Source organism: Lissotriton helveticus, chromosome 3_1 (genome assembly GCF_964261635.1).
Source record: "Lissotriton helveticus chromosome 3_1, aLisHel1.1, whole genome shotgun sequence".
Lineage (NCBI taxonomy): Eukaryota > Metazoa > Chordata > Amphibia > Caudata > Salamandridae > Lissotriton > Lissotriton helveticus.
Window position 1 is genome coordinate 552,726,372 of NC_136061.1, and position 72,089 is coordinate 552,798,460.

Sequence of the window (72,089 nt, forward strand, 5' to 3'; positions counted from 1 at the left end):
CTAAATTTACCTGGAAAATCGACATTGGTTCAGTATATTGATGATTTACTGGTTGCAGCAAGAACACGAGATAACTGTGTCACAGATACAATTACTCTTTTGAATCATCTGGCAGATGAGGGACATAAAGTGTCACCAGCAAAATTGCAGTTTTGGCAAACAAGAGGTAAAATATCTTCGTCACAGAATTGCAAAGGGAATTAGACAAGTGACAATTGAGAGAATTAAAATGATTCAGGGAATGCAACCTCCAAAAACACAGAGACAAGTTAGGATGTTTCTAGGAATGGTTGGCTATTGTCGTCAATGGATTAGTGGATTTTCAGTAATTGCGAAACAACTACAGAGATTGACAAAATCAGATATAAAAGATCCAATTGTCCTGACAGAAATTGAGATGGAAGCTTTTGAAAAATTAAAAAGAAGCTTGTGTGAAGCTCCTGCTTTAGGCATGCCAGATTATGAAAAGGAATTTGAGCTGTACTGCAGTGAAAGGGAAGAATGTGCTTTGTCTGTTCTAAATCAGAGGCATGGAAAGCTGAGGAAACCAGTTGCATATTTTTCAGCAGTGCTTGATCCTGTTGCAAAAGCATTACCAGGCTGCTTGAAAGCATTAGTTGCAACTAGTGTAAGCCTTGAGCAAAGTGAGGGAATCATTATGGGGTTTCCTGTAAAAGTTTGTGTACCCCATTCTGTTGAAATTCTTCTTACTAGAAGCAAGACGCAACATTTAACAAGGACATCTGGGATCAGATAATGTCTCGATAGCAAGGTGTGTGAATATAAATCTGTCCACATTATTGCCTGATGGTACTGTAACTGAAATGAAAAATGAGTATGACACTGACCATGAGTGCTTAGATGTTTTGGAATATTGCACTAAGCCTAGGCAGGACATTAAAGATGTTCCTTTGCCTGTGTCAGACTTTGTTTACTTTGTTGATGGTTCTTGCTTAAGAACAGATGAGGGCTTTCTGAGAGCAGCATATTCAGTCTGTAAAGTAGCTACAGTGATTGAAGCATCATGTCTCGAAGGAATTCGTTCAGCTCAAGTAGCAGAATTGATTGCTTTGATTCGTGCCTGTGAAAAAGCAAAAGATTTAAAGATCACGATAATAACTGACAGACAATAAGGATACGGAGTTGTGCATGATTATGAACAGCTCTGATCTCAAAGAGGTTATTTAACCTCTGCAGGGAGTCCAATGAGGAATGCAAAATTTATTAAGAGATTAATGGATGGTATTCAGTTACCAGAAAAGATTGCTGTCGTGAAATGTGCAGCACACAAAAAGGGTGATGATTTCATCACTAAAGGAAATGCCTATGCAGACGAGATAGCAAGGTACTGTGCGAAAAACAATTTTTCAATTAATCGGAAAAGGAACGATGAACATGTCTTGAGCTCACTATTGCTAACATCAGTAGTTGAAACACGGCAGGGAGTAAAAGATTTGCAAGATGATGCAAGTGAAGAGGAGAAAAACATATGGTTAAGGGCAGATTGTAGACAGCGAGAAGAGGATGGCATTTGGACTTAGAAAGATGGCAGACCAGTATTACCAAATAACATGATTGCTGACATGGCTAGGATGTACCATGGTCTGGGACATATTGGAAGAGATTCTATGATCAGGCTTTTTAGACAGACCTGGTTTAATCCAAAGTTCAGAACTATTGCAGAATCCCTTTGTCAGAGGTGCTTAACTTGCCAACAAATGAACCCAATCAGAAAAACAGTTGTGGGCATGGGAACCATAGGACGGGAGGGTGGTCATTTCACTAGACTGCAAATGGATTTTATTGAAATGCCACCACACAATAAATTACGCTACGTCCTCGTAATAGTGTGTTTGTTTTCAAGATGGGTTGAAGCATTTCCTACACGTCACAACGATTCAATTACTGTTGCAAAATTGCTTTTGAGGGAGATCATACCTAGGTACGGTTTTCTGGTGACTGTGGAAAGTGATCGTGGAACACATTTTGAAAACAGACTATTACAATTGATTTGTGAAGCTTTACACATAGAACAAAAGTTGCATTGTGCATACAGACCAGAAGCATCAAGTGTTGTTGAACAAATAAATGGAACTATTAAGAATAGACTTGGCAAAATGTGTCTAGCTACAGGTATGAATTGGACTGATGCACTTCCACTTGTTCTGATGTCTTTGAGAAGTACCCCTGATAAAAAGACAGGATTAAGCCCACATTATATTCTTATGGGCAGAGTCATGAGACAAGGATTTATACCTGTAGGAAAGTTGATGACTATTAATGATAGTGTCATTTTAGAGTATTGCAGGAATTTGTCTGATGTAGTGACTTCTGTGTTCAATCAGGTGGGAACTGAAGTGCAAACAAGAGAAAAAGAACAAACACATGATCTGTTACCAGGTGACTGGGTTTGGACTAAAATTCATCGAAGAAGAAACTGTCTGGTACCCAGGTGGCAAAAAGCAAGACAAGTCATTTTAGTGACAACAAATGCAGTGAAATGCAAGGGTCTGAAGAGGTGGATTCACGCAAGTCATACTATTCGTGTACCTACACCTGAAAATTCTGATGAAGAAAGTGACACTACTGCAGATGCAGATTCTGAGGAAGAACAAGAGAAAAATCCAGATCCTGAAGCTCGACATCTGGAGAATTCAACTGCGAATGAAGCATTGCATGAAAAAGATTTGGAAGTAGTGACAATAGACTCTGAAAATGATGAAGATCTGCAAGAAAAAGAAGCAGAGGAAGAGTCTGATCAAGTTGTGATTCAAGACCAGAAGAGTATTGAAAAGCAGAAAAGAAGCTCTAAAAGCAGGAACAGAAAATGTGAAACTGGGAAGTTGAAGGTAATTGAAGAAGAAGACGAATTACCAAGTACCAGCTATAAAGATAATGTTCCTAACGGAGTGAGGCTGCCGAGTAAAGAAGTACCTGAGTCAAGAATACAAATTTCTGACAGTGAAACTGATGACAGTGATGATGAAGAATCTCAAATAAGAAATTTCAGAAAAAGAGCTTGGAGAACAGAGTGTAATGTAACTGAGCCAAAGAAGAAATTACCGAGAAAAGGTGACAACTGGCCAAAAGAAAATGGAGATCTGAAATTCAGATTGATTAAGAAATGAAAAGAGCAAATTAATGAGATATCAAGTCAAAAGGATCCAGAAAAGAAAAGTGAAGCAGGAAAGAAAATAGAAGTCATTAGCAGTAGGGCAAAGAGAGTTGTGAAACAAAACCAAAAATATAAGTCACCTGAGTGGACTTATATAATTATTCCACCTGTAGGGGAGGTTAATAGCAGCAGTCAGGAAGAGATAGATGGCAATAGTGATAATGATTGAAGTATTTTCTGTTAAAATTTAAGGTTCTTGTTTTTGGCATAAGGCTGAAGAAATTGTGTTAGGTGACACAAGGTCGAAGAAATCGTGTTAGCTGGAAAACAAATTGTGACGCAAAGTCGAAGAAAAGTTGTTAGAAGGTGGGGTTTTGTTTAAAAAAAAATTTTTTTTAAAAAGGGGGTATTAGAAATTTTAGAAATTTTAGAGACATTTTTAGACTTTTTAAAATGTTTGTTTATTCCTTTTAAGGCTTTGTAAAAATGCCTTACGTTTTTGTCAATAACAGCTCAAGGTGTTCTATACTTAAGAGATGCTGTAAGATTTCTTTAATTTGTGTGGTCCTAATAATTCTACTTTGGTTAATTCTAGCTGTCATTTTCCCTTTTGGATATAACAAGGAAATGTATAAGGTTAATATGACGAGCAAAGCTTCAGTTAAACAAGACAAATATAGTGCAACAGGCAAAACTAACAGACTTATTGATCATAATCCAGAGACTCACCAAGATAGATCTGCTGGTGATTTTTCTAGTAATACTTTTTCAAGACTCCTGGCTGAGTATGTAAAGGTCATGGAAGTCAAAGACTGCTACATTTGTGTGAAATTGCCTGCTTCTGTTTCGGGGGGAGTTACCTATAATATGCTTCCTCTTACTTATGGCATAACATGTAGTGTAATAGCTAGCTTATTCTATCAGACTGGTCGCTTGGAGTATTATTATTCTAACCATGATGAGATCTTTGCAAACCTGAAAATTGAAAATAGCTTAAATAAGCACAAACAAGCTACACAGATGAGGGAATTTTTCATTGTGACAAATGAACTCACCTATGAGTATGCTTTTAGAAATAATTTGACATGTAAATTGAGGGCTGAGGAAAAGTCTTTCCGGAATTTAGTTGAGGAGAGAAGAGCAATTTATAAAAGAAATGAGATGCTCAAACAGACCAAATCAAAATTTTGGCAGATCGAGGACGAAAAGCTTAATGGTAAATCATTTGAGAATGTTGCTATACACATAGACAAACCAATTAGTGGTAAATTTTGTATCAGGAGAGATAACACTTTGATCGATAATTATTTTGTGGGTGCAAGCCATTGTGAGGACACATGGGGGGTTGGGGATTCAAAGGTGGCAAGGATCCTATTTTTCCGGGAATATATTTTGTGTGCGGAGACAAAGCCTACTATAACCTCCACGATCACTGGTATGGGACGTGTTTTGTTGGACTTGTTTTTCCAAAAATATTTCATGTTGACAGAAATGCAGAAGGTTCATTGGAAATCAGCAATCATTTAAACAGGGTTAAAAGAGAAAGTTTCTCAGAAATTATGGGAGACATCTTTGAAGCAGTAATACCTTTAGTGGGTATAACACTGAATGCTGGTAGAATCAGAAAATTGTCCACAATTGTTGACAGGTTGTCAACTGACACAGCTAGTGGTTTCCAATTAGTGGATACTGAGCTTATTGCTATACGGTCCAAGGTAATGCAGAATCGTCTTGCTTTAGACATCCTGCTAGCAAAAGAGGGAGGAGTTTGTGGCATTTTACATGTCCAACACTGCTGTACCTATATCCCAGATAAGAGTCAGGGTATTGAGATGTATATCAAAAATATTACTGAGTTTAGGAAGGGACTACATTGATACGAAATGCTGGCACTGTCTGGAGTGCGGGACAATGACTGCTGCATGACTGAGACGATGCCTGATAAAGGTGGCGGCTAAGGGTGGGGGGGGGGTAGTTATAAGGGCGGATAGATCCCCCCTTGATAGAAGGTCGTTTTTAGGGGGGGTTTGTGGGAGTTGGGGTGGACAGTTCATGGGGATTCATTGGGGTAGGGGGACCTCGGCCTCCCGTTTGGGGCTGGGCACCTGCTGTCCCGCGACAGGTACTTCAATGTTGTTGCTGAGGAATGGGGGGGGGGGTGGTGGTGGGGGAGTTGATGAAGAGTTGCGGATGGGGATGTTTCAATTGATTTGCTGGGGATGGGGGGGTGGGGGGAGGGGAGACGAGAGGTTGAGGGGTTTCGGGGAAGGGAGTTGTTCTGCACATGGTTGTCTCGAGCAGTGCTGCTACTGTGTTCAAGCCCGCTATGCCCGTTGCTGTGCCTGATGTTGTGTTTGCATCTCTATGGCGGCTGAGGCTCCTGTGCTGAGGCCTACGGGTGCCTCCGTGAAGGTGTTGAGATGGAATGTACGAGGCATGCTTGATAAGATCAAGAGGAGTGCGGTGTTACGGCTGGGAAAGAGGGAGAAAGACGATATTCTGCTATTACAAGAAACGCACCTACTGGGCAACAAAACGCTCAGCCTGCAGAGATATGGATATGACCAAGTCAATCATGCGGGGTTCACGAGGGGATCACGGGGGGTGGCAGTACTAGTGCATCGTAGATTGTCCAATGTCCACACAAAACAATGGCTTGACCCACAGGGTAGATATGTGTTCGTGCAGGGGATGCTGGGCACAGAGCCGGTGATAATTGGGAGTGTGTATGCCCCGCCCCCGCTACAATGGGCCTTGATTGAGAAACTATTCACGATTTGGGCCGATATCCCGGAGGGGCTGGTGGTGATTGGGGGGATTGGAATGACGTTATGTATAGCCGAGTGGACCGGTTGAGGCCCGGGGGCGAACCTACTACAGACACTCCCACCAAACTAAGTAACATGGTACAGGGCATGGAATGGGTGGACACATGGCGCTACCTCCACACGCATGAACGTGAATACACGTATGTCTCGGCGGTGCACAACTCGTTCTCGAGACTGGACTACATATTTGTCCCTACCACCTCGATACGCAGGGTTATCTCGGCGTCCATCCTACCGCGTGGACTGTCAGACCATTCCCCGGTCGGGATAGAGGTCACTCTTGGCAAAGAGAGGCAGCCGTTTAGATGGCGCCTCTCGCCTTGGACCCTACAGCAGGAGGACTACCAGCGGAAGATGGGGGAGGCTATTGCACGTTACTGCGACGAAAACCTAGGTTCAGTATCGGACGTGAGGACGGTTAGTGAGGCCCTAAAGCCAACGCTTCGAGGGGTGGATATAGCCTGGTGTGCGGCAGCACGCCGAGGACGGAAAGAGAAACTAGTACAGGCCGTAGCGAGCGTCGAAATGTTGGAGACCCAGTGCGGAGTGGCGGGTCGCCAGGAGGAAGTGGGTCAGCTCCTTCTGGCGCAGCAAACGTATGCGTCACTGCTGATGGACGAGGCTCGGCAGGTGTGGCTAGCAATGAGGAGCAGGATATACCAGTGGGGCGACAAGTCTAGCACGATGCTATACCGACTCTGTCAGGCCACCTTCCAGACTCAGGCGCTGCCGGGCCTCAAAGATGATACTGGTGCCACGATCTCAGCCCCAGGGGACTTGGCGGGGAGCTTTGCGCGATACTTCGCGACCCAATATGCCCCGCAGGAGCGTCTCCCAGCGTCAGACGTTGACAAATTCATAGCGGACCTTCCACCTAGAGCGCTACCAGATGATGTACGGGAGCGCCTCGAGATCCCTCTGTCGGCGGAGGAGCTGGGTACTGCATTAGGGGAACTCAACACCGGTAAAGCCCCGGGACCTAATGGGTTCCCATGCAAATTTTTCAAACGATACCATCTCCAGCTCGGATTACACTATAGGGCGGCCTTGGAGGCGGCGAGGGACGATGGCCTACTGCCAGCGGACTGGAGGCATGCAGAGATAGTGGTGGTCTGCAAGCCTGGGTGCCCCCCTGATCGTCATGAGTCTTACCGATCGATTTCCCTTTTAAATACAGAGGCCAAGATATTGGCCAAAGCGCTTGCGAATCGCCTCCTCCCCTATATCACAGACCTGATCCATCCGGATCAGGCGGGATTTATGCCCCATAGAGCGACGAGACACAATATCAGACGGGCCCACGTGGCAATAGAGGCGATGTGTAGGACCGGGGATCAGGCGGCGCTATTACTGGCCGATATTGATAAAGCTTTCGATTCTTTGAGCTGGACATACTTGTTCGCTCTCTTGACAAGACTCAACCTGGGACCACGCTTCCTATCATACATACGATTGCTATACACCGATCTGACAGCCTCTGTGAGGGTGGCTGGAGTGACTTCAGCAGCCTTCCCAATAGGACGAGGCACCCGACAGGGATGCCCGCTCTCGCCCTACCTGTTTGCTCTCGCTATGGAGCCATTGGCGGCGTGGGTCCGGGTAGACGCGCAGCTGAGGGGTTTCGAATGGGAAAAGGGACCGTCTGACAGAATTGCGTTGTATACAGATGACGTCCTGTTCTTCCTGACCAATGTGACTAGATCCGGGCCTAGGGTTCTGGAGATGATGGAAATCTTTGGAGAGGTTTCGGGATTGTATCTCAATCCCTGGAAATCCACCCTTTGGCTGCTAGATAACCGCATGGGAATTGGGCCGTGGGCATCGCCACTGCAGATCGCTATAGGAGGTCTCCAGTATTTGAGGGTATTCCTGACGGTCTCACCGACAATTGCTTGGGAATGTAATGTCGCCCCAGTGTGGGATAGGGTACAACAGGATATGAAGAGCTGGTCTCGTATGCCCCTTAACATCTACGGCAGGTAGGCCATCTTTAAAATGGTTGCCCTCCCGCGCCTATTATATCAACTACAGAATCATCCATATTTTATCCCGCAGCAATGGTTCCGACAGGTTAATTCGGCATTAAGCCGATTCCTGTGGGCCGGAGGAGCGGCACGGGTGGCCTCGCGTACCTGTTTCTTGTCCACGTACTGTGGGGGTATGGCGACAGCAGATATGCTGTCATACTATCAGGCTTCCCACCTTGTCGTTTTGAATGAATGGTGGTATAATGATAGAGGGGACCCCGCATACGTCCTAGAGAGATATCTGATGGACCCAGATACACTGCACACTGTTCTGTACTCAGCGAGGCTGCGAAAGAGGCTGCCAGGGGCTACCCAAGTGGTCTTCCAGATATGGCGGCAGGCACTGCGCCGTATGGGATGGTGGGGGAAGCTGACGGGAGAGACCCCACTATGGCTCAATGGGCGACTACCGGCACTGGCACAACTGCCGGGCTTCCAAGGATGGGACCTGATAGGGATATCCACACTGGGGCATGTCTTGAGGGGCACAACGCTAAAATCATTTCAAGAACTTAGTGAGGAGTTTTGTATGCCCCGAACACAGTTCTTCAGATACCTACAATTTAGGCATGCCATCACACCCGCACTGGAGGGATTGGACACCCTGCCCGAATTCAGCCCAATAGAGGCGAAACTGTTTATGGGAGACCTGGGAGAGAAGAAAATCTCCAGAATCTATCAGACCTTAGTTATACACTGCTCTTCTGATTTACAGTCACTGCGTGATCGCTGGGTGAGAGATGTGGTGGACATAGAGGAGGAAGACTGGAGAGAAGCTCTTGAATCCCCCAGGGGAGCAGCTATAGCCATGCGCCTGCGCTTCATACAATTTAAATATCTCCATCGCGCTTATTATACTAGAGAGAGGTTGTGGAGGGCAGGGCTGATTGAGTCCCCGACGTGTCTGAGATGTAATCACGAAATAGGGGATTTTTTGCAAACAGTGTGGGATTGTGCTGGTCTGGTGAGATTTTGGACGGGTGTATGGAGCTGTTTGACGGAAGTACTGGGCTGGGACCTTCCCCGTACCCCCAAGCTAGGCCTGCTCCATGTCCTTGAAGGGGTTGGGGGCAACATCTATAAGAGGCACCTGCTCTTGTTGGGACTTACAGTAGCTAAAAGGGATGTGGCCCAGGCGTGGAAGGATCCCAATGCCCCCAAAGTGATTGTGTGGAAAAAGGGCCTGGACCTCTGTATGGGTCTTGAGCGGCCGATATTTGAGGCCAGAGGTTGCCCCACAAAACATTATAAGATCTGGAAAAGATGGGCAGACTACAGAGGCTTGTGGCTGGAACCTCCGGCACCAACTAGAGACGTTGAAGGGGCAGAGGCGACGGGCACATGAGGGGGATGCTTAACATCTATTGGACATGTATATACACAGGCTGCAGAGCGAGAGAGACGTCGTGCAGGGGGTGGGTGGGGGAGGAGGTAGGTCGGGATGGCGGGTACGGGGTTGGGGGTTGGGGTGTTCTTTTCCTTGTTTAAATACTACTGTAAACTGAATCGCTGATCATGCTGTACTGTATTTGCCACAGTTCCTCCGGGGTGCGGAGAGCTGTATCATCTATGCGATCTGTCAATAAAAAGAGTTGTTAAAAAAAAAAATATTACTGAGTTGCAATCAGAAATTGTACCCTTAGAAGAGGATGATTTTTCAGAACGTTTATCCAAAAGATTTGCAGCAATCAAAACCTGGTTTCAAGAGATTGGTGGTTCAATTCTTGGCAAAATACTGACACCTTTATTAGTTATAGTTTTTGTGATACTATTGTTGAAGATCAGTTGCATGTTACACAAGAGAAAGAAATACCTGAGGGAAAAGAAGAGGATATACAAGATCAGAAAGGAACATGAGAGAGAGATAGAACTAGAAGAGTTTCGTAGAACTCAATATGAGAGTTGCAGACAAACAGCTGAGACAAGTCTTTAGAATTACTAACACAGTGAAAATCAAGACATGTTCTTCTAAGGGATAAAATGTTGCTACGTTTTTGGGTGTGGTTTGGTGATTTTGAAATCACCAGATGAGGGAGTTGATGGAGCGAGATTTAGAAATATATTTATTTCAACTCGCAAAGTTAAACTTCCATAATATAAATAATCATACTAACGTGATTGAAGTGAATATTATTAATAAACCTAGAGTAAATTGCAGAACATTACATGTGGGAAACTAATATATGTGCTCATATATGTGCTTTATGTCGCAAATGCATGTTTGTGGAAAATAATAAGCTAAATCTTGTCTATTGTTTTGTCAGAATTAAATGCGGCTGTTTTATTAATGGCATGTGCTTATTTCTGTGTGCTTTTGTTTTGTCTTTTTGTCTCTTTGTTGCACAAATCTGTTTGTTGCTTTATTTGCTTCTGCTAGGTAACATAAATTAATGGGTTAATAATTAGCAAAGGTGGGTGGGTAACAGAACGAACTTTATTTCTTTCATTAATCGATGTTTTGTGTTTGTTTATGCATTGGTTTTGCGAGTAGGCCTAATAAAAATGGCTGCCAGCACTGCAGTCCTCGAGACTTGACTAGAGTGAAACTTTCACACATGCGCAGAATACTTTGCTGAGCTGACAACGTTTTAATACAGAAGAAATCCTGGTCGAGTTGAATGTGTTCTTGGTGTCTTTGCCAAGGACAGGACGTGGAGTGGCCTGCCAAGATTAGTAAGTAAATGTTTCTCCCCGTCAAAAGTATCGTTTTGAGGAAGCAAAGAGGATGGTAAAAACTAAGAACAATAAGGGCTAAGATGAAGCCCCGGACTTGGTCAGGAATAAGTGACCTAACAGTGGACTGATGTGGCTTAGCCAATCAAAACTTTGAATTGACAGAAAAAATGTCCGATAATGTTACTTTAGCTAGTTAAAAAAGGTATAAAAACTGTCCCCATGGGAGGGAGGGGTGCTTGCTGCTCATCTTCTCCTGAGACCTGTTAGGTGATGACGTGCTGACGGACTTTCTTGGAGCACGTAAGGATCAATAGGGCTAAATGACTTTTACTTTATTCTTTTAGGTGAAGTGAGTTTTAGATAGGGAAGTTAGGGTTTAGGTGATGGAAAACTGTTTATTCATCTTTAATCATGCTAATCGATTTTGCTTGAAACTGTTTGTTCTATTTTGCCAAATCCTCAAATAATGCTGCTATAATAAAAAAGTTTCTAAAAAATGCTCTTTCCTTGAATAAATAGTTAATAAATAAGACTGAAAAGACAAGCTGGCCTTGTTATTTCACAGTCGTTACCATCAGCAGATCCATTTGCCTAAGTGGCTTAATTAAATGCAAAGTTTTACAAAAACCATGGTAAAATCATTATACTGCAGTTGTTTATAAATGTGTATATATTTTATGAATAGGTTTTATTAATTAGGTCACATGATTCAGTTGCCCAAAAATATGTTCTGTTAGTTTATGGGTCTTGTGAGTGTTTTATGATTAATGGTGAATATTGTGGAGTTGGGTAGTGTTGCTTATGACATATTTTCTATAGGGGCGCTGGATCAACAACCAACTTAAGGACACGTCAAAATAAGTTTTCTATTAAGCTGTGACAAACGTGCATCTCACTGTTTTGTTATATGCACAGCTTTAAGCAACTGTGCAGGTCTTTTTGAGTTATTTCATACGATATTTTGTTTACAGTTTGGGGTTCCTTTGAAGTGTTGTCCCACCCGCACTGCAGGGGATGCAGGGGCCTTCAGCCTTCATTACACCCCTTCACCAAAGACGTCCCTCTGCACAACTTCCCATGGTGCACCTCATCTCTATACAGACCCTTGCTGCTCATGTGAATGTCACTTATTTTAAAGTGCTGCTCAGTCCAATGTAGGGTGTTGAGCGCTTTAGTTCACACACTTATTGTTCAGAGACAATGACTCAATAAGTATGTAAATCAATATTTAGGAACTGGCACTTAAGGAAATGAGGGCTACAAGGTGTAGGAGTCAAATGGCATCCATACTGGTAGGTACTGTTTATTATATTTTATTTTAAAGGTTTTATATAACGCTGGCTAGACCAGGAGGTATCAGAGTACTTTACATGAGTATCAGACCATAGTTGCAGGTTACATCGTTACAAAGGTTACACAGTTATTAGAGCTTGGTAAACATAGTTACATGTAAGGTTGAGACAAACAAAAAGGACATATACGTAAGGGAAAAAGCAGGCAAGGGGAGTGATTCAGGTGAGGGGGGTAGGAGCAGAGGAAGTAGACATAGAATGGAGGAGGAATGGAAAGAGGAGGGGGAGGTGACGGGGACACAAACCAGTAAACGAGTCAAAGCTGCGTCCAAAGTCCAGTAAGCTGTGATCCCAGCAGAGTGCTATCATTTCCAAATCTCTGTTGCGAGAAGCTCCCTATACACAGTGGACTCTCTCAGAGGGGTCTCTTAGACTCCAAGGCCTACATACTGGATCCTTCCCCAAAAAGGGGAGAGGAAGTGCATTCGGAAGGGGTGCCATACCATACCTCTACTGTGAGTGGCTCTCTTGGTGCTGTGGACTCTCTCAGCGGGTTGACTGAGACTCCAGAGTATAAATATTGGATCTTTCCCCAATAAGGGGAGAAGGAGTGCTTAGTCAAACTATATGCAGGGCCACTGGAATTATGCAGCAGGGAGGGCCAAATTATGCTGCAGGGTTGACTAAATTATTTGACAAGAAAGGGGAATTTATGCAGCGTAATACTGAAAATTTTGTCATAGTATTACCATATTATTTTCTCATTTTTGCACATTTTAACACTTTCTGGTCATAGGTTGCACCTCATTAGTACCCGTATAACAACTAAATATAGTAATATGCAAAGGAAGGTGACATGTCAATCTTCACAAAGAGGCTTTCAAACACGTCACTGCCTTTTTAGTTATTTTTGAACCATTTGAGGTATAAACTGGTTTTAAATTAGAATCTTTAGATATATTCAGATAATGATGGATTATGTGGCACATGCAGCTAATCCAAAATCATGCAAAAACTGTTGAAGCCGCACAATCGCAAAATTCTAGTGACCCCAAAAGACAAACTGAGGATATAACACATAACATAGTGGCTGGGGTAGTCTTTACAATTAATACACAAATGAATACTTTGCTCTGCATGTTACACTTTGTGCTTTACAAGAGGCACATTATGCCTCTATGCTTCTTTATGATGAGTCAAATCCGGGATTAGTGAAAACTCAGATCTCTCCAAGCGATACATTAATCACCAGAGTTAAATAGACATTTTTGTTATGGCCCGAAAATTGCAAGCGCAAAGCACTCGGAAGTCTTTGCCTTTCATCCTGTTGGATTTTTCAAAATGTAGCTTAGTCCTCCAGTGTGGCTCCTCCACAAAAGCAGCATGCTGTGCCCTAGGCCTATGCAGAAGAGGGCACGCCACATGCTGTAACTACACAAGGACCCATTGCAAGGGAGTAGCCAGAAAAGAAAAAAAAACATTTTATATGGCACTAAATAAAAGAGCAAAGTGAGCTATCCTTTTGAAGTCTGTGAAAATTGTTCCCCTGAGGACAATTTGCATACATATGTTTTTTACAGCAGGAAATAAATTTGTTCAAAACTGCATTTACCTATATTGACGTTTGTCTTTTATTCTTTCCATCTTTTCATTTTCCTTCTTTCCTTATGTCCTTCTTTCTATCCACCTTTGTTCTCTACTTTCTTCTTTACATCTCCAGTTATTTTTCTTTCCATCTTTCTGTCTGTGCATCCTTTTATTTCGTCTCTCATTCTTTCTCTATTCTTTAAATTCATATTTCATTTTCTTTTCATATTTCCATATTCCACATTAACATTCATTTTGTGTACATTTTTGTCCATTTGAACATCCTCTTGTCCTTGCTTCCATTGTTAAATCTAAATCTTTTTCTATCATTCCTGCTTTCTTCTATTCTTTATATTCTATTCTTCTTTCGCTTTCTCACTACATTTGCCTTGTGCTTCTTTTTGATTTACCATTATCATAATTTCTCTTTTTGTCGCCGCTTTTGGCACCTTCAGCACCCTCTGCACTCCCCCTTCCCCCCAACACACAGCTGCATCACAGTGCTTATTCTTGCTTTATTTATTTGCTTGTTATTCTGTCCTGTGCTGATCTGCGAGTCACAGATCAGTTAGGAAGGGCCATGAAACACTTATCTGACCCCAGGTGCTTTCCTACACCTTTGGCCCATTGTCATTCTTAAGGTGATTATCAGCCCCATCAGAATGACAATGGGCCTGTACAAAGACTGAGGGAGGTCGGGGAGGGGCTGCTGCAGAGAAGTGCGAGCTGGCTCCAATTGTCACAGGGGAACAGCACAGCTTGCTGTCATTCCCTAAATTACAGACAAAAGGCATCCTTGAAAGAAATGCTCATGAACAACGGATAAGGGGCCCAAATAAGGGGCAGTCTGTAAAATTTACAGAGGGTTGGTCACCCTAAGTGCAGGGGAAGGCCACAACGGCAGAGAACATGGCAGAGGGACGATACTTGTTAAGATTTTACTGCCAGGCAGGCGCTGGGGCAGGGAGAGGGGATAGTGACAAATGGGGGCCTAAAACAAAGAAGAGAGGGTACTTCCTTCAGATGCCTATGAAGGTTACAGTGGAGATGCAGGCCCAGTCAGCAGGAGCAGTGAGCTAGGCAACGCTGAGGCCGGCAGAGAAGGGGGCTGAGCAGCCAACAAAGTGGCAGGAGGTGGACCTTTAAGGGAGAATCAAAGAGCAGTGCTAGTTTTTGAAGGATATAGAGGAGAGTATCCAAGGAATGAGAGGGGGCCCATAAAAAGGGACGCAGGTTGAAGAAAGTTAAGGGCATATCACAGGCCGTTGGGCCCGGGACAGGTACGAGGGTTCGAGGGGTGGCATTGGTTATGGGTGCCAGAAGATGATGCAGGGATGTTGGGGGCCAAAGGAGCTGGTGTGGTTCATGGGGTCTGTGGTTCAGGGGCCTCACCAGGTTGGTGCAGCCTGGAGGAGGTAGACTCGACAATGCCAATGGGAGAGGTTTTCAGGCAGGTGGCAATGCTAACTGGGCACAAGACAGCCTCTGGACATTGGGCCAAAGTGGTGAGGGGGTCAACGGCGGCCCTCCCTACGCCACAATCATGGAGCAGTATTGCATGTAGGAACATTTGATGCCTGGAAGAAGGACTCGCAAGAGTGCGAGGACTGAAGTGTGGGATGTAGGCAGGGGAGAGGATGAACTGGTGTTGGACTACGAAGATGGCAGTGATGAATAGGAAGAAGGCAAATTGCATGATGAGGACGAGATGGTGGAGCAACCTCCCCAGAAGGGGGAAAGAAGGGAGTTAACGAAAAATACAGCTGGTGTCTTTTAGAAGTCAGGAGCAGACAAAGGAGGCATCACTGGAAAACAGCCCAAAGCAGGAGGCGGACATTGCAAGGACAGATGATACGGTGGTGGCTTACCTTCACGTAATAAAGAATGGTGGTCAGTATGGAAAGCTAATGAGCCACGGACAAGTGTGAGGGCCTGTAAGGCAGTAGGTTACGGGAGCGCTTACGAAGCAGGAGTGAAGGCAAAAGAGGAACGGTAGATGCGTTCGGCACCCAAAAAGGGGGAACCAGCAAATGTAAGGATACACCGGGGGACATGACAGAGGACGAGAAGGTGTGGGATTACATGGTCGAGAATGGAGTACGGAGGTTGAAACACATAAAAAATGGCTTCCATACATGGGGTTGCCAATGCTGCTGGGGTGACAAAAAGAAGAACAGAATTTGGTAGCACAAATTTGTTGATGTCTTCAAATTACTACATAGGACCGTTCAGGCTAAAGAAGTGTCTAAGGAGGAAGAGTGGGAGCTGGTGAGGCGGTCCAGGGTGCCCATTAACATGGAGAACTAGATAATGGCCTTTTTGTTTATGCCAGCATTTACATTGAGAAACATACAGTATGGGGCACAATGTTGGGGCATGTTGGAAATTCAATAAGGGTTTCTGCTCCAGACATCTGTGTAAGTTAAAACGCGAGTGTTCGAAACATGGTGGGAGACACCCTATTACTCATTGTTTCACATTGTCCACCCCCGCGGAACAGCGTTGGGCATCAATTGGAATGGGACATCAGGAAGCGACTGAGATGAAGGGCTCCTACACCAGTTAGGATTGAAGTGCTGCTTCCCTGGCTTGCAATCTACCCATTTAACAAGTCTAAGGCGTCCCAAATTAAGAACACAAGCGTGAACACAATAAGGACAAAAACTAATTCAACAGAGCTTTGTATTAACATCACATGACAAGAGGAACAGTATGTCAGCAAGCACAAAGTAATAAAAACTAAAAGATATAATTATATATATATATAATAAATTCAATTTATTACATTCACAAAGATTAAAAACAATTCATACATAAAAGCATTTCATGATTACACTTAAGAACACAAAGTTGACGCTGCAATTTGGTGATTCAAGGATGTTCACCTTCCTCAGGACAGTTTTCTTTCATTAGCAAAGGGCTATGTCTCCTCCTAGTTTCAATTTAGACCAATGAAGGTGCAATAAGGTGAAGGTAACGTTTCTTTGAAATCTCACCCAAGGTATACACCGATGAGAAAATGCTCAACATATGAAGACCTTCGTTGGAGCCACCGTCTTGTTTAAAATAAAACAAACTAAAAAGAAGCCTGCCAAGGAGCTTGTTTTAGGTGAACTTGCAAGTCGCAACTGGATATCGACTAGGCTTGAAACACCACCATACGTTTTCTCTTCTAAATCGAAGAATCTGATCTTGGTGTGTAGAAATCTCTCTGGGCAGGTTTTAACTTCTTGACAGACCTTCGTAATAAGAAACGGCCTCCCTGCGTCCAACGTGTACCGAAACCAGAAGGCAACATTTTGTCATGAAGCCGAGGCAAAGGTTGCGGCCTTTCAGTTGCTATTGAAGTTGATAGTTTTACAACCCTGTCCATTTAAAGTGGCCTTTTTTTCAATTCATGGTGGTATGGCATGTTTTATTTAATGAAGAAGGGACTCTGTAAAGCAACAGTCACAGCCTAGTCTCCTCCTAAGATGTTCGTGAAATGGTGACGGTCAGAACAGGGGATAGGTAGAGACAGTGGAGGGGGCAGGAGTTAGGGACAGCTATGTAAGGAGTCAGGAAGGGCATGGATTCACCCACCCACCCTTCAAACCTTTGAAGTAGAAGGGATTGTTTGAGCAATACTGAATGCCATGTTTGAATAGGTTGTAATGGGTGTTGGTAGCAGTTGGCCGGATAGAGAGTCAAAGGTGTTTGGATCTACCCCTCAGGGGGGATTAGGGAAGCACAGGCGAAGGAAGACGGACTGCAGTATCTTTGGAACTGGACAAGGAGGCTTAATTGGAGGATTTGTGGTAGGGGCTGAGTGAGAGAATTTGGGGAATGGAATGAGGTCAGCGAATGAAAAGTGAAAGAAGGAGTCACGTTATGAGGCACTGGAAAAGCTTGGTGTGATGTGAGAAGTGTGGGCGAAGAAGGGGATGATGGTGCAAAGAGTTTGACGTTATGTTATGTTGTTGAAGTTGAGTTTTACAGTCCTGTCCTAATAAAGTGACCTTTTACTCTTCGTGGTGATATGTCATGTTTTATTTCATGAAACTGTAAATTCTCAAAGTAAGTTGCTGCTGAATGTGCCCATTACATTGCATGTACATTACGTTTCATGTTGCGCACACACACGCCCTTAGGGCATGTGTGTGTGCAACATATGTGCAGAGATCAATTTCAGGGGTGCAACAAGCAGTGGCGGTTTCTTCTCGAGGGCGTCGGGGCTCCGCCCCGTTACTAAAAGTGGCATGCTCAAACAATTTAAAAATCCATTTTGTAAATGCTTTGTCAATTTACAAATCCGTTTTGTAAGTCACAGTAGTCTCTATATTGTGGCTGCCGCCACGCCGTGTCAATGAGTGGCTGTTCGTTGTGGCGGCTGGCTGGAGGCATGTCACACACTCATGTGACTCTGCTTGACTGCTCCCCCTTGCGGTCCCAAAGAAGCGTTTGCCGGCTGAGAACCTCACAGCCCTGAAGGCTGTGATGTCATTAGCTCGGCAAAGACTGAGCTTCAAGGTCCAGTCTCCACCCCCTGATGGCGTGGAGGTAGAGTTAGCCCCGGGCGTTTTATCTCCAAGCCCGGGATCGCTAACCCTCCACGTCAATCAGAGAGTGGAGAGAGCTTTCCCAACTCATTACAGGGCGTGGTGAGACCCACCCTGTGACGAGTTGGGAAAGGGGTGTGGCAGGCGGGAAGCAGAGGATTCGAGTCTGCGCAGACTCGACCCTTCTCGCGCGTGTCCTGTGCTGGAACTGGAACTTTCTGGAGAGGTAGATCACGGTCGGAGTGGACACGGACTATGCTGTTCTCCCCGATTGGTTGAGACTGCGACTCACTCGTCTCCCTAGAGTTAGTAGTCGGCACAGCAGTTCCACAGAAGAAGCCCCTACCCAGGTAAGGCCCAGGCGGGCATTTATTGAAGTTTCTAAGAGGAACAGCGCTGCGTAGGCCGGTGGGTGACGGTGACAATGTCAAATGGTATGTTTATTGTTAAGTATTAAGTAGCCTCCTATTTTTGTACAAACCTTGTAGTCCCTAAACTGAAGTGATGTTAAGTTTCTGACTTTAGCACCGGCACAGATATTTCAGGGTATAGTTGCATGGCTCAAAAGCAGGAGAATAGTGGAGTTGCCCTTTTCAACAAAAGCTTTTGAAAAGTATAGTTCTGCTCTGTCATTCATAGTGTTCATGTCATGGTTTGGAAGCAGGTTCGAGTCTGTTAGATGCGCAACTGAATATTCATGGCACAGTATTGTATTGTAGTTGCATCTATAGTTATAGTGCACTTCAGCAGTGTGACGTAAAATGATGCCCCTGCCACCCGTGCAGCTTGTGGTGAGGGGGCTTGGAGTCTCTCAAATCCCACAGATATATTGGCCATGGACGCAATGCCCCCCCACCCCCCAGGTTTGGGGAGCCCCCTGCACCGCAGTGGCTGCTGGCGTCTGAGTTACACATCCCTGCCCTGTCTCATACACTCCTGCTGACCACCGAAGCGCAGTATTGCACAGGTAGCACTATACCTAGGAGGCAAGCCTGGTTGGAAAGCTGTGCTTGCTCTGAATCTCTCTGGGATGTGTTTGATGCTGCGTGTGAGTGACTGGTGGGGAACCTTGTTTATTTTCACTTCTTCACCCGAGGGGCAGACTGAGGCAATATCCTTGCAAATATCTGAGAAATCCCAAAAGGTAGAGCTCACTGAAACATCATAAAAGCCTCAATTGACTTGCATTGGTCGACGGTATTTTGTTCAGTAAGTGTAAACATTTATTTAGAGAAAAACACAGGGACACCTGAAATAAATCACCCCCTAAGCACCTGGGAGAGCTCAGGAGAATGGGTAGTCTGGATGTTTGAGGAGCCTGTAGTTTTATCTTTAATTCAGCCTTGCACTGTAATGCATGGAATTGTTTTTTTAATCTGCAGGCTGCCATGCCATTTTACACTTTTTGTGTAGTGCATCATTGACAACGCCTAGGCCTCTTGGTGCTACAAACACGATTGCATCTAGGCTCCCATGAAAGCTTTCAACAAGTAAACCAAACAAAAATATGGTACCGAAAAGGTCTGTATTAATAATCACCACTTACCTTATTTGGGTGTTGCTAAATCCTGTATTTTTCTCTACTATGATATTATTAATTCTATTTGTCTCTGCTCTCCGAAAAATTGTAAAGCGCTCTGATACTCGCAAAGGTCATGTTCGCGCTATATAAAACTTTCACAATAAATAGACTAAATATTTCTAAGTCAATATGTGTTTTGTGTGCAATGTGCATCTGATTTCACACTTCAGTCCATGTCAAATCTACAGCAGTGGGTGTCTTTCTAAGTATATTAGCAGTGATCTGAATGTGTTTCATTCAGTGCACTCTCGAAGAGTGGTTGTGTATTATATCAATGTTAAAAAAAATTGGGTTGTGTTTGGCCAGCCTAGATTGAACACAGCCATTGCAACATCAGTGTGTTTAACTCTCCATAAAGAACCGGCTCCCATTTTTCAGCACTTTCATGTTACAGATCCAGGGACGAACTGATTATAAGGGGCGCTGCTTTCTTAAGCTGCCTTGTCAGCACGTTTGTAGTAAATAATGAATTGGTCCGTCTTCTCTGGGCTATGGGTCTGGTGATAGTATACATGAAAAGAACCGTAATACATATATGTTGATGGTGCCATATTGTTTTCTGGTACTCTACCTACATTGATTGGCCCAGGCAGGGAATTTGTGTTTTGCAGCTCTGACTGCTTTGGCCGTGTGACCGGGTAGAACCCTGGACCCACGTGCTCTGTGTGCCACAGGTGCAGATCTTCATGGTGAAGGGCAATGTGTGTGGGGGTCTGGGGGAGAGGTGGCTGTACGTGATGTTTTCTTCCACAACTCCCAGACATGGTTTCTCTTCCCTCCAGCCAGCCCCTTCAGGCCCCTGGAAATACTGCCTGGACTGCTGGATGCTGTTGACTTTATTTTTTTTTGTAACAAACTTTATTGAGACCTGGATGCTGTTGACTTAATAGTCAACAAGCTGTATACCTCATCTGCCGTCCTGCCTCATGTGTGGTTTCCCTGTAGCGTGGTCCGATCTGGGCAGCCAAGTGCACAATTTAAAAGAGCAAGTTAGCCTGCCTTCAGCTGTCATCTGCCCCCCCCCCCTTATCAGCACCTACAGCAGTGTGACTGTGCCAGAAGCGCTATAAAACGTCCTGCAATGCTGCACTCGGAGTCGGGATCATGATCTTCAAGGGCAGTACACAACAGTTTACATCCCGTGGACCCTCAGCATGGCCCCACTAGGAGCTGATGGGGCTCAGTCCCTGATTAGCGCCTAGAGGAATATCCGCTCTCCACCACAGATAAGGGCGCTCATTGTATCCCAGCAGCCCCCACCATCCTCCTGAGGTGTCCACAACCGGCCCCTGAGTCCAGGTCCTGTCCTTTCTCACAGAGCTCTACATGTAATACCAGACCTCTGGAGCTCGAGGCCTCCAAAGCTGCCCCCCCCCACCCGCAGCTGTGGGTGGGGCTCGACAGCACCAGATTAGTCACCGGATAAGGGAGTGCACATGCACCGTACGCGCTGATGATTTATAGCACTAGGACATCACACACTGCACTGGTTTGTGCTTTGACTTGCGAGATGCACACCAAATGAGGAAAATTGGTAACCTGCGTGGTTATGTAGAACAGGGTATATTTCCCAGAGTTTCTCTGCACTTTACATAGCTTGCACTAGAAGTCCTATTTCCCACATTCCTTGCACTCATTGTATGACCCTCAGATGCATAAAATCCCGTATTGCCCAAATCAGGGCATAATCTTTTGATCAAGTTTAGAGGTTTGTACATCGCTCTCTACAACTGACACACTAACCCACTGACCTTTGTTACTGGGAAGGAAACCTGGGATCTGCAAATAATAAACTCATCTTTGCGGCAGCTGCCTTAGTCTGGCGAACTATCTGGAAAGAGTTTGAATGAACGGCATGCAGCTCATACACAGATCTGAGCAGCAGGTCACTAATCCACTCATCTCTTCAGCAAGTACTTTAACCCATTGAACTACCTCTTCTGGAGAGGGAATGAGGAGACAGATAACTGGCAGTGGCGGTTATTCCCCGAGGGCGTCTTCTAATTTCCTTCTAAATAAATAATAATAGTAAAAATAGTCTCTTGAGTCAGTCCAGTCTTCTGCTGCGCAGTGAGATAGGTGACCAGGGGAGCCTGAATATCCTTTGTTATGGATCAATAAGGCATCAGCTCCTAAAAGTTGCTCCTGGCTGGCAGAATGCTTCATCTCAGTCAGTGTTTAAATAGTGGGGCATGGCTCTTGCCATAGTGAATGGCGACCCTGCACTTGGCGAATAAGAGCAAGATGGTGGTCAGCCTTCAGGCCCTTGAGGGTGCATCCCTCACATCACTAACTGATATGCTATTCAATTCTATGTGGAAAAAGTAGGTATTTTACTCTGTTGGGCCATCTTGAATGCCACTTTATCTCACGCAGGCACTGGCTCAGTAGACAGATCCAACCTATTTATGCAACATTATTAAAATTAATTGTGGTTTATTGCAATTTAGAATGGTTTATTCATGAGACCTTGGAACTAATGATAGTTTGAGGGGAGGCAGTGGCCTGTTTCTGTTTAGCCCAGTGGCTTCCGAAAGTCTTGAAAATGCACCATTTGCCAACTCATTTTTCAAAATGTTCTCGAGGGGAAACCCCCCCGAACCCTCCGTAGGTGGTTCACGCTCGCTCGCTGCGGTGTTCTCCACCAATAATCTTACGCCTCACCACTTTCAAATGTCACCAGCCGCCACTGGCAACAAGGTGTAATTTTGACACCCTTGCAATTGCATGAGCAATTTGCGAGTACCTAATGGTACTCGCAAATTGTTCATGCAATCTCCAATTCATTCCTATGGGCCTGTTGGCCCATAGGAATGAATGGGACAGCATTCTTTAATTGCGACTAGCAATTTGCGAGTAGCAATTAAGGAATGTTTAGGAATCACTATTTTTATAGCGATTCCTACATGCATAGGCTTTTGCGATTCCTAAATAGCGATACCTTAAAAATCGCTATTTAGGAGTCGCAAAAGCCTACGTTGATGCATGTACCAGATACTCATTACATTTCTTAAGATTGGAGAATATCTGACTGGTCTGGAATGATGCATCACATTAACATTCAAATTTTGAGAATGAACCGCCTCAGGATCTTTAAAGCTTTTTGAAAATGTAGATCCACCATTATTAACAAATGTATTTAAAAAATATATATTTTAAAATAGTTTCTTGCCTTCAAGTTGAGGTTTGTATGTGTATCGTTTTTCTTGAACTTCAGTTGGGAATTTTCCACACTACCTTTTGCGGAAGTAAACATCTCCTTTTTATTAACTTCTGGTAATTTGATACTAAGCCAACCATGAATTCGCGCTGTGTGAGTTTTCTTGCCCTTAATCATTTAATAAGGTGGAAAACCAGCAGAATTGTAAGAAATTGAATGATATGACCATACGTTCTTTTCCACATTCAACCCAGACTAGTGGCAAATTGGACATCCTCTACAATCACTCAGTTAAACATTTCAACAAGGCCATTCCTTTCAGGAGAGTATAAGACTGTATAAACATGTTTAATTCCACATCTATTAAAGTATTCTGATAGTTGTTTACCATTGTACTGGTAATGGTGTATGGAAATCTTGCTTAAGAAATCCCTTATTCCAGTACTTCCTAATAGACTCGGAGTTGGGAGTCTGCCATTGCACATTTGCCCACTTCGAAAAATAGTCTATGACAACTAAAACATAGATTTTGCCAGTAGAGACAGTCTCACAAGGACTCAACAAGCCAACGGCCAATTCATTTCAAGGTTCGACAAGGACTTGTTAGGTACAATGTTCAAAGGAAAAGTTTTTGAGGACCTTGTCAGCATTGGAACACTGAGAGCAACTACCTACAAAAATACTCACATGACCATCTTGACTAGGCCACCAAATTTGATCTAATCTTTCAAGCCATTCAGTCTGACCAACATGGCCCTCTGGGAATTAGTCATGGTCTCCCTTCTGATGCTCGCTGGAGGAACACACCAACCAGACCTCACAATCAAACCACCTTCTAGAGATAATTCTTCTCTTACTTTTCATAAGCAAAGAAGTTCAGAATTTAACGTTTTTTCACTTGGTTAACCTTCATTATTGAGCATCTTAATCTATTCCAATACTTCATCCTGTCCCATGGCAATCAATAATTTTTTCCTGAAATACTTTGACAAAACAAGTCAAAAGAACAGATATCGAACCCACAATACACTTCTTCTCTAGAAAATTAAAAACACAATACATGGTATCAGTTCCTCAGAGAGAAAGAAAGGGGCTCTCAGCAGCCCAAACCGGTTGCGAGTGGGGATGCTTGTCTACAAAGCTAGGATTAAGTGTACAAGAGTGGGGAGTGGTACTCCTGTGAGTTCTTGTGCCCTCACACACCCTTTCGAGTGTGAAGCATCATTATCGGGCACTGCTCCTCGTGGGGTGGCGCTGCAGTCCCTCACAGGCCCTATTAGAGGGCTCTTTGATGGAGATGTTTTAGGAGTTGCTGCACTTGTGCATGTGGGTGTGTGGGCCAAATGAACTGGTGTGAGTGAAAATAAAATAACCCGTTGGTACCTCAACAAATTTATTGGGGGGTCCTCTAGGTCAAGCTAAAATCTGAACGGGAATGGAGATGCTCTTTAAGCAAATACAAGAGGGGAAAAAAACAGATGTATTCCCGCTGCTCTCAACCCATAAAACAGTGTGCTGTTTTGTTAGAAGTGAGGGGTGGTCGATATGTTTACGCTGCCAATGGGTCCCTAATGGATCCCTACGCTTCATCAGGACCGTGGATAAGGTGGAAGATGTGGGAATCAGGGAAAGATGCGCTATACTCCCACCATACCTACTCGGAGGTCAAGTAAACGTCTTTTCATTTGAGACACATCTTATTCTGTTGTAAACGTATCTAGGACCCTATTTAAATATTCTCGATTTATGCCCTTATGTGGTTATATCAAATCACATCCTTATAAAGGCATAAGAACCATACCCATATTAAGTCATAGCCAATACAGTCCAAATACAGCAAGGCTACTCCCATAGACTCCTAGAAAGTACAACGCGTTCTTAAACAAACCAAGCCTCCAGCAGCCCGGGAATCCCCCCTGCTTCTGTATTGATTTGTCCTAGAACTCCTAGAGTCCTGAATGAACTGTGAGTTCTTAGTGACGTCTTATGTCCAACCTTACGTCAAACTCGGCACCTTCCAGGTATAAATATACCAGCATCTGCCCTAGCAAAACACACAGTGGTTTGGAGCAGATCGGCTATCTACTTGCCCGACGCCCTGCTGAAACGAGTGCAGAAGGAAGCCGACCCTCCCATTGACGCACGGAAAGAGACGCTGTCTTTTCTCCTGCCGAGAAATCCAGCTCCAGTGTTTCCCTGTCACCTTTGCGGGTTGCTGGGAGATCGAGTCCTGAGAGAGAGATACAAGACCTCCTTCATTCTATAACCATGGTATGTAGCTGATTAGACCCTTAGAGAATTCTTGATTCAGATTCTTGGCAAAAACTATCTTTACTCAAACTACAACTCATTTACTCCTTCCCATGTACTAGGCTTAGGTTAGGTACACGGGGTAGGCATATTTTAGAAGCACCAGTTGAGTACGTTTAGTCAACTTTTATCATTGTAAGTATTTTATCCGTTTTAAGTATCTTATGGCTTAGAAACCATATAAATGCTTTTACAGTATTATTTCATAATACTCCTTTTACTGTACGCACTTTACTTTATAACAAGTATTGCAATTGTGGAAATTCACTTCTCTTGCATGAGAAAGAAGACTGCTCAATAAATAACCACTTTTTTTAATGTATATTTTTATTGATTATAACACAAGAGTAGAAATGTACATACCGGGTATCATTTGGAGGAACATATTATAATGGTGAACGGGCAAATGAAGTGAGGAAATATACAGCAATTATCGGCATCTGAAAGTCAACGATACAAGCTGTGGGCTGTGGCAAAGCAATACGGTACAGATAACCTCAAGCAAACAGCATCAAAACCCACCCACCCAGGATACAGGATATAAAGATCGGACACTCGACACCCGGATATGGGGAAAAGAAAGCTCAGGAGAATATGCCACATCTCTTGTGAAGAAGGGAAAAGGGAAAAGAAAGGTCATAGAACAAAATAAAGGAAAAATAAAAAAAAAACTCAACCCCCCACCCTGCACCCCTGCAGATGGCTACGACCTAACCCCACTAGCAGCGTGCCTATCGCCCACTAAACTACACCCCAAGGAAGGGAAAAGACGGAGGAGGAAATATCATACAATACAATACGGGCTCCCGGACTCCCCTCCCCCCGCCAAAAGCAGACATCCCCCACCGTCGTATTAACGAATCAAAGCAAACTAATAAGCAAACAGACAGGGGAGTCACAGAAAGAGAAAAGAACTTCCCGCCCAACCCCCGGCACTACAGAGGCGGCAAATCCCTCATCGAACATAGCCATCGTACCAAACCCAGACAATCAAACTTCCATCTGGCCCCTGCGCTCACGGACACAACCCAGCAGAGCCAAAAGAAAGTCACTGTACCGAACTCAGAAAGTCAAATTCAGCCCTGGCCCTTACGATCCATCGCACAAACCCCAGCCAGTAGGACCAACATAGTCGCAAAAGAGTCAAAACGTCATAGTACAAGGAGACCAGTACATCCTGAAAGGGTCAAAAATGTTAAGTCTCGAAATAAACCGGATACACGAAAGTCTATCCAAAAAATAGTAATGGAAGTCTTCAGACGCGAAGGAAGAAATGAGTCCTGCGCGGGCGATGACTCTGCCGAACTTGCTAGTTGTTCAGGGGCTCCAGTAACGTACCGCTGTATTCGTTCATAGACAAATGGCACCAGGTCTTGATTATGTTCGGGGTTCTCCCCTCGAGTTAGAGCATGCTTCGCGGGAATCGCCTCATGTTGCAGGTCTGACACAGGGCTGGAGTCCGGTCTCAAACACACAGTCTCGATGCTTACAGTCAATTTGTCGAGAGCCGCCTCCATTTGCAGGTGAAAAGCCCCGATGGCGGCCATTACGGTCCCCAGTGTTGGTCCACACATCGTCCGATCCATCTCCGCTAGCACGATGATAGAGCAGGTCCTTAACCCCGGAGGCCGGCTTCTCCGGGGAAACAAACAGGAGCGGGATGGACGGAGGCGACGGGCGACTTACAGGCTTGGCGCTCTTTACACCGCTGCCGCTAGCGGGGGCCCCACCCGCGGACCCCGCGGGATGCAACAGGGTCCCGGGACCTGGCCCCCCACCCACCGCAACAATCACGTCTCGTCGCCGTCTGTCTAGTATTCGCCGGGACCAAAGACCACCACCAAGATCGAGGATAAGTTCCACTCCGATGAGACCGGACTCCGCCAGGTACCCACGGCCGATGTTGTATAACTGAAACCCGGCTGGGTCAGTAATCGAGGCCCCGGCTCACACACTGGAGTAGGCCCAAAAATGAAAGACGGTGTAACTTCGTCAATCAGAGCGATAAAAACTCTGGGATTGCCCCCCTGGGCTCAGCAACGATTCAGACACACGGGCGGTAGGTCAGGATAAGTTTCAGGATAGGTCCGCCAGCGACGGAGGTCGACGGAGCCGGGAGCTTATGCGGCCATCTTGGTTGCTAGCGTAGCTCCTCCCAATAATAACCACTTTTATTGAAAACGCCTGTCTCTCTATTTCTCTGCACTCCTGGTGAAACTAAGCATGCACGATTGACTGAGTGAATTGTTATCTATTGTTTCCGCGACTCTGGAGATATACTCCTTGTTCTAGGGGAGGAAAGTTGTCATGTTTATGCGGTTGTCAGAAACTAATCCCTTCTTGTGTATTCGAGAAAGCTTCTAGTGACCTCTGAGCTAGCTGGCATTCATAATTCAATAGAGACCTATTCGACCTCAGTCCTACGTCTAAACTATAGTTTATGTTATTCCAATGCGCAGAGCATATTGGGAATATAGGAACTACACTACATGGCGCCCAACGTTTGGTAAGGTGATAATTTAACGCTAGATACTAGAGTAACTCAGTCGTGCTTTTCACACAGACCCCTTTTCCCGTAAAAACTCCAATAGACGTCTGGAGTGGGTGAAAGGTTAATATCCGCCAGAACTTAGTATGAAGAGATTCGTATGTATTCGTTTTTAGGTCTCGCCTATCCCATTCCACAAGGAATGGATAGGGGAGAATTATAGTGGGCAAAATCGTTCTCAAACCAACGGCGGATTTCAAACAGTGCATGTGCTCGTGAACGCGCTTCCCCCCAAGCCGGCGGCCGACCGTACCTTCACTTCCACGGCCGCCAGGCCGTGTCTCGCATTTCTCCTCCCCCCTCCCAGTGTACCCACAACATATCCATGGAGGCAAATAATCTATCAGAGCTTCTCCGCAATTTCTACTCCGTTAACCCCCCGCTGTTCCCCCCATGTGCAGTGCAACGATTCAACCCGGAATGGCCGAAGACGCCCCTGCCCGATCCTCAAAGAATTGCAGGTCTCACTTTATCTTTTTATTAATTATTGCAGCCGGCTGGCCAGCGCTGCCCACAACATACCCATGGAGGCAAATAATCTATCAGGGCATCTCCGCAATTTCTACTCCGTTACCCCCACTCCTCCAAACCCCCCGCTATTCCCCCCATGTGCAGTGCAAGGATTCAACCCGGAATGGCCAAAGACGCCCCCGCCCGATCCTCAAAGAATTATAGGTCTCACTTTGTCTTTTTATTAATCACTGCAGCCGGCTGGTGCTGCCCACAACATATCCATGGAGCCTAGGGTATTAAAATGCCACCCGCGCTGCTTCTTGAAATGCACCAGAGCTTTGCCCCAACTTTTACTCCATTCACAACCCCCCTTCCCTCTCCCATGTGCAGTGCAAGGTTAAGGATTCAACCCGAAATGGCCGAAGGCGCCCCATCCGCTCCCCATAGCACTGTTTCACCTAACGTATACCAGCTAATGGGGAGGCAGGGGTTCCTCTGCATTTATTAGCCTGGAGTGCATGAAAACTCCTGGTGACCAATGAGGTGTGCACGAGAGAGCAGAGCCGAGAGCCTTAAACAGCTGCTGAGTCACAAATGGTAGTACTGCCATTAGTCATTCAAATGAAGGCAACAGCCCCACACCAGTTCTGCGAGAAGGATACATTAGGAACAGACACACGATTGCCAATAAACATTACTTGCGGCATTGGCGCCGAGTCATGCTGTACAGCGCAGGGACACTGCCAGTGCATTATATTTAATAAGAAATAGATAAACCACCAAGCAAGCATTCTCTGTTGAGCGACTATTCCGTCACGCTGTGTATGAACCACCATGCCTGAAGGCTCCTCTTTTGAAGCATATCACAAACCTACCACAGCATACCGGCTTGAGGCCTGCTTCAAGATACAGGCATTGAATTGAAGGCATGGATTCACACTCAGTAATAAGTGTGCACACTTTAAAAAAAGAAACAAAGCACCAAAGCAACGCCATGGCACTCCCTGCACCATACATCTCTGGGACATCTGAACGTGAAAGAGAACTAGCTGAGAAATTCAGGTTTACAGTAAGACAGGAAGCTTCTTGAAATGCACCGAAGCTTTGCTGCAACACCGTAGTCGAGATCTTGAAACAGCTGAGAACCTGAGTCGGGGCTGATCTGCACTGTGGGAATGCAGGGAGATCAGTGTGTTGAATTCTGTCACCTGAGCATGTAAACAGCTAAACACAGACCGGCGCCAGGGCCAACAACTGGCAAAGCCACAGTGAGGTGCTGAGGAGCAAACACTCCCTTGACTGTGGCATTACTCCAACAGCCGGAGACTCCAATAAACATTTTAGGAAGTTAATGTTGGTCTCCCAGGCCTGCCTATTGATTAGAACGTCAAAGGTGCCCCTATGGCTTCTGAAGTAAGTTGCACTGCTAGTAGGCTCTAGGACAGAACTCGTGGGGGTGAAGGGTTGCAGGTTTTTGTGGAGCTCCTGTTGCAAAAATAATGACCCACCTGCAAACTGTGGTGAGGAGCCCATGCGATTCTCGTATCTGGCGGATAGCCATAGGCCCTAGTCTGAATGAGTGGGTAACACAATTTATTTTTAAAATATTGATCCAACTCGGATATGTAACTAAAAAAGCATGTGTTTTGAAGCCTTGCCCTAATAGGTTTAATGCCCTTGAATGTGTTCCCAGTTTCTCCCAAAAGCAATGTAGAGTTTTCCCTTCTGATAAAGGACTCACGTCACACATTTGTGCTTAACATAGTGTGCCTGCCAACTTGTATTTTGCTGTTTCCATCATTGCATCCAGATATAGGATACAACGAGTAATATCATACCTACAAGTCAGGACTATTGGCTTTGTCAATGGTTCTTATTTGCATAAGATAAATAAGCAGCAACCATGAATTCTCCCCATTCCTTTGGGTAGTAGGCTTAATTGTCTGGCTACAGGCAGCGGTTTGAATATCATCTGCAATCTCCGCCAGACCAAATTATATTTTGTTGATGCGCACATCCTTAATTAATTTATCAACCAATAGGTCTGTTTTTTTATATCTATGATTAGTAGCCAATTTAATTGGTGGAAGGATGATTTGGAAGAAAGGATGGCTGTGTGAAGAGGGAGGGAGGACGGACGGCTCTATGACTGCTTACATAACACTTTTTTATTATAACTTTTCAACATGCGGCACAGCAGCCACAATGCTCTACAACATATTTTTAAAACATTGGCAAAGTCAGAAGCCCTGGCAAAATTTTTTTTAGGTCTCGTCTAAGTCATCGCGTTAGCAACGCTTAGCGAAATATTTAGTGGGGCTTTCAAAAGTGCACCCAAAGTCTGCAGGCGGATCGGGTAAGGTGCATGTGCACCGGGCGCGCGCACCATTTGTCCGCCTGCAGCCTTTGGGGGCACTTTCGCGGCCGCTTTGATGTACTCCGTGAGCCGCGTGGCCACTGAGAACATCAAAGCGGACGCGAAAATGCTCACCATTTGCCACCCCCTCCCTTATCACACTTCATGCTTGTTAACTCGGGATATGGATGGGGCTCAGCCCCGCAGGGCAGGCCGGGCTCCATCCGTCAGACTGACCACATAAGCCTGTGTATTGAAGTTGGCAGCCTCGCACACATTTCCGAGCCATGAGTCACAGCCATTAACGTTATAAGAACCCTCGAACCCCCTCCCCTTCCTCAGCCTTGCTTTCCTGCAGTTTAAACATGGTCAAAAGGTGAAAAATAACAGTAGTGAAATAAATTATATTTTCCAATGTGTTTCTTAAGCAAACTCAGACATGAGTCTCTGAATATTCATCCTATCTTCTCCAGCCCCCACCCTCCAAAGTAGTTTACCTATAGCTCCTCCCCCGCTGTTTCTCCGCATCTTGACGCTGACCTCTGGCTTTAGTTTCTGTGAATTCCCTTTCTGCTTTTTTTGCTTTTAACCTTATATTTTCCTACTCATGCTCCCTGTCGAAGCAAAGTGTGATACACATGTATAATGTACATACATATATGTGTATTACTAATCATGAAGTTACACCCCCCAAAAAAAACAATAATAAATTATAATACAGCATGTCCACTTTTGTACTCAACAGCTTTTTGATCTCTTAAAACAACAGGATAATCATCAGAGCTCAATTGTAACACGAGCCAAGAGGAATCTTCTGAGCATTGCTTTATGTAGGACATTGTATTATCAGGATATGCCAAATTGTTTGTAGACCCTCTGGACAATTGTAGGTGGGCTACTGGACATCCAAAACATTAAACCAGGGATTGGAACAATTGTCCAACATGCTCATATAATATGGGGAGCGGGTCTTCAGGGAGTGACTGCACTCAAAGGTTGGGTCCGTGTCCTATCGTGAAGATGCCGATGCGTGAGCACCTATGATTTCTGTCTACAGGCTGCCAAATCACCGGGCCATGGGACACATTCCCTAACACCATTACGTCCACCACCACCATGTCCACCACCATCACGTCCACCACCACCACACCCACCTCCACCACCACGTCCACCACCAAGTCCACCACCACATCCACTACTACATCCACCACCACCACGTCCACCACCACCATGTCCACCTTCACGTCCACCACCATCATGTCCACCACCACGTCCACCACCACACCCACCCCCACCACCACCATGTCCATCACCACCACCATGTTCACCACCACCACCACGTCCACCACCACCATGTCCACAACCACTATGTCCACCACCACCACGTCCACCATGACCACCACCACCACACCCACCACCACCACGTCCACCACCACCTCCACCACCACTACGTCCACCACCACCATGTCCACCACCACCACGTCCACCACACCCACCTCCACCACCACGTCTACCACCACTACCATGTCCACCAACACCATGTCCACCACGTCCATCACCACCTCGTCCATCACCAGCACGTCCATCACCAGCACGTCCATCACCACCACATCCATCACCACCACATCCATCACCACCACGTCCACCACCACCAACACGTCCACCACCACCACGTCAACCACCACCACCACCGCGTCCACCACCACCACCACATGCACCACCACCACCATGTCTGTCTACCACCACATCCACCACCACATCCACCACCACCACGTCCACTACCACCACGTCCACAACCACCACATCCACCACCACCATGTCCACCACCACCACATCCACCACATCCACCACCACTACGTCCACCACCACTACGTCCACCACCACTAAGTCTACCACCATCACTACGTCCACCACCACCACACCCACCTCCACTACCACCACGTCCACCACCACCACCACACCACCACCACACCCACCTTCACCACCACCACCACATCCACCACCACCACGCTCACCACCACCACCATGGCCACCACCACGTCCACCATGAGGCCACTACTACGTCCAGCACCACCACATCCACTACCACCACCACGTCCACCACCAAGTCCACCACCAAGTCCACCACCAAGTCCACCACCACATCCACCACCACATCCACCACTACATCTACCACGTCCACCACCACCACCACATCCACCACCACCACGTCCACCAGCACAACATCCACCACCACCATGTCCACCACCACCACGGCCACCACCACGTCCACCACGAGGCCACCTCACTCTATCTATCGCCCTCACTCTATCGCCCACACTCTATCTGTCGCCCTCACTCTATCTGTTACCCTCACTCTATCTGTCGTCCTCACTCTATCTGTCTGCCGCCCTCACTCTATCTATCACCCTCTATCTATCTATCTATCTATCTATCTATCGCCCTCACTCTATCTATCAATCTATCATCCTCACTCTATCTGTCTATCCATCGCCCTCACTCTATCTGTCTATCTATCGCCCACACTCTATCTGTATATCTATCGCCCTCACTCTATCGGTCTATCTATCGTCCTTACTCTATCTGTCTATCTATCGCCCTCACTCTATCTGTCACCCTCACTCTATCTTTCCATCGCCCTCACTCTATCTATCACCCTCATTCTATCTATCCATCGCCCTCACTCTATCTATCACCCTCACTCTATCGATCCATCGCCCTCACTCTATCTATCCATCGCCCTCACTCTATCTATCCATCGCCCTCACTCTATCTGTGTATCTATCGCCCTCACTCTATCTGTCTATCTATCGCCCTTACTCTATCTGTCTATCCATCGCCCTCACTCTATCTGTCTATCTATCGCCCTTACTTAATCTATCTATCGCCCTCACTCTATCTATCTATCGCCCTCACTCTATCTATCTATCTATCTATCTATCTATCTATCTATCTATCTATCTATCTATCTATCTATCTATCTATCTATCTATCTATCTATCTATCTATCTATCTATCTATCTATCCATCTATCTATCTATCTATCTATCGCCCTCACTATATCTAACTATCGCCCTCACTCTATCTATCTATCACCCTCACTCTATCTATCTATCACCCTCCCTCTATCTATCACCCTCCCTCTATCTATCACCCTCCCTCTATCTATCTATCGCCCTCACTCTAACTATCTATCACACTCACTCTATCGCATCACCACAGCATCACTCAGCACCACCACAGCATCACTCAGGGGCACCACAACATCACTATGCGCTACCACAGCATCACTGAACGCCACAACATCACTCGTCGCCACCACAACATCACTCAGCGCCACCACAACATCAATCTGTGCAACCATTCAACAACAGCTGGTTCAAATATGTTCTCTCAATGTTTCAAGCTTTATTACAAATGTCACAAAAAGATGTTAATATTTCACTTCTGTTCGTGGATTTTCGTCACAATAAAATACACTGAACATAATCTTCACAAAAGTTATTTACAAAAGTTTAAGCTATTCCAATTATAAATTACAATAGCTTTTATTTAAGTATTAATTATTAAAAAAAATTAACAGCCATTATTTGTAATATCAATACATCTAAGTCAAGAAAATACAACACATATCGCATCACAAATGCTATAGGTGTCACATTTGCGAAAGTTAAAACTATTGGCATTGTAAATGACAAAGCTATTAATGTAGCTATTTTCAAAACCAACACATAAAAAAGAAAATTTGTAATTTACAATTCCAATAGCTCAAACTTTCATATTGCGAGACCTATTGCATTGCAAATGCTTGTTGGTATAGTCAATGTTGAAGGATACAGTGTTCCAAATATTGTGCACCTAATCTTTGTTTCCTTGAAACTTGCTCTGCAAACTTTCTGTCAGCGAAATGACGGGAAGTGAAGCCGAAAGAGATGCTTTGGCAGCTCAACTTTTAGCGGAAGACACAAGTCTCCAACAAAATGAACCGAATGCAATACTCAGCCCGGTAAATATAAGGAAAACCATAACTATGAAACTTATAGAAAATGGAGTATCATCAAGAGGTGGTACAGTAATATTTGTGGTAGAGGCACATGAATATCGGCAGACAGAGGTATTCTATTCATGGATATATTTTCCAGCAGCAAATGCTGTGACACGCGAGTTCCACTACTACAAAATAGAGGAATCTACAGAGGAATACGGCCCTTTCGAGGACGTTGAAATTCCACTAACATACCTAGAGCATGAGCTCTTGTTTAATGGCGCCCTAAAACATTAAAAATCACATTACCAGGCTCGGTCCACTAGGTAGACCAGGAGCCACATGGCCGGTTCTAGCCAGCTATACACCACATCCTGACATTGAAAAAATGTCAAGCGGAGAACTTTTAGTTCAGCTAAAACAACTAATTAAAATACATAGACAATTGGTACAATATGTCATGCGGACTTTAACAGTCCAACCAGCAATACAAATTCCACAGCACACTCCTCACCAGGGGAACACAAATAAAATTACACCACAGACTATACAATCAGTCATTGGCAAATTATCAGCAAAAAGGGAACAAATTCCGTTCTGGCTAGCTCAAAAAATTATTCAGATAGAGGCAGTATTTCCTGATAGTACACCTCATGAAAAACACAGAATTCTGACAATCTGCCTACCAATGGGGATCGCACCACATGTGGAGGATTGTGACACTTGGGGAACAGTCTTTGCTTCAATATACACAAAAACACATGGTTTTCCGTCTATGGCGGTTATACCAGACGTACTAAGACAGATTCAGAATGAATACGGTCCAGAGCCTGCTTTAAATCTAGGTATGAAGTTACTGAAAGACTTTAAGCAAGTCTCGGCTATACTACTAGCCAACATAAAAGGAGAAGCAGCATCTGTGGCGATCCGCCAAAAATTGAAAGAAACAGATATAGCAGAACAACCTTATGAACTTGCCAGAGTAATTGAAAAATCCTATGAAGAACTAGGTAGAGATAGTTTGGGTGGGAAACCACTAAAACCACAACTAACTGAAAATCCTGAAAGAACCTTTATCAAGAATAATCTCAATACTCCAAAAAAGAAGTGGGAGGGTAATAAACAAATTACTCCCAGAGAAAAACAGTTTCAGGCCAGAGGAAGGTCTCCCCAACGGAGAGATAGATCTCCAGAATGGGGTGGCAAGTCTCCACAAAGGGAGCCCTCTGAAAAAAGATACAACCTTAGAAATAGGGACAATTTGAGAAAACCTGACAGATATCAAGATATTGATACACGTCCCTCTCGATCTTTTCAGACTTCCTCACAGAAATCGGAAAGAAGAGGACGGTCAGAACATAAAGAAGAGTGCGTCAAGTCCAAAGACAAGGAACCTGCTCATCAAAGTAAAAAAATACAATTTCCCAAAAAGAAGGTAGCTAGTATTAAAATAAAACATGCCGAGGATTCTGAGGACACAACTCAAGAACGGAGAATGGGCCCAGACAATGCTAGACAGCGCAGCAGAAGTGACCATAGCTCGCAAGATCCTGATGAATCTTCTGGAAACAGTGGACACGAATGAATACATTCAAGTGGAAACTGCAGACACCAGAGTTAGTATACGCCATAAATTATATGAAATAACATTACGTATAGAGGGGGACAAAACTAGGAAAATAAGAGGTCTCTGACATCCTTCTAGCAGAGAAAGACTGGCCACCAGAGTTTGTTAGGGAGTGCCCACATGGCGAAGAAATGATTATGCCAACCTTCTCAAGTCACATTCCAATTCATAAAAAATACACATATGCTAGAAAATGGGCAGTGGCCCAAGCCCCTGCATTATATAAAAATCATGTAGGATGGGATGAGGATTCTCCTCACCATAAAATTCAGTTAAAAAATCAACCTACTGCTCAAAGGCAGTATCCTGTTAAGCAAGAAGCTAAAAAACAAGTCAGGGAGATCTTAGATCAACTTGAATACCAGGGGGTGATTGAAACATGCACCTCACAAATGAACAATCCTTTGTTTCCTGTCTCCAAACCAGACGATTCATATCGTCTAGTTTTGGATTACAGACACCTAAACTCTTGTTGCAAAACATTTGCAGTACAAAACTGACATGGTACAGCACTAATGAATAACGGTAAACAGTCAAAATATCGAGTAAAAAATATCGAATAGACATAATATCGAGTTTAAAATATAGAATGGACAAAATATCGAATGGACAGAATATAGACATCAAAAATATCGTTTTTAAGGTAAGTAATGTAATATCGAAGGTTAAAAATATAGAAAGTTAAAATATCGAAGTATATAATATAGGTTATTAAAGTTATCGAATTTTTAATAATATAGAATTTTTATAGTGTTTTTTATGTTATTATATGTGTGTAAAGTGTGTATTTATGTTATAATTAATGAATTTTGTTTTTTTAATTTTTAATAGCGGGTTGTGGGTTTATAGGGGAATAGGGTGGGAAGTAATTTAATTATAATGAATTAAATATGTAAATGTATTTATTGGCATTCATTTTTAATTCATTGTTAATTAATTTATATTTGGTAATTAATTAAATTTTAATTGGCAATTAATTTTAATTAATTGATTAATTGCTAATTATGTTAATTTTACTAATTTATTTTCTGTAGCGGGTTGTGGGTTTATAGGGCAATTGGGTGGGAAGTAATTTATAATTAATTAAATATGTAAAAATATTTATTGTTTTTTTTTAGAATTAATTGTTAATTGATTTTTTATGGGTAATTAATTAAATTTTAATTGCCAATTCATTTTATTTAATTGATTAATTGCTAATTATGTTAATTGTACTAATTTATTTTCTGTAGCGGGTTGTGGGTTTATATATTAATTAAATAATTCAATTTATTTAATTGTATTTAATTTGAATTAATTGTTAATTAATTTTTAATTGTTAATTAATTAATTGTTAATTTGTAATTAATTTGGATTAATAGGTAACTAATAGTAATAATTAATTTTAATTTGTAATTTTAATTGATTAATTATTATATTATATTAAATTGGTAATTACTTTTAATTAATTTTTTAGAGATATTAATTTATATTTTTTTAAATAATATATGAAGTATTTACTTTCCCTACTGTTGCACTCTCTGGAGTGGGAATAGTAATTTGTACCCCTACGCTATCCAACGCTTTCCCTACTGTTGCACCCACTGGAGTGGGAATAGTAATTATTACCTCTACGCTATCCAACGCTTTCCCTACTGTTGCACTCACTGGAGTGGGAATAGTAATGTTTACCCCTATGCTATCCAACCCTTTCCCTACTGTTGCATTCTCTGGAGTGGGAATAGTAGTTTTTACCCCTACGCTATCCAACCCTTTCCCTACTGTTGCACTCTCTGGAGTGGGAATAGTAATTTGTACCTCTACGCTATCCAACGCTTTCCCTACTGTTGCACTCTCTGGAGTGGGAATAGTAATTTTTACCCCTACGCTTTCCAACCCTTTCCCTACTGTTGCACTCTCTGGAGTGGGAATAGTAATTTTTACCCCTACGCTATCCAACGCTTTCCCTACTGTTGCACTCTCTGGAGTGGGAATAGTAAGATTTTACCCCTACGCTATCCAACCCTTTCCCTACTGTTGCACTCTCTGGAGTGGGAATAGTAATTTTTACCCCTACGCTATCCAACGCTTTCCCTACTGTTGCACTCTGATGCGGATTCACGTACCTGACCTCTAATGAGGGAGAAACGGTACCAATAGCTTATAAATCACACTTGTACACACAAGCTGAAGTGAAATTTAGTTCTACTGAAAAAATTCTGACTGCGGTTCAAACTTCTTTAGTAAAAAAAAGAACCCTAGCTCAAGGGAAGAGGAGATCTGTTTTAACAGCAGTATCAGCCCTTGAAGCAGTAACAAGACTGAGCATTCCAAATGCTATGGCATTCGATCCAGAATAGATACAATGGGTTAATTCTCTTGCTGCAACAGACGTGATACACACATTTGATCCCAAAATGAAAAAGCTAGAACATCTAGAATACGAACAGGAATGTCCTATGCCAATCGAAATTCTGCCTCTAGAACAGTACTCCTGTGTAATCTACACAGACAGATTTGCACAACACTACGTTGTGGATAAACATGTTTACAATGCTGCATGCGTGATTGTCAAAGGTCGCTGGCGCATAGGTAAATTCAGACAAATGGTCACTAAAACTGAATCACTCAGAAACTGTACAGCTCAGTGAGCTGAACTACGAGCTTTGAAGATGGTGCTCGAAAATGCTGATCGCGAATTCCCCACACTAATAGTGTGCGATTCGCATTACTGCGTCCAGTCTTACAATAATTCAATGCAGACCTGGATTGAAAACAGTTACAAAGATGAGACAGGTGTCACAATAAAGCATAAAAAGCTATGGGAACAAGTAGTTCTGTTACAGAAAGAACTACGAAAGACTCACGTGATACATACGCAAAGTCTTCAACGTGATGGCGTTCACGTTGCAGGGAATTCATTGGCTAAGAGAGCCACAGCGGCAGCTATTCAACCGGCTTCCGTAGCTACAAAAAAGCGTTCTAAAAAACAGATAGATGGAGAAACCATGCTGGCAGTAAAAGCCTCATTAGAAAGGCAACCATGCGGCATTACCTCTAAATTATCCACTCAATAATACATACATAATTGATGCGAACTCCGTTCCTTTTGCTCGAATCTCTGGAGTGGGGGACAGAGTAATTCCAAACACGAACCGGAGGGCTTACTTGATTCAAGAAGCACACATGGGAATGTGTCTGATGCACCAAGAGATCTTGAAATCTCTAATAGAATTACAATCACAATACTGGTGGCCGGGGATGAGCGTGCAAATTTATAATTTTGCAATGAACTGTCAGGACTGCAACAGAGATCGCAGTTGTGAACCGGACCAGATACCAGCCCAGACACCTCTATTAGACAGCATTAGGCTATCTACATGCAGAAATCCACAGGGAAACTGCGATCCCATAAATATTAAGACGAGATTCATTTGGATGTGGCCCCAGCACTCGGCTGACGCCAGAACTGTTATAAAAGATTTGCAAGTCTTTATCGGCACATACGCAATTGCCATGCTACATTCTGACCAGGGTCCTGCGTTTAGCTCTCGAGCTTACAAGGAGGCCATGACCAGCTTGGGCATTGCATTGCGGTACTCTAGTCCATTCCATCCTGAGGGAAATGCGGTAGTGGAGAGAAAAAAACGTGACATAAAGCAATCTATAACAGCGAGGGTGTTAGTTTCGGGTGATGGGTGGGTCAAACATCTAATAAGTGTCCAACGTAGTCTTAACCCCTTCCATGCTCATGACGGAACGGTTCCGTCATGAGCGTCGGTTGAGCTGTGCTCATGATGGAACCGTTCCGTCATGGTTCCATAAGCCCAATGGAACGTTCAGCACAGCGCAGGAATCTGCGCCGCGCTGAAGCGGTTAATAATTAGCCAAGAAATTCTCTGGGGGGAATCACGCCGTATGAACTTTTTTTTGGTACAAGAATGATAATCGAAGACCTCGATTGTCAGACTTCAGTGGTGGAACAAAAATCCTTTGATATCAAAGATCGTTTGGCTGTTTTACAGGCCTTAAATGAAACAAGAAGAAGTCTAAGTAACACAAAGCTAAAGCCAACGACCACTGAAGAAAAACCACCTGTACCAGCGAGACCTGTCTGGATTCCAAAGATTGGGGATCTGGTCAGAGAAAAGATCGTGGTGAAGAAGGAATTTGGGCCTTCTTACAGAAAAGCAGTACCTGTCTTGGCAATCAGCGGAACAAGATCATTAATACTACCGCCCCTTGCTGGTAAAAAGGAGAACAGAGTTGTATCAATCGACCTGGTAAAACCACAATCATGTGGCCAATAATAAGTAGTAGGCCCAGTGGACTCCCAAGAAGTAGCAGAAGACCAAACCTTGCTACAATCCAAGAGGTTCAAACTGAGAGACTAATCACATTTGATAAACCTGCAGTAGATAAAAAAGGACTATGCAACAAAGCCATGGAACTTGTGCCTCTTGAGACCCAAATTGCCACAGTTCATCAAGAAACACCTGTCTACAATGATGTAGCCTCTGACCATACAAATCCAAAGATTAATGAAAACCCGGAAACTATTCCAACAATTGACAGAACTGCATCTGGCTACTTCATCAATTTCAATGACTTTTCTGATGATCCAAGTGAACATGAGGACAAGCCAGCAAACAAGACTTTCAAAGACAAAATTACAGAACTCTTTCATCAACTTGGAGAAACATATCTGATTTCACCTTGGATTGAATTGTGGATTGTGTTAGGTGTACTTTTCCTTCTGCTCTGGCTCATTTCGGTTTTAAGCTTGGGAAGAATGATTGAGGGAAAATACAGTACAATGGACACAGCAAGTCAGAACATCAACTTGGTTCTGAAACCTCACAGATCCTCTCACATCGAAAAAAGAGAACTATCATCAGTGAACATCACAGCCATTCCTATACATGGTGGTGTAGCATTGGACACAACTGATTACAAAATCTAAGGCCTGGTTGAACTCTTGAAATATCCACATCAGTTCAAGGTTTCTTAAATGACTTTGTATCACCTAGTACTTTCTCTGATGAATGGGACTTTGAAAATTTTAATAATATGATGTCAGATTTTGAAATGTCAGCAAAATTTACAGAACATGATTATTTACAAGGTTCATCAAATTATGAAGAAATGTATTGCTTTAATTATTATGGGCATCACTATTTGCATAAATCTGCTAATCCTAGAAATGTTTTTATTTATAATCAATGGGAGCATTGTCCAACACCGCCAAAAGGCAGTTTAAAAACATTTTATGAGAAATTCCCATACTTCTCAGGGTTTAATACCACTGATCCAGAAACGTTTTTTTTTTTTAATTATGAAAAGGACAGGAATGAAAAACATGTTGACAAATACTAAACTGATTTAGTCTGAAAAATGTTATGAAAAAATTTCTACATTTGGTTTTGAATTTTGGAAAAACAACATTGAGACTAAAACAGTCTGGGGTACAAAAGACTGGCAGGTATAAGGTTTAGAATCAGTATTCAGAGCCTGCATGATCCCAGAACAGATAATATTCCTGAATAACACCATTCAACAAACAACCTGTCTTGGCCTAGCCAAAATAAAAGACTTAAACAAACCGTCTATTCCAAAGCCCATACCTGATAGTAATAGCACTACAGATGTGGAGATAGACGTATCCCATATTTTACACCAAAACAGAACAAATCCTGATTGGAAAAAAATGGTTGATCTGGCCCACAGACACTAATAACTGTCAAGATAGATTCCTGAACAAAACACAGGGGTTCAAACAAAATAGGCCAGACCCAAGATATTCCCAGAGACAACATCCAGGGATAATAACAACATACAGTGTAGGAAAACTATGCCTCAAATGGCTACAGAAATCCACACTACCTGAAATTAAGCGACACTTGACTTTACTTAAAGAAGGTGCTGACTTGCGAGATTTCTTACTGGGACCTTGCAAACAGCGTCAAAAACGTTTCATATACGCCGGTATATACGCTGCTTACAACGAAGCTTGGAAAGTAACGCAAATTGAAACTGCTGAAAAAATACGTGAAATTGATCGTATTAATTTGGAAAAATCACTGTCTGTAGTGGACAATGGGTTAACGACTCTGTCCTCCAGAATGTATTCACTGGACAGCATTGTATAATCTGCTATTGATATAATAGAACAGGATATGCTAATGTTACAACATGGCCAGTCCCAATAACGTTCTATTGTACGGTTAGGCTGGACGTTACAAAACCTCCGTTCAGGCTACGTGCCATGGCGTCTAATCAACACAACGTCATTATTTTCTATCTTTAACCTTACAGATAAACAAATCTCTTTGGCACAAAAAGGAGCAGACTATACGGTGCTGAGCATTGAAAAACTAGAAAGATTACCATTGACAATCTCCCAAAGACCGGTCATTGAATGGATAATACATGGAACCATTACAATTCCGATAACGATTTTCAGTTTCAATACTGCCATAAGTATATACCAGCGGGCCTGTATGAAAGGTTGGGTAAAGGATACATCAAGTCGACCTGGAATTTACCTTACACACATAGATGTTATAGTGAAGGGAAAAAAGAGGTATTTCTTAGTGGTAACAACTGTAAAAATTCACTAAGCGGTACAATTCTGTGTCAAGGTATTAACTTGCATGGAGCCTGCGAAGGTTCGTTAAATAACCTTTCATGTCACCTGCACGGCACCCCTGCAACACAGTTAGAGCCTTTTTTCAGACAACTTTCCAACGGCAGTTACGTTATAATAAGTGACCACAGCTGTTGTGGCATGGTGCCAGGAACGGCCTATCTCGTGAGCGTTACTTCCAGGGTCACTTGCTGTATGCAAGTATTGTATCCAAACAGCAAGCCAGACAAGGAGGCAGCAATATGGCCTTCTCTGAATATCTCTTCTATTCAAATTGATACTTTAAGCAGAATGAAGTCTATTCTTTTACAAACAACTGTGCCTTTAACCTTGTCTAGAGAAACGTATGATCTGCAAGTTGCAAGGACAGCAGCAGAGATACATGCATTATTATCGACAAATTGCCCCGTGCATTTCGTAGAAATGTTAAGCCAAATAATAAACATGTCAGATACCAGTGGCATCGCACATGTATTTAAGACCATTTTTTCGGGACTGTTAGCACCCTTTGAAGCAGACCTGAGCATCTTCCCGAATTTCGTGCACTCTGTGTTCGGCGGCCTGCCTCTTATCTTGGGACTCGTAGCAGGAATCTTATTTTTGTTCCTTCTGCTCCGATATGGCAAGTCAAGTCACAGACAAAACTCAGGCTACAATGGAAGAGACGATCCTAGCAATGCGATACCGAGAGCGGATTACTAAAGTCCTCGGCTTGGCTCGGCTAAGAGATCTGAATACTACCTGGTTTCTTTCATTCAGACCAATCTGGCAAAATTGTATCTTACCTGTTCTACGATGCCTGCTCCACAGAGAAGAATGCGTGTTGGACATCTGTCTCACACTCCCATCAGTAGTACCTATGGATATCGATACTTTGCTTGGTTCGGTAACGGCTCATGCAACGACTTGTCCCCAGCAGCTACCTATTCTGATGACGGCATTCGTTGAGACCTCACCATTACGATTAGGTGGCGGTGAGGTACAAGATGAAAGCGGCACACAGGTACAACCTTCTGTGACCATTGCTGATCTAGACACCGATGACAGCAATGCTTCTCACATATGCACTATTTCTACTTTTTCAGACTTGGTCCAACTCTCACCTACTGTTGTAGACAAATTATTTGCCAGCCTATCTGAGTTAATGTTCTCTCCTAACAATGAGAATAACTTTTAAAAAACAAGAGCACGCAGCGTTCCCTGAACTCTGAATTCGGCCTTCAGTTTTGATAAACAGAACTTCTAAAAAAACATTGGAACTATTTTTCTTCCCTGAAAACGAAATTATTTTTCCCGTTCCCAAAATATTTACCTTTTTGGCACATGATACTCTGCTTAAAGTAGAACTATTCTTAGAGAACAAGATTTCTATTTGTAGAAACTCTAGAGACAATATTTAGACTTAGCATCTAGCACATGTACAGTCTTGTATAAATATGTGATGAACTGGTCTCAACCTTCTCTTCTGTATTAAGAGCCACTTCATAAATGTAAATTTCGTGATTCATTCAGTCAAGATTACAATGCACTAAAATTACATTATCTGAATGATACCACTGCTTGAAAACGTACAGTATAATACTCATTTTTTGTGTATATACCATTTCAAATGCATTTTATGTATTTTGGGGTGGGCTGGAAAACACATGCATAATTCTATGTTTAATATTGCTTAGTATTTAGTAATGATGGACATTATACGTGGAGTGGGTGTTGTAAACGTATCTAGGACCCTATTTAAATATTCCCGATTTATGCCCTTATGTGGTTATATCAAATCATATCCTTATAAAGGCATAAGAATCATACCCATATTAAGTCATAGCCAATACAGTCCAAATACGGCAGGGCTACTCCCATAGACTCCTAGAAAGTACAACGCGTTCTTAAACAAACCAAGCCTCCAGCAGCCCTTGGAATCCCCCCTGCTTCTGTATTGATTTGTTCTAGAACTCCTGGAGTCCTGAAAGAACTGCGAGTTCTTAGTGACGTCTTATGTCCAACCTTACATCAAACTCGGCACCTTCCAGGTATAAATATACCAGCATCTGCCCTAGCAAAACACACGGTGGTTTGGAGCAGATCGGCTATCTACTTGCCCGACGCCCTGCTGAAATGAGTGCCGAAGGAAGCCGACCCTCCCATTGACGCACTGAGAGAGACACTGTCTTTTCTCCTGCCGAGAAATCCAGCTCCAGTGTTTCCCTGTCACCTTCGCGGGTTGCTGGGAGATCGAGTCCTGGGAGAGAGATACAAGACCTCCTTCATTCTATAACCAAGGTATGGAGCTGATTAGACCCTTAGAGAATTCTTGATTCAGATTCTTGGCAAAAACTATCTTAACTCAAACTACAACTCATTTACTCCTTCCCACGTACTAGGGTTAGGTTAGGTACACCGGGGTAGGCGTATTTTAGAAGCACCAGTTGAGTACGTTTAGTCAACTTTTATCATTGTATGTATTTTATCCGTTTTAAGTATCTTATGGCTTAGAAACCATATAAATGCTTTTACAGTACTATTTAATAATACTCCTTTTACTGTACGCACTTTACTTCATAACAAGTATTGCAATTGTGGCAATTCACTTCTTTTGCATGAGAAAGAAGACTGCTCAATAAATAACCACTTTTATTGAAAACGCCGGTCTCTCTATTTCTCTGCACGCCTGGTGAAACTAAGCATGCACGATTGACTGAGTGAAATAGTTATCTACTGTTTCCGCGACTCTGGAGATATACTCCTTGTTCTAGGGGAGCAAAGTTGTCATGTTTATGCGGTTGTCAGAAACTAATCCCTTCTTGTGAATTCGAGTAAGCTTCTAGTGACCTCTGAGCTAGCTGGCATTCATAATTAAGTCTAACATATTCAATAGAGACCTAGTCAACCTCAGTCCTACGTCTAAAATCGTTTATGTTATTTCAATGCGCAGAGCCTATTGGGAATATAGGAACTACACTACAATTCGTGTACTCTGGACCCAACCCTCCCCGTGGTGGAGTAGGGCCGCATCAGCGTTTTTGCATCGGGCAGGGAGTGGAAATGTATTACCCTCCTTCCAGGACCTGTAGACCTGTCAGCCGATCAAGTATGCCGGTGAAATTTAATACAGTCCTTAAAAGGTAATCCGGATAAACATTCAATTTGTACATTGTCTATGCCTGGAATATAATCGACTTTGAAGTTGTATTCATGTACCCTTCTCAATAGCCTAATGAAAAGTGAAGATGCTTTACCAGTTTCATTACTGTTTAACAAACTCAACAATGGTTTGTGACCAGTTTTGTAATAAAGGATTTTCTCCACACAAACGTTTTGAAATGTTCAACACTCCAGGCACACACAAGTTCCTCCCTTTTCATGGTGGAGTAATCAGTCCCTGCTGGAGTCAGTGAGTTAGGTAAAAACAGCACCCAAACCATCAGCACTGGCATTTACAGTAATTATATTTTTTTCCAAAATGAGAATACAGACTTAATGGAGCTACCTCAATAATCTTGAGTTTGAGGATTGAAAAGGCCTTGACTTTATTATCAGACCACCCAAATGTTGCCCCTTTCTTTAAAGGACAACTAAAGGGTGCAGCTTTCATAGAGGAATTGGCAACACAGTGAGAGTAAAATGTGCACAGTCCAAAAAAGATCACAATTGATCTTTGTTAACAGGATTACTTACAACCTGAGTGCCCTAAAAAAAATTCTCTTCTTCACCAGAAACAAATGCTCATTTATTTAACTGTAGAGTCAGTTCTCTATCCTGAAGAGTGGGAAAAACTTTCTCCAAGATTACATTATGTTTTTCAATACTATCGGAGTACACCAGAATGCAGTCCTGGAATGCAACAACTCCATCAATGTTTCCAATCAAGACATGTATCCATTTTTGAAACACCAGGGCATCTGTAGCTAATCCAGAAAGCATTCTGGTATATCTATAGGCCCCATAGGGTATTATAAAAATTGTAATATGACATGATTCAGTAGTCAATACAGTTTGGCTATATGCCGATTGAAGGTTTGACATATTGAATACAGACTCACCATTCAATTTTGCCAGCAAGTCCAGGATATTAGGAAGGGTATGACAATCCACAACAATTTGTCTATTGACTGACCTCAGATTGACACATAGGGCCTTATTACGATGAGAGTTGAAACGCCTCCGACCGCAGGCTTTCCGAGCCTCATCGTGGTTTCAATTCCGATCACCTAATTTCAATCTAGGGAGTCTGAATTGAAACTGGCCGGTCATTCCAGCTGCCTTCTGACGGAGTCAAGGAGCCCGTTCGCCAGTCGGAACCGACTCATAATCCCTATACAATGGCGTTTCTGACGTCTAGATTACAAAATACGGTTTCCGACATGCTTTCCATGCCTGCCTTCCCGATATTAAAAGCCTGTTGGAAAGTAAGTTTGGAAACTGCCCCAGCAAGGTCTCCTTCTGCCTGTGGCCTCCAGTTAGTCCCTGCACTGCCTATGACCATCTATGGCAAAGGTACCCTTTACCACTAATAGATCTATCTTGGAAGACAACTGAGACAATAAAATAGGCCAGCGTCTCAATTTTCATGTTCCCATATTGATTCAAAATGATATCATTGAGTTCAAGAGTGCTGCTACTGCCTACAAGATTATAAAGACTATCATAAATGACTGAGTTAAAATCAGCCATCACATCTACTTATTTGCCATCAATACTGATTAGACATGTGGTTTGTTTGAAGGGTTCAGCATCAAGGGTTAACATGTTTCTGTTCAAACCTACAATTACTATCTATTGTTGTAGGCATCTCCTCTACACTCTTGTATGTACTACACCTCGTGTTCACCATTGAATTATTCACACATGCACTCAAGCTCATTTAAACCATTGAAACAGAATTTCCCATGCATTCACTAGAAGTTACTTCTTCAACTAATGAAATTCTTCTATTAGAGGAACTTGATTTAATTCTCATGCATACATTTGAGAAGCATTCTATCTTGCCACATTTAAAACATTTCCTTCCCAATTCAGCATATGTTTTTAAAAGAAGCAACATGCATCTTTGAAACCTATCTAGGGCATTTGTTCCTTTCTTTAACAGCTATGTTGTTCTTGTTTCTGATTTTCTCACTTTTTATTCTTTCATATGTGTTCTTAGTAACTAATAAGATTTCAAGATACAAGTTTCTCCAGATTCAAAGTTGGTATCAGGCCACGGACACAAAAATAGGAGAATTCAATTAACTTGAGGAGAAATTGCTGTTGGGGGTCGTACCAAAAAAATAAATCATGATGTGGTATTGACTGAATATAGAGATGAAAGATGGGATTTTCACCTTGCCGGGAGATCTATGGGGAGGATGCTTGCCGGAGACCACACTGGAAGACTAATGGCAAGTATCTATGTCTATGTTGTACAAAATAGTTAAACTTGCATACCTGAGGAGGAATCATCTTTTTACCATTTGGAACACCCAAAGGTTATCTAAATTTGGGTTTTGAGGTGATGTGGCATGTCCAAAATGTTGCAGCAAGAAGGAAGATGATCTGCATATTTTGGTACACTGTCCAAAGATCCAGCCATTTTGGGAGGCAGTGAGTAATGTGCTATCTAATGCTTTGAACCTGCAAATCAAGGTAAGCATCTTACTAGTTATTCTTGGAGGTTTGGATCCGCAAATTACAATTACAGTTTATAACAATAGTGCAAAATTGTTTTTTTATGCCATACTCTTGGCGCGCAGAGAGATTTGCAAACTGCACATGTCACAGGCCCCTCCAAGTTGTGTTGACTGGTTAAATTCTGTGACGAGCATGGCCAAGCTGAACATTTCAGATAAGGGGAAAAAAGAGGTATGAATTTTGGATACCCCTCTTATGTAGTTGTGAGCAACAAGTAAGAACTTTAGACCTAGGGTTCAATGATTAAGCCTTTCTCCGCCTCGGCTGACACCTTTTTCCACTGAACAGGATGGCTTGTGGAGATTGCGTGTGTATTGAAATTGAAAGAGGAGTGATGTCACAATCCAAGGGCGACAAAAAGTGAATCCTCTTTTTGTTCCTTTCTTCAGTGAATTAGGTTTTGGACACCCCAGGTTGGAAACTTTAACGGAAAGGTGTGAACGAGGCAAATGAGGACAACATTTTTTTTTTTTTAAGATTTCAAATGACAAGCAATCCACATTTAATGTTTTGAATGAAGCTATTGAACACTCAACATTTTTTGCCATGTCTATGGTTTCTTTAAGAGAAGAATTACTCGATCTTAAAAGCTGTTTCTGTATTGTTTTTTTGGTCACACATCTAATAATTATCTGTTCCCTATTTTAAATGTCTGTATTCACACCAAAACCACAATTAGCTCCAGAAGATCTGGTTCATGGTGGCATCAATGGTAGGGTAGCAAAGAGGAATATTGCTAGGGCCTGGGGCGCACGACTCCCAATGGAAGGCAGACTTGGACTTGTGCTGTACAGCCGAAAAATTGGTGTATGAGAGCAGAGGTTTCCCCCAGAAATGGGAGAAAATATGGAGCCAATGGGCGGAATATCGGGGAATCTGAAAGGTTGGGAGTTGATGCAGTACAGGGGCCATAATTTACTGGTTATTAGAAGAGAACATGTGGTTTAAATGTAGTTAAGTGATCAATTAGGATGCTACCCAGATGTTAGACTGCAAAGATGAATGTACCATGGGCATGTATTTATTCTGAGTATTAAAAATGTACCTGTATCAGCGAAGTTACTACTGCAACAGCCAATGGTTTAATAAAAAGAATCTTTAAAAACACAATTAGCTGCAGGAACTGTCAACAAAGCTACACCTGAACAAATGGATTCATTACCATGCTTATGTTTTGTGTATACGTTGCAACGCTCTATCTCCATATGGGGTTACTCTGTTAAGTGGTTTCTGAGTCTATCCAGTTCAAAATGCTTTATTCGTCTATCCATTGCTCCAGTAAAACAATCATAATCCTCTGCAGCTACACCATTAAGAGCAGATAATGGTGGTATATTCTCAAAAATGTCTTCTCCTTGTATGCCACTGAAATGTAACCCCTTCGCTGCGGGGGTTATTTCCCCGCTGTGCTGGGGGAGTGGGGGGCGCGCACAGCGCCCGCATGCTCATGACGAGCTGAGCTCGTCATGAGCACCGGAGCGCCGTGGCTCATGACGAGCTCAGCTCGTAATGAGCATCGAAGAGGTTAAAAGAATAACCTTTTTTTCTGTTCAAGTCAAAAGTGTCACCATCAATAGCAAGCATGTAACTTTCAAAAAGTTGCAACCATTATTCCCACTTCGTGTTGGGTTGGCCTGGATCATTTAAGAAGGTTGGAGGATTTCCCCAATGATGACCCATGTTAGAAATATAAAAAGGAAGAATGCAATATAAAGCAAATTTAGATACCACCCTGCTAAGATCTTGCAGCAAGAGTTGTCCACCTGTTGTTATTCTGGTAAATGTAAATGTATTGCGACTTATATAGCGCACGTATCACCCGAAGGCATCAAGGCGCTTGCCTTGGGAACCCGTCCTGTCTTTTTCCCTGTGAGATAACCCCTACTGGGTATCCCCAGGGTGAAAGCCAGGCATCCCGCAGTGGGTGGGCTGCCGTAGCGGAGATTAAGCAACTATTGCCCAGAGTTGCAGTGTGGGACCCCATGATTAGAATAGGCACCGAGGCGAGAATTATCGAGTCCGTGGACATTTTGGGCTCAGGACCCTGCCGTGTCGGGAATTGAACCCTGGTCCCAGGCCAGACCTCTGCATCAGGGTCTGCCGCTCTAATCAGTGAGCCACACTCCTCCACTACAAAGTGGTACAAAGTGCAGCTACACTTCTAAAACTGAGGTCCTTTTTCACGTTGACGCTGGGTGGTTCTGCGCACAGGAAAGTGCGTAAAAACCCAATCAAACAGAACGTACTGTGCTAAACAGACAGAGGCTTACACTGAGTTTTAGTGTTTGAGGCTGAGTGAGCATATGTGTCAATACTGCAGTACGTGAAGCACCTTGCGTTCCACTACCGAAGCAGTTTTCATACCTTTGGAAACGACACTAAACAAAGCCCAGACTGGAAGGTGACTTCCTTCACGCTGTGGTGGTTCTGTAGCTGTTAATTTAACTCCCATCCGTGTCCAGTGGTCCATGCATCTCTATCCTACCTGTTAGACAGCAAACATGGCACAGCAGGATCTGTTTGTTGGTCTCTGCAGATGAAGCTCATCGCCAAAATCTAGTAAGTAAACACGTCGTGAAGCAGTGACAGGTTACTCTTTTATTGCAGAGCCTAAATTCGTGTCAAGATAACAAAACAGCAGCAACAACTAGACTGAGCATTTAAAAGCAACAGAAAAAAATGAGGATTATAGCAAGCATTAACAAAGCCAATAGATCTAGCCTATGCAGGAGCTATTGGCTTTGCCAATGTGTTTTAGCCATGTTGTACACCAGTGTGGCTGCTGTTCAACATGGCTAAAGGTTAGTGGCTTAGAGGAGAGTGGCGTGGAGTGTCATAGAGTGGAATAGCAAAGTATGGAGTAGAGTGTTGCAGAGTGGAGTGGGAGAAAGTGTTGTGCTTTTTTTTTTTGTTTTTTTGTTTTTTTTGGAAAACCTTTATTTACGTAAAAGTGTACACCGCTATTCAGCCGAACATACCGGGGGCACGGCAGCACGTTAAAGACATAGTATCATGGCACACACCGATCATATCTCCGGATAGGTGAGGTTTAATTTTACTTTCAAATCAGGATGAAATCAAGAACGTAAAAAGCTCCAATATAAAGTAAAGAAATGTGGGGATCAGGTGCCGAACCGTAAGATACAGTCATACAATAGGCGGGCCAAACAAGAAATTCCTACATAATTAAGACGATCACAATTAAGACATGGGCACCGCTTCAAAGAGTCAGGATAAACATGCATACAATTACTATGAGCACCAATTAGGCGCCCGCCCATTTATACCAATAATGCAACAGCAATTGAGGCACAGATTACGACAGATCAATGAAAACTCGAGGATTAACCCATTAAACTGATCCCAGACCCAGAGAAAGGAGAAAGTGAAAGAAAAACCAAAAGAGCGAAGAAAAAAGGGCCATAGAAACAAAAAAGGGAAAAACAATAAAACCCCTCCCCCACCCCCGCACCCTGCACCCCTGCAGATGACTACGGCCTACCCCCCCTAGCAGCGTGCCTGTCGCCCAGTATCTGAAACCCGAAATATAGAAGAGAGAAGAAATATAAAAGAAAGAAACATTGAGGGGTCCCCAGTGCAGGCCCCCCCCCCACCGCCGCGTAACCTTTCAAATACCCCAACGTTGTTACCAAAATGTCAAAGGCACCAACCTAAACAGGATAGCAGTCGCCACTCCAGCTCCACAAGTCACATAGCTAAGATGAAAGCCCCCCGTGCAGCAACCAAAAGAAACAGATTGCCACTACTCAACCCAGACCCACCCGGCCATAATATAGACATATCCCAGTTCGTTTGGTGCAGGATCAGACAATCAAAATACCAAAAGTGATGCAAGCAGGTAAGCCCGGAGGAAGGCAGGGAATCTTGCAGTACACCAGGACATGACACACTCGAAAGCCATCCACAGCCCACTTGGCCAGTTCCGGATCAGGAGAACAAAGTCCGGTCCAAAAAGATTAGTCATTTCGCTGCGTCTGGAGTGCATGACGATATCAGCCACCGGAGAAAGAGCATGGGACGAGACTCCAAGAACTTCACACCCGATGGATTCTCCGATACTCCATGTACCCATGGAACCAGGTGTCAGTGTGACGATCCGTTTGGAACGAACAGGGAGACCCCCAAGTACAAACTCTCGCTTCTCAGCCACAATTAAAGTCACATCAACACTCCACAGCAGTGTCTCTTCCAAAAACTGTAGAGGGGATCACACAAGCGAAGTCTCCCAGAGATAATACCGGCATCTGGCTTTCTCTTCATTCCAGATGTCCCAGGGTTTGAGCACAATGGCAATCCAATCCGGATTGTGTCCTTCCAGCACACAGGGGGGCATCCGATCCTCACCCTCCGATCTTCAGCGCGCGCCACCATTGCCACGGACAGGTACGGCTCAGTGAAGGCGACCGTACAAACCGGGACTCCCAGCATGAGTGCCGCATGGGTGCACACCAGAGCAGCCAGCCCGTGATACAGAAAAGAGCATAATACCAACGCCTCCATGTTGCACACAGTGTGGGTGTCATCTCCATTTCCCCGCAGATAGTCACATACTTGCCCCCTGGATCTCAAAAGCGCCGTCAAAAATGTTGTGGATCAACCGGCTCCGATCACCTGGAGTAGGGGATACAATCAGTTGCACGCGGGTCACACAAAGCTCTGTTAGGGAGACAAAGAGCGGCGGCGTGTTTTCCCGTTCCACAAATCAGCAATCGAGGGGAGGGCATGACCGGCATAGAGGGATGGCATAACGCAGATTCACCAGGCTCAACAGATCGAGTGCTGGGTGCATATTCAGAGGTGGGCGGACCTCCATAGCGGTTGACCGGCACCTTCCGGGTCTGTGTGGCCGTTGTTGTTCCATTCGCGGCCAGCAGCCGCATCACGCAGGGTCGCGGCTCCGGGACTCGTGCAGGCCACAATGCACGGGAGGACATATCATCGTCTTCAGGGCTCGGAGATCAGTCGGAGTCACACACGGAGGGGCAGTGCCCTCTCCGACATTCGGGAGCCTAGTAGCAGCGCAGAATAGACAGCGGGATCCGGCAGTAGGGGAAGAAGGTCGACGGAGCCGGGAGCCCGGGCGACCATCTTGGTCGCCGGTCTGGCTCCGCCCCCGAGTGTTGTGTTTTAAAGTAGCATTGTGAGGAGTCGCGCAGAGTGGCATACACTGGAGTGGCATAGAGTAGAGTGGATAGGTGTAGAGAGCATTGGCGTAGAGTGTTGCAGAGTGCAGTGGCAATGAATTCAGCGCCATACAATGCAGCATCGTAGAATGCAGTGGCATAGATTAGAGTGGTGCATAGAAGAGTGCATTAGTGCAGAGTAAAGTGGTGCAAAGTAGACTGACACAGAGTAGAGTGGCGAAGAGTGCAGTGGGGCAGAGTGCAGCGGGAAGAGTGCAGCAGCTCAGAGTACAGTAGTTTATTTATTTATTTTGGAGTTTTATATAGCGCTGACCTGACCCGGGGGTAACGGAGCGCTTTACAACAGTGTTTCATGATAGTTACATAGTAGAGCAGTCTTAAACATAAAGTTTGGCAGTGCTGAGGCTTCTTGAGGTAGTGGTTGAGTCCTGAGGTAGCCTTGTTGAATGCTTTATTGAGGAAGTCCGAAAATCTTGAGGCAGCTTAATTTTATTGCACATTTGTCTTGAAGCGGGCTGAGGTGGATCTGAGCAATGTAGAGTCAGAGAGCACCGGCGTCAGGGATAGCGTGAGGGCGGGGGCCATCTATTCAGGAGGGAGCATTTGAGGAGGATGGCTTTTAGGTGTTTTTTTAATTTTGTGAAGGACAGGATAGTTCTGATAACTTCTGGGATGGAGTTCCAGATTTTTGGCGCGTTTCCAGCAAATGACCTCACGGCTGCTTTATGTTTGCGTGTTCTCAAGGGGATGAGAAGGAGGGAGTTCGAGCTCCTGAGGTTTCCTGTCTGCCCAGCCCTCTTGGGTTTGGCAGCTAGATAATCCGGTTTTCCAGTGTGAAGGGCTTTGTGCGTGAGGCAGGCCGTTCTGAAATTAGCTCGCTGTTCATCTGGGAGCCATTTTAGTTCTCTTAATATTTCCTGAATCCAGAGACCATTCTGGCTGCTGCGTTGAGGGTTGTTTTGAGGGGAGCGAGGTGGGATTTTGTGGTGCCGGTTAAGGTTGCATTGCCATAGTGGAGCCTGGATAGCACCAGTGATTGGGTGACTTGTTTGAGGTCTTTAGTAGGGATGAATGGTTTAATTTTGTAGAGAAGCTTTAGGTTGAGGAAGGCAGTCTTTGCAGAGTTTTTGATGTGGTTTGTCATGTCCAGTTTAGGGTCTAGGGTGATTCCTAGGGATTTTACGGAGTTAGCCAGGGTGAGATTACCATTTAGAGCATCCATAGCTTTAAACCATTCTGCGATTTGTGGGTTCTCTTCTTTGTTGGAGATGAGGAGGATCTCTGTTTTGTCCTGATTTAGTTGAAGGTGATTTTGGAACAGCCAGTGTTGAATTTCTTTGTAGTGTGTTGTTAAGTCTGAGGGTGTCATTTGGGGAGGAGGTTTCTAGATACGTCTGAGTGTCATCGGCATATAGGTTAAAGGGGATATTCGCCTTTTTAAATATGGTGGTGAGGCGTTCCATGTATATGTTGAACAGTTGTGGTGAGAGCACTGAGCCTTGGGGCACAGGTCGGAGGTAAAGTTTTAGATTTTTATCCTTTGCGAGCAGTTCTGGAGGAAAGAGGTGACCCAGCGGTGGACCTTCTCATCGGCACCAACCCTTTCTGGTAGGGCCTTGATGAGAAGTTGGTGATCTACTGTGTCTTTCTGAATCCCGATTGGTGGGGGTCAAGAAGGTTGATGTTGTCCATATGTTGAGTCAGTTGTGAAAGGACGCATTTCTCGAGGATTTTGGATAGGAGGGGGAGATTGGAGACTGGCCTGAAATTGTTCAGGTCCATGCAGTCAAGGCCTGGTTTTGTGAGTAGTGGCGTTACTTGGCCGACTTTAAAGCATTCAGGTATGATGCCGGATCTCAGGGAGCTGTTGGTGATTCTGCACCAGAACGGGGCTATGAGAGTTTGAGTTTTTTTGGTCAATTTAGGAGGTATAGGGTCCAGGACGTGAGAAGCAGGTTTGAAGGTGGATATAAGCTTGATAATCTCGGCTTCCGTGATGGGATTGAAGGACTTCCATGTAATTGTGTGGTGTAGGCATGGCTTTCTATTGGAACTGAGGGTAGGCTTTCACAGGCAGGATTTGTGCTGGTGTCTAGCGAGTGTTCAATCTTGGAGATTTTGTCTTCGAAGAAGGTGGCAACGTTTTCGCACAGTTCCTTGGAGGCCTGGGTGGAGGGTACGAGGGTCTTGGTGGTTTGTTGCTTGATGATTTTAAATAGTTCATTATGCCTGTTTTTTGCATTAACCAAGGCGGAGTAGAAGAAGTAGTTTTTTTCATTACGGATGTGTTTTTTCATTTTCTCCGAGCGGCTTTGAGTTGTTCGAGAAGGCTTGCGGAGAGGTTGTTTCTCCAGAGTCTTTCTATGGCTCTAAGTTGCCTCCTTTCGTTGTCCAGGTCAGTCATGTTGATCTGAGTGAGATTTTGGGTCCATTTGGGCTGTTCATGGGTGGGGTGTTGTATAGTGGCTGACTGAGTGAGGTGGAAGAGGATTAAGTGGTGGTCAGACCAATCTACGGGCAGGGTGTAGTTTATCGTCACTGTGTCACGATTGGCTAAGATGGCATCTAGGGCTGCTCCTTTGTTGTGACTTGTTTCTGTGCAGTGTTGCGGGAGGTTGTTATTGCATAGTAACTCACTCAGGTTTTGGATTAGCGGATTGTTATCTTTGTTCCAGTGTAGGTTGAGGTCGCCCAGAATAAGGTTGTTCGCATATCGTCGTGAGCAGTGGGCAATTAGGTCAGACAGGTGTTCAGTGAAAGTGGTGGAGTTGCCTGGGGGGTGGTAAATAAGGTTCAGGTTAGTGTTTTTTTGTTGCAAGTGTTGATGTTGACAGGCACTCAAAGGTGTTGTAGTTGGAGGAGTCTCTTTCCGTCACTGAAATATTGTCCTGTGGATGGTTGCTAAGCCTCCTCCTCTTCAGTCTTTTCTGTCTTTGTTGGTGATTGTAAAGCCTGTGGGGACGAGAGTGTCCAGGAGTGGAAGGGAGGAATCATTAAGCCAGGTTTCGGTGATGAATGCTATGTCAATATCGTGAGTGAGGATGGATTCTGCTAGTTCTGTGGCATGTTTGGTGGATGATCTGCAGTTTATGGGGGTCATCTCTGTTTTGGCTTTCTTGGTTAGTGGGGCCGTGGGGATGTGCGGGTGGTCGGAGGCCTAGGTGAGTTTGGGGGGGGCTTTGTCTCTACCTAGTCCGGTGATCACCTGGATTTCGGATTGGAGGGTGACAGCAATAGGATTGTTGTATGAAGAGGCGAGATCCGCTGCATCGCTCTCAGACATAGCGTCTCTGGTTCTTTTTGGTCTCTGTGTCAGATTGAGGAGGGGGTTAGCCACCCATCTCTGGGCGGGGACAGTGGACGGTCTTTGTTGTGTCTGAGTGATGGAGGAATGGGTGTGATGCGGTTGTTGTGGCGCTGCGCGGTTGGCTAGGATTTCACTAAGGCCCAGGATAATAGTAGTTATTTGGGTTTCCAGCATGGAAAGTCGCTGCTCGGTCTCTAATTTGTTGAGGTAACGGGACAGGATCTGTGCGGGTGTGTTGGGCCTAGGGGGGGGAGAGTCTCAGGGTGTTGGGTATCTTAGTGGTGGCTGTGTTGTCAGTGTCGGGTCTGGGAAGAGAGGATCTCAGGGAAATTGGTAGCCTTATTATGGTTGTGTTATCCCTGTACTATAGTAGTATACAGTGGAGCAGAGTGGAGTTGCATAGAGTTGAGTGATGCAGAGGGCAGTGGTGTAGAGTAAAGTCAAATGCTATAGAGTGCAGTGGTTCAGGGACCAACCAAACAAAAATAGAGTCTGCCCTACAGAATTAATCAAGCTGGCTCACAAGGAGTCCAATAGGTTAAGGTTAGCAAAGTTGAGCTAACCACATTCTAGGACCAAACCACATAATCAGCCGTGCAGCAATTATAAACACAACATATTTTTTATTTTCATTTTATTTATTTTTTATATATAGACTGCAGATTATACCGTGTTATTGTTGTCATTTCCTGCTTTACAAATACATACTTAAAAGATGGTTCACATTACACAATTCAATTTCATAAAATCTCAAAGCTAGCCCCTAACTACACACTCCTCACGCATTCAGAATCAATCCTTCAGTCAAATAGCACACACATTCCAGCATCCAACTCTACATTCAAACATTCATACATTATTCTCGATGTAGTTCCAGAGTGACAGGCTGAAACGGTCCTGCAAGGTCTTCTCAGCACAACGCCGGAGACCCAAGATCGTAAAGGCAGGACAGGAGATAGTAACGCCAAGCGCGTTTCGGCGCCCGGCCAGATCTACTGCCGCACCTTCATCAGGGCATTCACACGAGGAAAATGGGGGGGAAAATAATGATACACAACGGGAAATCTCCTTCGAGGCGGAGCACCACAGCCGCCTCAACGATGAGGGTTTCCACTTCTGACACCATAAGGGGAGGGGGAAGGGGTGGGGGGGGGGCGGGGGAGAAAGGGGAGCGGGTTTCTTTGCCTTCCTCTCTCCGTGTAAGGAGGGTACTGAGATCCACTGTCCAAATGTTTAAAAGATGGGAAAAAGTATCAACTGTTCCCCCAGGTGCCAAGCACGTCAGGTACGGGCCTGACGAACAGGAAGCGGTCAGCCTGGAAATTGGAAAGTATGCAGGCACGATATCCAAATCACAAGGGCTCAATCTAAGTACTCGGAGAAGATCCCGTCAGACGATCGGGTAATTCGATTCAAGGTTCGGCAGGCTCCAAGGTTCTTCATGCACACGCTCTGAGCCGCGGCCGCTTGTCGTTGCAGACTCCTGTCTCAGCAGGTATGCTCCCGTTACGAGTCTGCCACGAGAAGCGGCAGACTTGTAAAAATTTATTTTCGGTCACCTGTAAGCAATCTGGAACGCTGTAACCCCATATTGAGCTACCATAAGTGGCTACTGCGATACATTTCGCCTTATATATCTTCATTAGTGCAACTATAGGTTTTGCCCCCAGTTTTTTTGTAAAACCATGGAGTGGAGAAGTAGTTCTTGCGAAGGAGATGTTTCTGTTTTTGAGTTGTGGGCCCCAATTCCCCCTCTCATCAAAGGTGATACCAAGATACGGGAATGTGGGCACTCTACAAAGTTCTTCTTCGCAGCAAAAAAAAGTTTTAAATTGCTTCTTCCTAGAGCACCTCCCCATAATCATAATTTGTGACTTCTTTGCGTTTATTTTGAGATCCAGGGATCCCATAAAATTCCCAAAAGCGTCTAATAGCCGTTGTAGTCCAACCCCCGTCTGTGAAAGGAGGACAGCGTCATCCGCGTAGAGGAGAACTGGAATACCAAGTTCCCCTATACGCGGTATGTCAAGAGTTGGCTTCTTTAATACAGGTTCTAGGGCATTGATATATACCGTAAAAAGAAGGGGGGCCAGGATGCACCCTTGCCTGACCCCCCTTTCTGAGTTAAAATGACTGGAGCAGCGCCCCTCGGCAGTAACCCGGACAGAAGCCAATAGTCCCGAGTGTAAGTCCGCCAAGAGGCCCAATCAAGTCCCATGTTAAGTAAAATTTGCCATAGCTTTGACCGATTTAAAAGGTCAAATGCCGATGAGAGGTCCATGAACCCCAGATACATTGACCCCTCTTTAGCCTTGGTATATTTATCTAATAGCAATTGCAGATTAAGACATTGGTCTGAAGTGCTCCTTTTCGATCTAAACCCATATTGCAGACTCGAGAGAACCCCTCTGTCATCGAGCCAATCCATTAATTTGTGCAAAATAACCCGTCCTAGGATTTTTACCGAGGAGTCTATTAGGGAGATAGGTCTATAACGGGAGGGGTCCTGCCTGTCTCCCTTCTTGAAGACTGGGATAATGATGGATTTTTTCCAAGACACCGGTATGTTATTTTGGTTCAGAGCGTTAAAACACTACACAAAATCTTAGACCAAAATTTCGGCACACATTTAAAAACATCTGCGGGAACCCCGTCAGGACCTGGAGCCTTATTTTTAAGGGTCTGTTCAATCGCTCTTTCAACCTCTAACTCTTCAAAAATCACATGGGGACCCTCAGATCTAGGAAAGATATTAATCATCTGTTTCTCAGGATCTGGGGTAGAATATATTTTCCCAAAATGTGAAATCCAGCCCTCGTCTGGGATGTTGGACTCTAGGGGAGAATTATCCTCACCCGAGAATAGCGGTTGATTAACGATTTTCCACAACTGCCCACTATTTTTTAAAGTCTCAGGGGCAAGTAATTGTGACCAGGCCTCTTCTTTCAGCTCATTTTTCCTGTCTTGAATAGCTTTCTTATATGCGGATCTTAAGCTAGCTATTTGAGCTCGATCTTTAGGGGTAGCCTTCAGGGCCTTAAGTAAAACTGCATGTGCCCTAGAACATCTTTTATTAAACCAGCTTTTACCATAATGTCTCGTCTGTCTGGGGCCAGCAAGTAGGCTTTGGTTAATTTGTCTGCAAATGTTATCAAAAGCAGTGACCACATGTGTGTTTTGAGCCTGCTTCTCTAGGCATATAACCACATCGTCCTCAACCTTTTCCAGTACATCCTGCAGGAAAGTTTCGGGACTATGTTTGACCATTTTAGCCTACGTCCTTGGTCTTTGGCAACCACATTTAGGCCACCCTTGTGAATCACAGTTTTGAAGGTTAATAAGTCTGCGGGCATTATCTCTATTAACACCGGGTTATGGTCACTGAAGACCGAGACCTCAGTCTTACACATTAAAACTTTACACAATATAAAAGCAGACATAAAAATATAATCAATAATAGTACCATCGACTGTTCCTTTAAATGTGGGGGTCCTAGAGCTTCCTTCCCCGCAACCTGACTCATAAAGATTCCATCTCGCCAAAAAGTTTTCGAGGGCCTCTCCCCGTTTCCAGTGTTCAAGATGAATGGGTGAACAATATGGAGGGCCCTCCTCTTCTAAATTGGCACACGGTTGGTTACAGGGATGGATATTAAAGTCCCCAAGAAGTATTATTTCAAAAGTATTCACATTAGTGGTATAGACTGACAGAAATTTCTCCAATAGGTCCAGATTAAGGCTGGTACACTCATTGGCGCATGAATTGTAAAAATTAATAAATAAAATCTTAGGGGAATCGGAACGGGATAGTTCAACAATTAGACAGTTTTGACATCCTGAGTTACACAAAGTTAATGTACCCTTTAGGTCAAGTTTAAATAAACTTAGTAACCCACCCTTAGCTCTACCTGCCACACTACAGGTTGCTGGAATGCAAAAATGACTATACCCATCCAAAGAGAAACTATTTGTCGGATCCCAGGTCTCTAGGAACGCTGTAATATCGTAGGTTTTTAATAAATTGATCCAAGTATCATTCCCTGCTTTAGCCTTAATACCAGCAATATTCCATTGCATAATCCTACAAGTAGAGTATGGGGGCTGTACATTAGTCCTCGGAATATTAGACAGTCAATCATTTTCCTCCAGGGATGATAGAGGGGTATATCGATTGGCCAGAGGGAAGGCTTGATCAAATTGACTGTTTGGCCTGGGCAACCCATAATGATATGGGTCCAGTCTATTTGGGGGTTGATTCCCAATTTGGGAAGGGGTAACAAAACCACGCCTAGATAGGGGTAAAAAAGGCTTGGGCTGAAGAGTATGTGAGTTTGGAGTATTGTCAAGATGATTATAAAAGAAACCAAGAGGGCGAGCACATACAGTATTGTCAGCAATTGGTAGGGAAGCCGCTCTAAGCAGAACTGTGGCAACATGATGCGGATACTTAAAATTGACAATAATACAATCCCCCCTACTATTTTTCCTAGAATTTCCTATCCAGCTAACTCTTCGGGTAGATATTATATCATTTGCAAAAGACAATGGGAACCCACAATTTCTATTCAACCACGATGCTGATTTAATTTTCAGAGAGTAGTGGGTTTCTATCCGAGACTCAGTAAGATGAGAATCCACCCCAGGTACATTAGTTAATACTACTATGTACGGAGCACAATCTGGGGGGAGATTGACTGAGGGTCTTCTCTTTGCCTCACTTCTCCCCTCGTTGTTCCCCCCTGCTGTAGTGGATTGGTTTCTAGGGGTCATTAGGGGTGGTTGAGTAGTTGGTACAGGGGGTGGTTGTGTAGCTGGTACAGGGGGTGATTGGGTAGCTGGTACAGTTTGTGTGACCCTGTTCCCCCTGTTGCAGGGAGGAGCTGCATCTATATTAGTGTTATTGCCCCCCTTTATGCTCATATTTGTTTTAATCATAGCTAAATGGGAATTCAAAAGGCCTCCCAGTCTAGTTACTTCTTTTGTAACCTGATCTAGTTTGGCCGCAAAAGGTTTAATCATAAGTTCCAATTTGGATTCAATAATACTGGCCAACAGATCAAATTGGTCAGTGTTCAGAATAGTCAGCTCGGCCTTATTTGAAGTCTCATTTCCTCCCCCTGTGCTTCTAGGTGGCGTGCCAGCTCTTTTTGTTTTCCTGGTCCCCCCCCCGCTTAGCAGGTAACTTCCTGCATGCCCTTACTACTCTTCGTACCGGAGAGGGTACCGGAGAAGATGTTGGAGAAGGTTGTAGTGAAGTATCCAAAGAATTATCCAGTACTGCCTGGCTCTGCACTGGGGGAGCAGTTATTTCATTTCCAGTAATTAATTGGGAGTCTTGAGTGCAGCTACGATCTAAAGCAAGAGTATCTGGGGGGTCGTTCAGGCTAGTAGGTGAAGCCGGAGCGCTTACCCGGTTTAATGAAAGGCGCCTTTCTTTATTAATTTTGCTAACTACTTTGACCAAGTAGTTATCCATTGTACTCGTCATTAAGGGGGTTTTAGCCGATCTAAGTTTAGACATAATTATACAAGATGACAACTAAGGATACACGTAAGTTAATGCAGGATACGTAACATACATAAATGTCTCACAGTTTCGGGGTGTGTAGGCAGGAAAAACCAAAGTCCGTGGCCCAGCCCAGCCTCGGTCAGCCCCGGACAGCCACAGACGGCCCGCCCTTTGCCCGGGCTTTGCCCGGCGTCCCGCGAGGCGGGGCAGACGCTGTTCTTATGCGCCTCGTGGCGCTCCCAGGTGATGCGCGGGGCGCATGGGCTGATGGGGGTTGAAGTCCCCTGGCCCGCACTCTGCTCGGCGGCCGAGCTCCAACACTGGAACGGGGAGCAAGGCAGCGGGAGGCAGGCAACACTCCGGCCGGCAATCCCTGACCGACCAACAAGACGTCCAGACCAAAGCAAGGGGCCCGACAGGGCAGCAAGTCAGCTCCAAAAACTTCCCCCGCTCTGCAGGGGCAGACGCTGTTCTTATGCGCCTCATGGCGCTCCCAGGTGATGCGCGGGGCGCGTGGGCTGCTGTGGGTTGAAGTCCCTGGCCCGCACTCCGCTCGGCGGCCGAGCTCCAACACTGGAACGGGGAGCAAGGCAGCGGGAGGCAGGCAACACTCCGGCTGGCAATCCCTGACCGACCAACAAGACGTCCAGACCAAAGCAAGGGGCCCCGACAGGGCAGCAAGTCAGCTCCAAAAACTTCCCCCGCTCTGCAGGGGCAGACGCTGTTCTTATGCGCCTCGTGGCGCTCCCAGGTGATGCGCGGGGCGCGTGGGCTGCTGGGGGTTGAAGTCCCCTGGCCCGCACTCCGCTCGGCGGCCGAGCTCCAACTCTGGAACAGGGAGCAAGGCAGTGGGAGGCAGGCAACACTCAGGCCAGCAATCCCTGACCGACCAACAAGACGTCCAGACCAAAGCAAGGGGCCCGACAGGGCAGCAAGTCAGCTCCAAAAACTTCCCCCGCTCTGCAGGAGCAGACGCTGTTCTTATGCTCCTCGTGGCGCTCCCAGGTGATGCGCGGGGCGCGTGGGCTGCTGGGGGTTGAAGTCCCCTGGCCCGCACTCCGCTCGGCGACCGAGCTCCAACACTTGAATGGGGAGCAAGGCAGCGGGAGGCAGGCAACACTCCGGCCGGCAATCCCTGACCGACCAACAAGACGTCCAGACCAAAGCAAGGGGCCCGACAGGGCAGCAAGTCAGCTCCAAAAACTTCCCCTGCTCTGCAGGGGCAGACGCTGTTCTTATGCGCCTCGTGGCGCTCCCAGGTGATGCGCGGGGCGTGTGGGCTGCTGGGGGTTGAAGTCCCCTGGCCCGCACTCCGCTCGGCGGCTGAGCTCCAACACTGGAACGGGGAGCAAGGCAGTGGGAGGCAGGAAACACTCCGGCCGGCAATCCCTGACCGCCCAACAAGACGTCCAGACCAAAGCAAGGGGCCCCAACAGGGCAGCAAGTCAGCTCCAAAAACTTCCCCCGCTCTGCAGGGGCAGACGCTGTTCTTATGCGCCTCGTGGCGCTCCCAGGTGATGCGCGGGGCACGTGGGCTGCTGGGGGTTGAAGTCCCCTGGCCCGCACTCCGCTCGGCGGCCGATCTCCAACACTGGAACAGGGAGCAAGGCAGCGGGAGGCAGGCAACACTCCGGCTGGCAATCCCTGACCGACCAACAAGACGTCCAGACCAAAGCAAGGGGCCCGACAGGGCAGCAAGTCAGCTCAAAAACTTCCCCCAGAGTAAAGTGCATTGGCCTACAGTGCATTGGCATAGAGTGCAGTGTTGCAGAGTAGCGTAGAGTACAGTAGCGTAAAGTGGAGTTGTGTAGAGTAGATTGGTATGGCCTAGGCTATAGTTTTGTAGAATGCAGTGGTGAAAAGTGCAATGGTGTAGACTAGAGTGGGGAAGAGTGTATTGGCACAGAGTAGAGGGTGCAGCGTGAAATGGCATGGAGTTGTGTAGAGTAGATTGGTATGGCCTAGGCTATAGTGGTGTAGAATGCAGTGGTGAAAAGTGCAATGGTGTAGACTAGAGTGGGGAAGTGCATTGGCATAGAGTAGAGGGTGCAGCGTGAAATGGCATGGAGTACAGTGGGGTAGAGTGGAGTGATGCAGAGTGCACTGGCATAGAGTGGTGTAAAGTGGAGCAGTGTAGAGTAGAATGCGGTGGTGTGGAGTGGTGCAGAGTAGACTGGAGTGGCCTAGAGTGGAGCAAGCATGGTATAGTAGCACACTGCTATTACAGACAACACAATTTGGGTTGAAATTACCATTACATTCGCGCAGACATATAGTTTAACTAATAGAACTATATAGAGCACAAAAAAAATGTGTGGAAATTATATCACCTAGTATAATAATCATTTGTTACCGGCACACTTCAAAAATAACAAAAAATGTCCTTCATTTGTGTTCTTAGTTCTGATATATTCTGAAAAAGTTACACAGTTCGTTTAAATGTTGTTGTGTGCTAGAAAAAAACGTTTTCCTTCCCCCAGTATCCAGTGAGATTGCACATAAATCCTCTCACCTTGAAGTCAAAAAAAGAGAAGTAAACAAGTGCCCTTGGAAGACAGTGCCTGACATTTGACCTTGGTCTTTGAATGTACAGCAAATGTGATAACAAGATTTAAAGGCATGTTTACAGAAAGGGAGTTTGTGGAAGAATACTGTAAACGCAGTTTAGGCAAAACAACAGTAGGGACAAACTGAACCCGGAGAGCGTAAAGCAAAAAAAGCCAGCAAATAGAAAACCAGAAAATGTGAGTTAAAAAACCCCAAAACAATGTTAATCAACGGGTGGAATGCAGTCTTAGGTCAACTTTATGAAAGTATCCAAGATGCCTTTAGCAATTCAGACAGCTGTGCTGTCTGGGATGCAGCACCCTTAAAAGGAACCTACGTGAAGGAGTGCATGCACACCTTCAGAAGAACACAGTACTGTAAGCACAGTACTACTGCAGGCTTAGCACAAGAAAAAAAACTTCAAATATATCATACTAACACTCACAAGGTATTAAAAATCATGTTGAAAAACAAGCGCTTGTAAATAAAAATATAATTAAGCACAGCTGGATACGTTCATCATACACATGCATCACACACACATTACCTACTGCCGGTCGCCAGTAGGTATATATAGTTAGGATTTTTTCCCTATGGGATTTTTGAAAATTCTATGTCTAATAACTTTGGCGTTTGTGGACGGAATTGGCTGAAATTTTCAGGAAAATGGAACATTTTGTTTTTGAGCAGCTCCTGAAAATTTGGGGGGGGTTTGTCAAGGGGGGGCAGAGAAAAAAGGGGGGTCCCAAAACAAATTTTTCCAATGTTAATTTCCATAGGGCGGTTGGCCTCACTTTTAGCCCGAACGGCTGAATGGATTTGCACGAAACTTGGCAAAATTGTAGGGACTGTTAGCCCGATGTGCCTTTGCTAGGTCTCAATATATGTGCTCCAGTGGATTTTGAGAAATTAACGTTCAAAAAAAGATATATATCTGTAAGCGCGCTCTGGGCAGCGCTCCGGTTCGCGTACTTGACGCGTAACGGAACTTCGCGAAGCGAAGCTGATTGGCTCTCCGGTGTCTGTCAACATTCTAAACAGTCCGGAGCGGCCGCCATCTTGTCTCTCGGTAGGATCGAGAGACAAGAGGAGGCCAAAACAAAGGGGGAAATGACCATAAGGGGGCATAGTAGATCCTCCCTGACCCCCTAGGTTTGATGTGGAGGCTTTAAAAGGGTCCCGCAGGGCAAAAAAAAAGATTTTTTTTTTTTTTTTGCGTGGGGAGCGCCCGGTTCTGGGGAGCGTACTATAAGGAAAAAAGAATGATAGACTTTTCAAATACTGTATGTTAATTGATTGTTGGTTTTGTTGATTATTTTTTAATTTCTTTATTTTTTAAGCAATTATTTATTATTGTGATTGTGTTTCAAAATTTAATAAACTTTCTAACATTTCACTGTCTGAAATGTCATTATTTTCATTGAACATAGTTTGTAATCTCTGAGGGTGTAAAATGTCCTCATTTTGAAGGAGGTCATCTACTGCTTGCACACATTGCAGTAGTTCTTGGTCCCAAGTTTCATCCATAAATTCTATATAATTTGGATCAATTATTTCTTGGCTGCTCTCTTGCAGGACAATTTGAAATGAAACTTTGTGTTCGCCTTCCATTTTGCCTGAAATTTGGATAAAAAATATATATATTAGTAGAGATAGGGCACTGTTGGGATTAATTTTAGATAGACAGTTTTTATCAGTGAATTTATCTTTGGGCAGTGTATAGTATCAGAGTGGAAGTAGGAATATAAAAAAGTGTATGTGATTTAACGTAAGTAAATTCATAATTATACAAGAGAAGCCTAACTCCATCCATAACTATAACAGAGAAGTCTATCTAAATCTATAACTACTACAGAGGGATAGTATATAACTATCAGAAAAAGTTTACCATATTAACTTATAGTGCACAATATACTTCAGTTTTTAAAATAACAACTTACCTTTACAAAGAAGTTGAAGTGATTAGTGAAAATCCAATTGAAATGTACAACAAGAAGTAGTAGTCAAAATGGCTGTGTTTCCTTCTCTTCCTTTATATATATTCAGGTATATAACCAATCAAATGTCAGGTAATAAAAGTAGAAAATGAAAGTAACATTTTCATTGGTTGTCCATTCCAACACTTCAGATGTGTTTTGTGAAGTAATTTACCTCACGGTATTTAGAGAGGTCTACAGGCTAAATGGCTAAATGGAATTTCAATCAAATTTGTGAAAATGATAGGGATTGGTATGTAGTATGAGCTAATCTATATTTGGTGAGAGTGTCTCCAGTCGTTTTTCTGTAAATTACTTTCCCACCTTTTTTGATGGTGCGCTTCCCAGGGAGCGACCCGGTACGCGAACTGGCGAGCGCCCCGGTACGCGAACCTGAAGCGTTACGGGAGTCCACCATTTTGTGTTTCGGTCGAATTAAGATACAAGATGGAGGGCAAATAATGTTCAGAATGGGTAGAAGGGGGCACGGTAGACTTATCTTGACCCCGTAGGTTTTCTGAGGGTGGCTGAGGAGGCCCATATGTGCGGAAAAAAAACATTGTTTAAAAAGAATTCGCGAGGTAAACTTCCGGTTCGCGTACCGGGTAGCGCCCCGGGGAGCGTACTTTGTTGAAAATTAGTGAAAAAAGTTAGAGTAAAATAATAATTGTGAGTGATCAGATGTAGGGTAGCTCTGAGAAGAGCTTTTGGGTTTATGGTACATTTAGGTACTTATAAGTAGGTACCAATGCACAGTCTTAAATTCAGAATGAAAATTCTGTTGCCCTCATCTGAGAAGTGAACTCCATCTCCTCTGTAGATATCTTGCATGTAGTAACGCAAGTTATTGTTGTACATGGAGCCCATTCCATGGTCTCTCATGTAAGCTGAAACAGATTTGTTTACATGCTTCCTCGACTTCTCAATTTGTGGACAAAATTGGTTTGACCACCTCCATTTCTGTCTTTGGCATATATTTGAATATACCAAGGCAGTTTGAGGAAAAAGTGCCATCAATTGCTCAAAGGTGTCCTTTAAAAGCATTTCCTGACCTACCCCAGTCAAAGTACCCAAGTCATTACCTCCACAGTGCACAATTAATAGGTCAGGTTTTGGCAAATGCATAAAGGTTTTCACCAATGGTATCAATTGGTGACATTTTAATCCTCTGTGGCCAAACCACTTAATTTCCACATCTTGTAAATTGAGGTTAGGTAAATTTCTGTTCTCAGCATACCTCTGAGCCCAATAGATGTAACTATGTCCAACAATCCAGACAGAAAACATGGTGAGAGAAGGTTCTGCTGCAGTCAGATGAAGTGTGGCAATGAAATGGCAGTTGAAAAAATAAGAGTTTAAAATGAAAAAAAATGTGGAGTTTCTGTGTTAATCAAGCAGTAACAGTGATTGGTGGATTTTGATTGCTGAAAACAGAAAGTTAGGGTGCATGGATGAGTTCTTTGAAAGATGTATTTTGAATGGTCAATAAAAAATCATTAAATGAAAGATTGCACTGGATATGCAGGTGCACTGAGAGTTCAGAGTTCAATTGAAACATTGTTGTGTGAACTTGCAAACACCAGAGGTCTTCCAAGAGGTGGTTGCTATGCAAAAAAGGCAGAGAGGGCAGAGGGGGGAAGGGTTTTGATTTGAAAAAAGTGAGGGAAGAGTTTTGATTGGGTGACATGAGAGATATGTGTGAAGAATTACAGCATTTCTGTGCTTTTGATAGCTGCAGACTCTGGAGTGCATACCTTTTGCTCTGCTGAAGACAAATTGGTGTGTTTCTGAGACTGTTTTGAAACTCATAAAGTATTTGCTAAGGTGAGAAAAGATTTATTTAATTTAGATAGAGAATAGTGTGCTTTAAGGAGAAAATTATGAAGAAAGTTGTGTTTTTAAAATGTTGCTTTGTCTCAAGTGTTTTACAAATAGATTTTGTTTCTTTGAGAAAATGTAATTGGAGAAAATGTGAAGTATTAGTACTGACAGGGTGTTTTTGTGCATAGGAGCTGTGGAGTGTTTTCAAATTATGATTTGAAAATCGTTTTTGAGGAAAAGGAATGGTTTTAAAATTTATGACAAGGACATAATGGTGTATGCTTCTTTATAAGGCATTTGAGTGTCTCTGATGTTATTTTTCCCATTTTAATGTAAGACCTTTCCACGTGGAGCAAATTCCTTGCAAATATGCTCCCACCTGTGCATGGCAAATTTAGATTTTGATTGTTTGAGTTACATAGCCATGTTAAAAGTGAACCAAACATGCTGCAAAGGCAATCAAAAAACGCTTTCATGTGTCTTAAGGACATTTCCCCATGTGCAGTGTTTTCAAATTATGACTTGAAAATCGTTTTTGAGGTAAAGGAATGCTTTTACAATTTATGACAAGGACATAATGGTGTATGCTTCTTTGTAAGGCATTTGAGTGTCTCTGATGTTATTTTTCCCATTTTAAATTAAAAGACCTTTCTCCGTGGTGCAAATTCCTTGTAAATATGCTCCCACCTGTGCTTGGCAAATTTAGATTTTGATTGTTTGAGTTACATAGCCATGTTAAAAGTGACCCGAAAATGCTGCAAAGGCTTTAAAAAAACGCTTTCATGTGTCTTAAGGACATTTTAAGTCATTTCCCCATGTGCAGTGTTTTGAAATTATGACTTGAAAATCGTTTTTGAGGTAAAGGAATGCTTTTTAAATTCATGACAAGGACATAATGGTGTATGCTTCTTTATAAGGCATTTGAGTGTCTCTGATGTTATTTTTCCCATTTTAATGTAAGACCTTTCCCCGTGGTGCAAATTCCTTGTAAATATGCCCCCACCTGTGCTAGGCAAATGTAGATTTTGATTGTTTGAGTTACATAGCCATGTTAAAAGTGACCCGAAAATGCTGCAAAGGCTTTAAAAAAACGCTTTCATGTGTCTTAAGGACATTTTAAGTCATTTCCCCATGTGCAGTGTTTTGAAATTTTCGGCCTTTGCGAATGCTAATTAGACAAATGGTATGTATCAAACAAGTTTGATGCAAAATAAGGAATAGCAAAATTTGCTATTCTTTATTTTGCGATTGCACTTAAGGATTTGCAAATTTTGCGATTCCTTAAATGCAATGTATCAAACAAAAAATATGCAAAAAATGCCATTAAGGATTTGCAAATTACCACCAACTTCTTGTTGGTGGTAATTTGCGAATTCTTTTCAAAAAGCTTTTTTTCCAAAAAACCAAAGGTGCCATATGACGCCCATACATGCCCTTAGGGCATGTATGTGCGCCATATGCCCCCAAATTTCTTTTTCAGGGGTGCAGCAGGGTGTTCTTGAGACACCCCTGCACCCTTGGAAAAATTCCTAATTTGCCATTAGCTAATTGCTAATCGCAAATTGCACCTTCATTCCTATGGGCCTCCTGGCCCATGGAAATGAATGGGTAATTTGCAATTAGCAATTTGCTCATCACAAATTAGGAATTGTAAAGAATTGCTATTTAATAGCGATTTTGTACGTACATACCCCCACATGCATCATTATGACATTTTGCACTTCTTAATTTGCGAAAAATAAGGAATCGCAAATTAAGAAGTGCAAAATGCTATGCATCATTATTTTCGGTATTCATTTGTGATTCGGTAAAAATCGCAATTTTTACCGAATCCCAAAGAAATACCAAATTCTTAAGTTAATTTTCGCAATTCCCATTGATTTCTATGGGCCAAAAGGCCTATAGGAGTCAATGCAAATTGTGAGTGGCACTTAGAAAATTTCATGGGTGCGGGGGGGTCCAAAGGACCCCCCCATGCACCCCTGAAATGTATTTTTCGCATCATGTTTCACACACACATGTCCTAAGGACATGTGTGTGTGAAACATGAATGTTGAAAAAAAACCATTTTCAGCTTTTTAAACACTTTTTCCAAATGTACCGAGTGGTTCAACCACTCGGTAAATTTGGCACCCTATTTGCGAATTTTCACTTTTAAAAATAATGATGCATTGCTTTTAAGAAATCGCACATCTGCGACTTCTTAAAAGCACCCGCAATTTTAGAACTCGCAAACATGTTACGAATTCTAAAATTGCTTCATGCATCCCAAAAAGCACTTTTGCATTCGCAAACGGGCGATTTTAAGGAATCGCACCGTTTGCGACTACAAAAATGCTTGATGCATGTGGGGGATACCGTTTTGCATTTCCTAAATAGCGATTCCTTAAAATTCGCTATTTAGGAAATGCAAAATAGTTTGATGATACATATGGCGGTTCATCTCCAACAAGATAAGAAGCTTAGGGATAGATTTATGATGACTGGCGCAATGAAGTGGACATCACTTACTTCATTGGTAGGCCTTTACATGTATTATCTCCTCTGTATTCTTCAACAAGCGTAACTTTGATCTGCAACCCTGAGTAGGCCTCACCTTAAACAAACCTCTGGATAGGCCACACCTTATCGTCATCCTGAATTAATCATTTAAAATGCTAGGGACAGATTTATGATAGGTGTATGCATCTTTTGCCCCACTGTGCGTCACTTTTGTGACGCAGTGGCGGTGCAAAAGATTTGCTATGTGGCGACAAAATTACAAATTGATGCATTTAGGCAGATGTGTCATGCTGTAAAAAAAACGTGCCACATGAAACCGATGCAGCAGTGATGCAAAAGATGCACCATGTTGCAAGACAGGCCTCACTTCATCTCCAACAAGATAAGAAGCTTAGGGATAGATTTATGATGACTGGCGCATCACCAGGGATGTGCCAGTCATCCTGCGCCGCTGTTCCGCCACCCATGGTGTGCTGCATTTACAATGCGGCGCACCATGGGGCAAAAACGGCACAGATGCGTGACGCATCTGTGCCGTAAAGGTGGCGCATTGCTGGAGTTGTATCGCAAGTGCAATGCAGCTCCAGCAAGGCTCAGGGGTGCCCCATCTCCACAATGCTGCGTCAAGACCTATGCCTGCTTCAAGCAGGCGCAGGGTTTTAACACAGCTTTGTCCTATCTGATTGTAAATGCGGCACACCATGGGTGGCAGAGCAGCGGTGCACGTTAACTGGTGCATCCTTGGGGATGTGCCAGTTAACATAATTATGCTCCTTTACATTTAAGTATGTGCAGGGGACACAGAGTCGGTGAGGCTTATCCAAGGTTAAGAAGAGATGAGTCCTGTTCACTGAAAAATTGGACATAGGCTTCACCCCCTCAGCATC